The 72,089-nt window shown below is 43.2% G+C and overlaps 1 protein-coding gene across 1 annotated transcript; it reads left to right on the forward strand.

Annotated features, from left to right (window-relative positions):
• Positions 1 to 9,440: 9,440 nt before the first annotated feature.
• LOC124622614 lies at positions 9,441 to 34,775 on the forward strand. Its single transcript, XM_047148379.1, has 3 exons — positions 9,441 to 9,513; positions 28,514 to 28,863; positions 33,735 to 34,775. Exons 1-3 carry the CDS (start codon positions 9,505 to 9,507, stop codon positions 34,591 to 34,593), a joined length of 1,218 nt encoding a protein of 405 aa, XP_047004335.1. The 5' UTR covers positions 9,441 to 9,504; the 3' UTR covers positions 34,594 to 34,775.
• The last annotated feature ends 37,314 nt before the right edge of the window (positions 34,776 to 72,089 follow it).

Consider the following 72,089-nt stretch of genomic DNA (forward strand, 5'->3'; position numbering starts at 1 on the left):
CTAGTGAAGTTTCTAATACTGCAGTTTTGCTGTGACTAGGAGGGTGACTGTCGCATTATATTTTCAAATGAAGTTTTTTTATTACAGGCTGACTTGTAGATAGACTGATGTCTAGATTATGTGTGTGGCCGATGTTTCACTTGTAAGTCAGCGAAACTAGCGAGTGATATGGCATTTCCGTTATATTTCACTTCACGTTTTATCATGTTTTATTATGTAGTACATAGTCCGGCCCCAGTAGCTGAGTGGTCAGCGTGACAGAATGCCAATCCTAAGGTCCCGGGTTCGATTTTCGGCTGGGTCGGAGATTTTCTCCGCTCAGGGACTGGGTGTTGTGTTGTCCTAATCATTTCATCCCTATCGACGCGCAGGTAGCCGAAGTGGCGTCAACTCGAAAGACCTGCACCAGGCGAACGGTCTACCCGACGGGAGGCCCTAGCCACACGACATTTCATGTAATACATATAAGCTTATGCTGCTCTAAATTGGCGAACAGGCAAGATTGGTAGACCTATCTCTACAGAAAGCCACAGACGGTCACGAACCATGGGAAAGGTGGTATCAGTAGAAGCAGTGTCGTTCTGGAGCGTGTAGAGGGAGCGGTGATTTACCTACAAGGCTTTACGTAAAGAGCCATTCTTTGATTACTTACATTTACTGTTTAAATGTTTGTCACGGATCCCAGCTATGCTGATGTCGTTGTCCACACTGACAGGTTTGTAATTATAATTCCAGTAACTTTAAATTAGTGCTAGAAGGGTAAATAAAAATATCAGTTAACGTTTTAAATCACGAGCAGAATGAGATGGCCAACAATAAACGTACCTTGAGGGCCACGCGCGAAACAGGCTAGCTCATTAGGCAATTTGTAACTTGAACACCAGAGACTCGTGAGACGAGTGGATATTTCGTCTTATTCAAATTTTGTTAAAGTCCAAAAAAAGGTTGGAAAAAGGTTGTAAGGAAGTCTAGCATTCATATGCATGATGGCCACATGTTGTTACTATGCTTATTTCAGTTTATCAGAAGTAAGTAGAGTTCAAATGGGCCTCAACTAGGCAGTGTTCAAATGAGCCTTGGGAAACGTTTATAATAGGCAGTTGTCGATTAGTATCCCGGCAGGCAATTCGTGTGCGCCTGTACGATTCTTAAGTTTGTGTGATAGTATTAATCCTTGAATTGCCTCGTAAAATATAATTATATGATACTGCACAGACATGGAAATCGTGTGGAGAGGTCTTGCGAACTGTTATGGTGTTCAATAAACGATCATTTGTATTCGAAATCTTTGATGCAGACATTGCTGCTGGTCTGACTTACAGGATTTTTTTCAGGCCGCAGTCATGTCGGAGATTTGATGTTTTACGAGATTCCTGATATTCACAGTACACTCGTGAAATGGACCTACGGGAAAATCCCCACTTCCTCGCTACCTTGGAGATGGTGTGTCCCATGGCTCGTGCGCCGACTATAACACCACGTTCAGAGTCACTTGAATCTTGATAACCTGCCATCGTGGCAGCAGTAACCGAGCTGAAACTACGTCAGACAGTTGTTATCTCGTATAGGCGTTGCCGTCTGCAGCGCCATATTCTGCCTCTTTACAAATCTCCGTACTTGAATATGCATGCGTATACCTGTTTCTGGGACGCTTCACTGTATATTTTTTGTATAAAGTGTTTCAGTCATGGTGTGCGGTTTGCCTTTTTATTTTCCGAGTTTTCCCGATTCTTTATAAAGACTTAATTTGATGTGCATTGTTAGTTCTTCCAGTGGAATAAGTGGTATGTAACTGAAACACGAAAATTTCTAATTAGCTACGAACGGAGATCTTATCCCACAGCCGTAGTACTGTCTCGCTGTATGATAGTTCTCGTGTGTGTGTGTGTGTGTGTGTGTGTGTGTGTGTGTGTGTGTGTGTGTGTGGGCGTGTGTGTTTGTATATTTGTACCGACTTCCTAACAGTGAAACGCTTACATAGAACAGGCATAAACAAACGGAAGCTTATCCCCGGTGTTTCATCATTACAGGCGCAGACTAAATGGGCGACTTACAGTGAAACAAGCATATAACCCTTAAAAACATAGATATGAGAAACCAGTGGTTTCTCCAATACGATGTATGGATGAGCGCAGTCATGTCAGTGTTAGAAAACTATTAATGTCTAAAGCAACGTTTATTTCCAAAACACTACAACTGAGACGTAAAATATATAGTGATAAACTGCTCTCGTTTGATTTGATCATTATTCAGGACAGCTAAGTACTTGCAAACTGCGTTTAGACAACAGGCGTATTGGTCATGCCTCGCCAATTCAGTTGCCTCCCAGGTCTCCTCATTTCAACGTACTGAATGACTATTAATAATACTTGTTTTTTTGGGGGGGGGGGCGGGGGGATGGATGTTTAGAAACTTTGGCGTTTGCCAGTCCTGTCCAGTGCTTATGAAAACCGGGAAACTAGGAATGATGAGGAGATGGATTGAAGCCTGCCTTCACTTGAACCGTGGCAATTTGGAACAGTTATTGCAATGTGTTTGCTCTCAAATGCATATCGACAGTCTGGATTCCTGACGTGCTCAGTCGTAATATGTTGCGAACATTTTTGGAAAGTGACTATCAACACCAGTCAGTTAATGTATAAAATGCACGTTTGACCGTCAGCTCCTTTTTATTTAAAACCCAAATATCGACCTCTTTCAGTCACAGGACATCTTCACGGATTCCAAAGCCAAGACACAAGAAATACGTGTTATAGATAGGACATGTTACAAAATATTTTCCAACGAAGAACAAAATATAGCTGAATACTTACAGGTTTAAACCGTTTAGTCCACAACATCACATCTGTAATTACTTAAATAATGGCGAAATATCATACATAGAGCATTCCATGAATTACAGTACGATATGCAGAAGTTCGAATGCCACGAGTAAGCAGACCAGTACTGGAGTGACAAAGTGCTGCAATTGTACAAAATATTGAGGAATTAGTCAAAGATCTTTACAAAGTGTTTTCGTGGTTACAGTAACGAAACAATACTACAAGATATTAACTACATTTAGAGGAAAACCTCTTATGTAACTTATTAGCGTATGGATGTTGGGTGACATTTAAACTTATTTCTGCACAATGTATTTCAACTTGCTTTTATGTTATAGATACTATTTTCATTACGTTTATGAAATAATTGACGTTTGTTTATGTAGATATCATGGAGTATGTGCAATGATTATGCTACTGTTTAACATTAGGTTTTTATCACGATTTCTACCTTATATTGTAAGATCGATATTATTTTATGTTTGAGGTAGCAAATTCGTCTTTCTGTTTACATGTGAAACTCTACCAAAGATGTTCGTCAAAGATAGTCCTGTTCATTGTACTCAGTAAGATACTTATTATCAATATATATCATCGAGATATTCTTGTACCACATTACGAAAATACTTTGTGCAGATCTTTAACTAATTCCTCAATATTTTGTACAATTCTTGCACCTATGCCTCTGATTCTCTCTTCAGTACGTTTCTGTTTACGCATTTTATTAGTATTTTTGCCTTCAAATGTCCTTTGTGCTATGCTGGAAGTCATGGCATGCTCTACATATGCGGCGTGGCCATTGTAACAGATGAAAGGTTGTTGCCTAAACTGTTTTAACCCTGTAAGGACTCATGTATATTTTGCACTTCCTCGGTGAAGAATTTGAAATATTTCCTGTACACTGCATGTATTTTTTGTACAATTGAATAGGATCCGTGAAGATGGTCTGTGACTGAAACCGGCAGCTGATGGCCAAACATGCATTTTATACGACTAATACGTCTTACCGGGAAAACATCCGCGCCCGGTGGACATCTTATCTTTCCCTTATCTTTCTGTATATATATGACCCGAACAATGTTAACTAACAGCTGTCTTCAAGTTTCTTTTAGCCCTGTGAACTTGATAAGGAAGCTTTGTTTGCTACAACTTTACGTTCTTTTTGATTTTGAATTTTGAAAGCTATCTGAAAATGAATATGGTGAGTAAAAATGTCGAACTTGGGTCATTTTCTGGCAACGATGTAAGGTACCGGACGGCGGTGTCACAGACAGTATTGCACCCACCTATTATTCAGGCGAATCAGGTTTCGAGATTCCGTCTGGACGTGGTGGTTCAATTTACTTCATTTTGTACTTACTGAAAATCACTTCTGACCAGTAACAAAGTGGATTCATCGAGTTAGCCATTGGCACTTCCACCCTCATCCATATTTTCCTAAGTTTTCCTCTCTAGTGGACTCGTTATCAATTTGACGTTTACCATCAGCTCTCCCATTAACCCTTCAGAATTTCCGAAAATCTATTGTCAACTGATAAGTAACAAATTATGGTATCTTAGAGTATAAACCCCCACCTGCAATAGTGGTAATGTTTACAGGTACTATGAGTTTTTTATTGTTCTGACATGATCCGAAGTAACCGACAAAGCCGTTAGTCAACGATTCGTGTACCTAATAGAACATAATAGTATCTAGGGGAACAAGATATGATCGCGCACATAATACTCAGTAAATACACAGCTATTTTCGGTAATGCTTACAAACTCTTTCTGCATAGTGCTATTATTTGTTGCATAATAACAGTGAATAAGATTCTATCGCCACTGAAGTACAGCCACGCCAAGCACCCTCCGACATGACGTCTGCCAATGTCCGGAATAAGGCTGTGTACAACATTTTTGTGGCATTAGTCACGTTATCAGTTTGAGGTGTAATGTTGTGTAGGGCCAGAATAACTCTAGTTGGCATCCAGCTTTGAAACTTAGCATGAATATTTACTTTGTATGTTAGCCCAGGTGAATATGGATGCATGACGTGATCAGGTGAATTTAAGATTCCCCAATTTCGGTGTCTAGGAAAAAGTAATGCTGTATCTATCAGACAGGAAAACTGCCACTAACAGAAGATAAACATCTGCTGTTCTGGGTGTGCAACTAGTGAAGTTTCTAATACTGCAGTTTTGCTGTGACCAGGAAAGTGACTGTCGCATTATATTTTCAAACGAAGTTTTTTAATGCAAGCTGACTTGTACACAGGCTGATGTCTAGATTATGTGTGTGGCCGGTGCTTCAGTTCTAAGTCAGCGAAACTGGCGAATGATGTGGCATTTCTGTCATATTTCAGCGCACGTTTTATCGTGTTTTATTACGTGGTACATATAAGCTTATGCTGCTCTAAATTGGCGAACAGGCAAGATTGGTAGACCTATCCCTACAGAAAGCCACAGACGGTCACGAAGCATGGGAAAGGTGGTATCAGTAGAAGCAGTGTCGTTCTGGAGCGTGTAGAGGGAGCGGTGATTTACCTACAAGGCTTGACGTAAAGAGCCATACTTTGATTACTTACATTTACTGTTTAAATGTTTGTCACGGATCCCAGCTATTCTGACGACGTTGTCCACACTGACAGGTTTGTAATTATAATTCCAGTAACTTTAAATTAGTGCTAGAAATGTAAATAAAAATATCAGTTAACGTTTTAAATCATGAGCAGAATGAGATGGCCAACAATAAACGGGCCTTGAAGGAAGTCTAGCGTTCATATGCATGATGGCCACATGTTGTTTCTATGCTTATTTCAGTTTATCAGAAGTAAGTAGAGTTCAAATGGGCCTCAACTAGGCAGTGTTCAAATGAGTCTTGGGAAACGTTTATAATAGGCAGTCGTCGATTAGTATCCCGGCAGGCAATACGTGTGCGCCTGTACGATTCTTAAGTTTGTGTGATAGTTAATTAATCCTTGAATTGCCTCGTAAAATACATTTATATGATACTGCACAGACATGGAAATCGTGTGGAGAGGTCTTGCAAACTGTTATGGTGTCCAATAAACGATCATTTCTATTCGAAATCTTCGATGGAGACATTGCTGTTGGGCTGACTTACAGGATTTTTTTCAGGCCACAGCGATATCGGAGAATTGATGTTTTACCAGATTCCTGACATTCACTGTACATTCGTGAACTGGTCTTATGGGAAAATTCCCTTTTCCTCGCTACCTCGGAGATGCTGTGTCCCATGGCTCGTCCGCCCACTATAGCACCACATTCAGAGTCACTTAAATCTTGGTAACCTGCCATCGTGGCAGCTGTAACCGAGCTGAAACTACGTCAGACAGTTGTTATCTTGTATAGGCTTTGCCGTCTGCAGCACCGTATTCTGCCTCTTTACAAATGTCCGTATTTGAATATGCATGCGTATACTTGTTCCTTTGGCGCTTCATTGTAAATTTTTTGTATAAAGTGTTTCAATCGTGGTGTGTGCTTTGCCTTTTTATTTTCCGATTTTTCCCCATTCTTTATAACGACTTATTTTGATGTGCTTTGTTATTTCTTCCAGTGAAATAAGTGACATGTAACCGAAACACGAATATATTCTAATTAGTTACGAACGGAAGTCTTATCCCACAGCTGTAGTACTGTCCCGCTGTATGATAGTTCTCGTGTGTGTGTGTGTGTGTGTGTATGTATGTTTGTACTGATTTCCTAACAGTAAAACGCGTAGATGTGTGTTTAAACTTACTTAGAACAGGCATAAACAAACGGAAGCTTATCCAGCAATCTGTTTATACCTGTAGAGCAGCTGTACACGGTGTTTCATCATTACAGGCACAGACTAAATGGGCGACTTACAGTGAAACAAGCATGTAATCCTTAAAAACATAGATATGAGAAACCAATGGTTTCCCTGATATGACGTATGGACGGGCGCAGTCATGTCCATGTTAGTAAACTCTTAATGTCTAAAGCTGCGTTTGTTTCCAAAACACTGCAACTGAGACGTAAAATATATAGTGATAAACTGCTCTCGTTTGATTTCATCATTTTTCTGGACAGCTAAGTACTTGCAAACTGCGTTTCGACAACAGGCGTATTGGTCATGCCTCGCCAATTCAGTGGCCTCCCAGGTCGCCTTATTTAAACGTGGTGAATAACTATTATTATTACTTTTTTTTAGGGGTAGGGCGCGAGGGACTTATATTTTGAAACTTTGGCATTTGCCAGTCCTGTACACAGTGCTTATGAACTCCGGGAAGCAAGGAACGATGAGGAGACAGGTGGAATCCTGCCTTCACTTGAACTGTGGCAATTTGGAGCAGTTATTGCAATGTGTTTGCCCTCAAATATCTATCGACAGTCTGAATCCCGGAGCTCTGTTGTAAGCTGGTGACGTGCTCAGTCGTAATACGTAGTGAGCATTTTTGGGAAGTGACTATCAACAGCAGTCAGTTAATGTATGAAATGCATGTTTGACCGTTAGCTCCTCTTTATTTAAAACCCAAATATCGACCTCTTTCAGTCACAGAACATCTTCACGGATTCCAAAGCCAAGACACAAGAAATACGTGCTATAGATAGGACATGTTACAAAATATTTTCCAACGAAGAACAAAATATAGCTGAATACTTACAGGGTTAAAACAGTTTAGTCCACAACATCACATCTGTAATTACTTAAATAATGGCGAAATCTCGTACGTAGAGCATTCCATGAATTACAGTACGATATGCAGAAGTTCGAATGCCACGAGTAAACAGACCAGTACTGGAGTGACAAAGTGCTGCAATTGTACAAAATATTGAGGAATTAGTCAAAGATCTTTACAAAGTGTTTTCGTGGTTACATTAACGAAACAATACTATAAAATATTAACTACATTTAGAATAAAACATCGTATGTAACTTTTGTGCGTGTGGACCTTGGGTGATAATTAAACCTATTTCTGAACAATGTATTTTAACTTGCTTTCATGTTATGGATACTATTTTCATTACAATCAAAATATCCACGGGTGTACTGCTGGTCTACAGTGTCCAACGGGCACAATATTTCGGCGATCGTACATGTCGCCATCATCAGGTGAACTGACGGACTGAGGTCCTGTGAACGCGCCGGCACGGTCATGAGGAAGTCCGGCGTGTACCAGATTCTGTGTCAATGTGGCAAGTCGTATATTGGTCAGATGATGCGTACTGTCGAGGATCGATGCCGTGAACAGCAGAGGCACACTCGACTGATGTATCCGAGCAAGTCGGCGGCCGCTGAACATTGTTTGTCGGAAAATCACGCTACGGAGTATGAACGCACGAGGATTCTGGTACAGACGTCGAGATACTGGGACAGCGTTGTTAGAGAGGCCATCGAAATTCGCACCAATGACGACCTCATAAACCGAGTCTGTGGCTATAATCTTAGCAAGGCTTGGGAACCAGCGGTTGGGTTAATCAAGAGTAAATCGAGCAAACGTATAGTAGTGACGACCACGGCGGACAGAGCCATCACTCCGACGTCATCTCAGACACCGTCGCAATCTGTTCCACCGCGCGACCGTGGCGCGGGGCGCGGACAGCGGAGGGAGCGCGCCGCGGGCGGAGGGCATTTAAATCGGCCGCCGCCGCGACCGAACCCAGTTCCCTCTGAGCAGCCATAGCGTACGGATCTCCCTGCCGGCACGTTCACAGGAGCGCAGTCCGTCAGTTCACCTGATGATGGCGACATGTATGATCGCCGAAATATTGTGCCCCTTGGACACTATAGACCGGCAGTACACCCGCGGATATTTTGATTATCAAATACGCCGGGAGAAACTCAAGAATCATATTTTCATTACGTTTATGAAATAATTGACGTTTGTTTATGTAGATTTCATGGAGTATATGCAATGATTATGCTACTGTTTAACATTAGATTTTTATCATGATTTCTACCTTATATTGTAAGATCGATATTATTTTATGTTCGGGTTAGCAAATTGGTCTTTCTGTTTACATGTAAAACTCTACCAAATATGTTCTTCAAAGATAGTCCTGTTCATTGCACGCAGTAGGAAACTTATCATAGATGTATATCACCGAAATATTATTGTATCATATGACGAATATACTTTGAACAGATCTTTCACAAATTTCTCAATATTTTGTACAATTGTTGCAATTATGCCTCTGATTCTCTCTTCAGCACTTTTCTGTTTACGCATGTTATTAGTATGTTTGCCTTTAAATATCCTGTGTGCTATGCTGAAGTCATGACATGCTCTACATAAGCGACGTGGTCCTTGTGACAGATGAAATGCTGTTGCCTAAACTGTTTTAGGCCTGTAAGTACTCATGTATATTTTGCACATCTTCGGAGAAATTTTGTGACATTTCCTGTATACTACATGTATTTTTTGTACCTTTGGATAGGATCCGTGAAGATGGTCTGTGACTGAAACCGGCCGATATTTGAGCTTCAAATAATAAAGCAGCCGGATGTCAAACATGCATTTTATACGTCTAATACGTCTTATCGGGAAAACATACGCGCCCGGTGGACATCTTATCTTTTCCTTATCTTTCTGTATGTATATGATGCAAAGAATGTTAACGAACAATTTCTTTTAATCCTGTGAACTGGATTAGGAAACTTTGTGCGCTGCACCTTTACGTTCTTTTTGAATTTGTATTTTGAAAGCTACCTGAAAATGGATATGGTGAGTAAAAAGATACTTCTATTTCCACTTGTGATATAGGCTTTCAAGGAACGTCGCACTTGCGTCATTTTCTGGCAACGATGTAAGGTGCCGGACGGCGGTGTCACAGACAGTATTGCACCCACCTATTATTCAGGCGAATCAGGTTTCGAGACTCCGTCTGGACGTGGTGATCCAAGTTTACTCCATTTTGTACTTACTCAAAATCACTTCTGACGAATAACAAGGTGGCACTTCCTCCCTCATTCATATTTTTCTAAGTTTTCCTCTCTAGTGAACTCATCATCAATTTGACGTTTACCATCAGCTCTCCCATTAACCCTTCAGAATTTCCGAAAATCTGTTGTCAGCTGATAAGTAACTCATTATGATGTCTTAGTGTATAAAACTCCACCTGCAACAGTGGTAATGTTTAGAGGTACTATGGGTTTTTTATTTTTCTGACCTGATCCGAAATAACCGACAAAGCCGTTACTCAACGATACGTGTACCTAATAGAACATAATTTTATCTAGGGGAACAAGATATGACCGCGCACGTAATACTCAGTAAATATATAGCTATTTTCGGTAATGTTTACAAGCTCTTTCTGAGTAGTGCTATTATTTGTTGCATAATTTCCACGCCAGAGATTGAGTACAGCCCGTTTTGGCAAAAAGTCCGTCGTTTTTGAAGGGGTTTCGTACAGTTTCTTTCGTGCAGTCAAGTAGTACTTCTGTCTTCAGTGTTTGCGCAAGATTATTTCTTTCTCTGAGGAACGTCGGCTCAGTGGCCATATTTGCCGTATGATGGTTTTTTTCCCTTGAGACGTGACCTGCAAGGACACGGTTCTGATACGTGGTGTTCAGAACACTTCAATTTGAAATTCTGTATATGTGGCATATGTATGCAGACTGAAAAGGTCTACAGATTGACATGTGAGTAACACCTTTGTTAGATTATTTTGTCTGTTCGTATGTCTTTGCTCATTAGACAGTCTTGCGTTCTGTTACTTGTATTGTATGTTAGTTTTCAATATTTCCCCTATTATGTGATTAGTGTTAGTGTGCTGTGTACTATTTCAGTTCAGTTCTTTTGCGATCTCTGCATTTACATTCTTTTAGCTTTCTAATTCTTTACCACGATCTGTTTTGTCTCTGCTCGTTTCTGTCTTCTGTTGGATTAAGTAGAATGTAAATTGAAGATCAATTTTTGCGCATCATCCGTGTATGGGCGTCTCAACATATATCTGGAGTTTTGTCCAGCATCTATAATTCGCAACAACGAAACTAGGTGAGAATATTAGCACGGACTTCAGAATCACACCTTCTTCAATTATGCTTTAGTGCAGAATGGTGTTTCGCATGTTCGTACCTGCAGAGCAGCTTCACAGAGCGGGTTGTTGACACGCCAATCTGGCGAGCGTGTACAGATATTTATTTTGAGAAGGTTGAGGGAGAAAATAGGAGTGGCACAAGGACGTGACTGTAAAAGCTGGATGATACCGTATCTCATGACAATTTCCGAGATGTGATTGACAGAACTGGCGATGTAGCTAACGTAACTCAAAGCGAAGAGCACTGTTTCTATATATACATTCTAGTAGACGTAATGTAAACTTCTTCGGAGCTATGTGACAGTACAGCATTAGAGAAGTGAAGTCAACGTTTAACATTAAGAAATCTGTCCTCACTGGGACACGAGCCAAGATCCTGACAGAATCTTAAAAAAAAATGGTTCAAATGGCTCTGAGCACTATGGGACTTAACTACTGAGGTCATCAGTCCACTAGAACATAGAACTACTTAAACCTAACTAACCTAAGGACATCACACACATCTATGCCCGAGGCAGGATTCGAACCTGCGACCGTAGCGGTCACGCGGTTCCAAACTGACGCGCTTAGAACCGCACGGCCACACCGGCGGCGACAGAATCTTCATTACTCTTTCTGATATACCAGCAGATACTTGTTCATGAGCTCATAAAGGAGAACATGACGCTTAGTGATGCCATTCACGTGCCTGAAAATAAGTTCACTGTCGGAAGTGACAAATACAGCAGCAAATAAACGATAAAATTTGCATCCTATTGTAAGTAGGCTGTTTAGGTTTTTATATTGGTAACGTCACGTAGCGCTCTGCATGAAAATCACTGGCTGTGCTGTGTGCAGTCTGTGGCTGGGTGGCATTGTTGTAATTTCGCTATTGTAGTGTTGGGCAGTTGGCTGTTAACAGCGCATAGCGTTGCGAAGTTGCAGGTGAGCCGCCAGCAGTGGTGGATGTCGGGAGAGAGACGGCGGAACTTTGAGAGCGGACGATCTGGTCGTGTGTCCATCAGAGACAGTAAATTTGTAACATTGCATATCATGGACTGATATATATATATTATGACTTTTGAACACTATTAAGGTAAATACATTGTTTGTTCTCTATCAAAATCTTTCTTTTGCTAACTATTTCTATCAGTACTTAGTGCCTTCAGTAGTTAGAATCTTTTATTTAGCTGGCAGTAGTGGCGCTCGCTGTATTGCAGTAGTTCTAGTAACGAAGATTTTTGCGAGGTAAGTGACTTGTGAAACGTATAGGTTAATGTTAGTCAGGGCCATTCTTTTGTAGGGATTTTTGAAAGTCAGATTGCGTTGCGTCAAAAATATTGTGTGTCAGTTTAGTAATGATCAGATTAAGTAAAGAGATGAATGTCTGAGTACGTTCAGTTCTGCTCAGCTGTTTGAAAATCAAATAACGTAAGGGGTTTACCAGCACAATCATTCACTAATTTTTGTAAGGGGACGTTACACTATAACAAACGGTATGGCCTTCTATGAAATACATCGAAGCTGTGGACCCACATACAAACAAGACCTTTATGATATATTACGAACTACGTAGACTTCCTGATTATTATGCATTAAGTAGCTAACGGTGCGATAGCGATATAGGGAAATTTCAGCATCCTTTCGGAACTGACAACTGTCCACTTTAGCATGTAGGATTCAATTAAAAACGTAGCTATATAATTATAATTACGGCTGTAACACTATGATTAGCGTTTCGAATAGCGGAATGAATACTTTATTTGATACAAGTGTAGAATGAGAAAAGCTATGGCCATTTCTGTGCGTTCCTAATGTTGGTTATAATGACAAATTTTACTGCTGACTTGTTTGAGTTGAGATTATTCACTGCTCTGTCAAAATCTGACTACATTTTTGGCTTACCAATTTTTTCAAGAGTAACCTCCTTCTCTTCTTCTATACTTCTTTGTGGCAGTTCACTCTGACGTATTTTCTCTGCTGTGTGCCAGTCATCTGCCTATCTTTCTTTTTTGCGTTTAATAGTTGTGTTCCTTCTGCATCTCGTAGGTTAGAAGCTTTACTTTTTACTTTTCTGAAGCTGAGTCTTCATGAACACTATTTGAATTTTTTCTACGACCATATCGTTCTCAGTATCTTAACATCTTACTCTCATTTATCCTGACGGTTCTCTATGCATTTCCTTTTCGTTTAAATCCTAGCAAGCTTTATCGCTGGAGTACTACTTCACTCTTAAAATTCTTCTATTTTCTTTCTTCTTCTACCCTCAACATCGAGTATTTCCTGAGCCGACCACTTTCCTTTCACATTCACTTACGCTATATCTATAGTGCCCTCTCATCTATTAATTAACATGTTCTTTATTGTATTGCACCGTCCGTCTGTTTAACTACTCTAAACGTTTCTTTAGGCCATTGGACATTACCTTACAGAATGTTCACTTCATCTCATCGAGTCTGCCCTCTTATTGCAGCTTTCCTACCAGCTGTGATTTTCATCTTTGTTCACATATTCTGTTTTTCCAATTCCTCAATTTCCACATAAACTCTCTTTATTTTCTGAACGTTCCATTTTGAGGTGGGCATGTTAACCACTGCTGTGATGGTTACTGTTGGTGGGTTTTAAGACCTCATAATAATAATTCAGACGCTGCCTAATTCAGTGTAGCTTACCCTATAATCTAGCTCCCTATTTGAAAGAATCCCGCCACCTACTGTACCATTCACTGCTGCTATTGTTGTTACCCTGTACTTATCTGACCAGCATTCTCTTTCCTCTTTCCACCGTACTGCACTAATACATACTGTTTAACTTTATCAAAGCAGTCTCTCTTTTCACACGTTCAACATTGCATGTTTGGATTGTTAGAACTTTATTATTTTTCGTCCTCCTGCTTGATAACCCTCTCCTGAGCATTCTCTTAAAGGAAGACTAGTTGAACTCCGGAATTCTGGTCATTATAATATATTTAATGGTTATGGATACACTATGCGCGTTTTTGCCTGGATTTTTACATCCTCCAGTCGTCAGTCCGTGTTAACAGAGATTATCCGAATATTAACTACACATGACACCTAATGGCAGAGTCCACACAGACGAGGCTGTCCACAGCACGCCGCCGCTGCGACTGTTTGCTGCCTACCGCTTTTCCCGTAGCGCTGCCTCGCAGCTAGGCCTCCGCTCCGTGCATGTGTCCATGACGCTCACATGGGAACTTAGGTTTGTGCCTCAGGATCTTGGCTCCTGTCCCAGTAATCTCTGGCTCTGAATGTGTGTGTGTGTGTGTGTGTGTGTGAGAGAGAGAGAGAGAGAGAGAGAGAGAGAGAGACAGAACTGGATCGCAATATGTCTCTGGTTTCAAATTTATCTGCTATTCATGAGGTTTCTTCTTCAAATTCAAATGGCTCTGAGCACTATGGGACGTAACATCTATGGTCATCAGTCCCCTAGAACTTAGAACTACTTAAACCTAACTAACCTAAGGACATCACACTAGACCCAGTCATCACGAGGCAGAGGAAATCCCTGACCCCGCCGGGAATCGAACCCGGGAACCCGGGCGTGGGAAGCGAGAACGCTACCGCACGACCATGAGCTGCGGACGTTTCTTCTTCAAATGTGTAATATTTCGAACAAACATTTTTATTTATTACGGAAGATGGTTCAAATGGCTCTGAGCACTACGGTACTTAACTTCTGAGGTCATCAGTCCCCTAGAACTTAGAACTACTTAAACCTAATTAACCTAAGGACATTAGACACTTCCATGCCCAAGGCAGGATTCGAACCTGCGACGTAGTGGTCGCGCGGTTCCAGACTGTAGAGCCTAGAACCGCTCAATTACGGAAGAGAAGCGGATGATAATTTTAATGTGTTTTCGTCATTTGTGAGTTAAATGAACGTTGCCCAACAGAGGAGAGAAGCGAAGGGCATGACATATGCGCACATGTCACACTTGCAGCCTATGGGCAAGTGGAGCGATCGCGTGATATCCGCGATCACGTGCCCAAGCTCGTCATGTGTACCTGCCCACATCATGAAGCTCAGTGGCTTGTCTCACTAAGCGAGGACGCACTGGTGATCTTCGGCAACTTCCGCCAACGTTCGCGAAGGGTATTCGCACTCTCTCTCGCACACCGCAGACACACCCAGACCACGCCCATAGGCCACGCGCTTGCAGGGTTCTACCATAGAGTCCAGAATTGTAGTAATTACTTAGAATCATGTACAGTGGGAGTACACGACACTACACACGTTACCACTTGGAAATGGCCGAAACTGGTGAATGTGACCGAAGGTAAAAAAGCAACTGGAGCTGTTATTCGAATCAAGGCAACATTGCTTTGCTATGTCTGTTCAGGCAATGCTTCAAATTCCCCTTACATGGAAAGATTGGCTGCCTTCTTTGTCTTTAGTGAATCTAGCACATGAATTTCTAAATTTTGCATGAAAATTGCAGTTTATTAGTCAGTCCTATTAGAGTAAGTGATTTCTTACATCCTGTGACTATGAACCGTATTGCTGTGTATGGAAACGAAACAACGCTGCTGATAGTATATTTGATACATATAAAACATAACCAGAAATAACCACATTATAAATAAACAAATAAGTGGTTTTGGGATCATCTCTGCATATTTGTAATTCCAGGCTGATGTTTAGTGGCCAAATCAACAACTTAACATCTAGTTTTGTGCTATACATAGCTAATATTACTATAATTCCCGATCTGGCTTTCATTGTCCGCAACTGGTACCATAAATGATAAACATTCTGATGGTATGATATAGAGTAATGGTGTAAAACGCTAAGAGTATTGGCCAGTTGTAATAGTAAATCAGTTAACAAATAAATGTCGCTTGACACACAGTCTCGTGAAACAGGAAAAACCTGACACCACTCTGGAGCCATGCTTGTCAGTGCAACTATTTTAATCAAATCTTCTAGGTTTTCAAGCCACGTGACTTCGATTAAACCACTTGAGCCATCTTCGTCAGGAGTAAAGCCCACTGTTTTATGGAGCACGCTCGATATGCCGTTTGTATAGGCGCTGTTGCAACGTGTGGAACATTCTAGAGCGGGCCGTAGTGAGCATTGCTCGGGAACGTGAGATAGCCAGCTGATAACCGCTCCAGCCCACCACAGGACCGGGTGAGTGAAGAAGTGTTGCGACGGGACGGCGCCACGTTTGAAACTGTCGCTCCCGACGTCCTATAGCTGACATTAGTCTTTGTTGCCATTCAGAATCCAGAGCCCAACCCCATGCCCTGCAGTGAACGACTGGTCTCGATTACGATTGTTTATTCTCGTCTCGGTCCCCCAGTAAAACGGACGAAACGATGACTCATAAGAGCAACACTCCTTCTGATGCTAATGCTGATGCTGAGTGAACGTCTAAGGAGAGCAATCAGCTATCACCATCAGTCTCCTGTCCACCACCCATGACACGAGCAGTGGACCCAACCTGTGTACAAGAATACGCCTCTGTTCATAAATTGTGCTTCATTTACGTTTTTCATGGAATGTTCAGCTGCGGCCACCTTTACTCACCATTTGTTCAATACGCCGCATGTGCTCAGTACAACACTAAGCAAAGGTGCGAATAGAAAATGCTTCTGCATTCGTAGGCGACACCGTACACATCTAGTATTCGAGGACGTGCGTCATCTTTAGAGGGCCGTAACGTATCTTGTATTCTGGAGGTGAACCGGAACACTGGACTCACTCCATGTTTTGGCAACTAGCACTCCATCTTTCTGGTCGTTGTTCCACAATATGGAAATGCTTCTGCATTCGTAGGCGACACCGTACACATCTAGTATTCGAGGACGTGCGTCATCTTTAGAGGGCCGTAACGTATCTTGTATTCTGGAGGTGAACCGGAACACTGGACTCACTCCATGTTTTGGCAACTAGCACTCCATCTTTCTGGTCGTTGTTCCACAATATGGAAGAAATGTAACCAGATTCGCTTCCTCCGCTGGCTCCAGTAGCGAACTATTTCTACTCTTGACGGCAATGGCGTGTGCTCAGTACATCGCTAAGCAAAGGTGAGAATAGTAAATGCCCGTGCATTCATAGGCGACACTGTATACGCCTACTATTCGAAGACGTGCGTCGTCTTTAAAGGGACGTAACGTATCTTGTATCCTGGAGGCGCCCCATCTTCCTAGTTGTTGTTACACAATATGGAGCCGGCTTCGCCACTTCCTCTGGCTCCAGTAGGGAACAATATTTACTCTTGACGGCGTAATATCGGGCATTTTAATCGAAGTGACGTCACTTGACAACAGAAAATTTTATCGATGGAGGCAACCGTCGAAAACTCCGAGGACAAACACAACTACTTATTTTAATGTGCATCACGTCTTTAAACGCCTTGTGTAGACAGACACAGAATAACAAAAGGTCAGACAGAGAGAGAGTTACGGTCTGTGAGTGCGGGGGGGGGGGGGGGGGAGGGGGGGTGCGAGGAGAGAGAGAGAGGGATGATAAGAGGATTGGAGACAATGGGAGATAGTAGGGGGCGGATTGTTCGAAGTTTACCAATGGGCAGTGACAGAGAGGGGTGGGGGAGGAGCACTAGACTAATGAGCAGTTCCTAAGAAGTACTGCTTTGAATAACAGTCAATAAAGTTCTATCGCCACTGGAGTACAGCCATGCCCCAGCACCCTCCGACATGACATCTCCCAATGGCCAGAATACGGCTGTGTACAACATCTTTGTGGCATTAGTCGCCTTATTAGTTTGAGGTTTAATGTTGGATAGGACCTGAATAACTCTAGTAGGGATCCAGTTTGAAACTTACTATGAATATTTACTGTGTCTGTTCGCCCAGATCAAATTGGATGCGTGATGTGATCAGGTGAATTTAAATTTCTCCAATTTCGGTGTCTGTGGAAAAGTTATACTGTATCTATCAGATGGGAAAAATGCCACTAGCACAAGATAAACATCTGCTGGGCTGGGTGTGCAACTAGTGAAGTTTCTAATACTGCAGTTTTGCTGTGACTAGGAGGGTGACTGTCGCATTATATTTTCAAATGAAGTTTTTTTATTACAGGCTGACTTGTAGATAGACTGATGTCTAGATTATGTGTGTGGCCGATGTTTCACTTGTAAGTCAGCGAAACTAGCGAGTGATATGGCATTTCCGTTATATTTCACTTCACGTTTTATCATGTTTTATTATGTAGTACATAGTCCGGCCCCAGTAGCTGAGTGGTCAGCGTGACAGAATGCCAATCCTAAGGTCCCGGGTTCGATTTTCGGCTGGGTCGGAGATTTTCTCCGCTCAGGGACTGGGTGTTGTGTTGTCCTAATCATTTCATCCCTATCGACGCGCAGGTAGCCGAAGTGGCGTCAACTCGAAAGACCTGCACCAGGCGAACGGTCTACCCGACGGGAGGCCCTAGCCACACGACATTTCATGTAATACATATAAGCTTATGCTGCTCTAAATTGGCGAACAGGCAAGATTGGTAGACCTATCTCTACAGAAAGCCACAGACGGTCACGAACCATGGGAAAGGTGGTATCAGTAGAAGCAGTGTCGTTCTGGAGCGTGTAGAGGGAGCGGTGATTTACCTACAAGGCTTTACGTAAAGAGCCATTCTTTGATTACTTACATTTACTGTTTAAATGTTTGTCACGGATCCCAGCTATGCTGATGTCGTTGTCCACACTGACAGGTTTGTAATTATAATTCCAGTAACTTTAAATTAGTGCTAGAAGGGTAAATAAAAATATCAGTTAACGTTTTAAATCACGAGCAGAATGAGATGGCCAACAATAAACGTACCTTGAGGGCCACGCGCGAAACAGGCTAGCTCATTAGGCAATTTGTAACTTGAACACCAGAGACTCGTGAGACGAGTGGATATTTCGTCTTATTCAAATTTTGTTAAAGTCCAAAAAAAGGTTGGAAAAAGGTTGTAAGGAAGTCTAGCATTCATATGCATGATGGCCACATGTTGTTACTATGCTTATTTCAGTTTATCAGAAGTAAGTAGAGTTCAAATGGGCCTCAACTAGGCAGTGTTCAAATGAGCCTTGGGAAACGTTTATAATAGGCAGTTGTCGATTAGTATCCCGGCAGGCAATTCGTGTGCGCCTGTACGATTCTTAAGTTTGTGTGATAGTATTAATCCTTGAATTGCCTCGTAAAATATAATTATATGATACTGCACAGACATGGAAATCGTGTGGAGAGGTCTTGCGAACTGTTATGGTGTTCAATAAACGATCATTTGTATTCGAAATCTTTGATGCAGACATTGCTGCTGGTCTGACTTACAGGATTTTTTTCAGGCCGCAGTCATGTCGGAGATTTGATGTTTTACGAGATTCCTGATATTCACAGTACACTCGTGAAATGGACCTACGGGAAAATCCCCACTTCCTCGCTACCTTGGAGATGGTGTGTCCCATGGCTCGTGCGCCGACTATAACACCACGTTCAGAGTCACTTGAATCTTGATAACCTGCCATCGTGGCAGCAGTAACCGAGCTGAAACTACGTCAGACAGTTGTTATCTCGTATAGGCGTTGCCGTCTGCAGCGCCATATTCTGCCTCTTTACAAATCTCCGTACTTGAATATGCATGCGTATACCTGTTTCTGGGACGCTTCACTGTATATTTTTTGTATAAAGTGTTTCAGTCATGGTGTGCGGTTTGCCTTTTTATTTTCCGAGTTTTCCCGATTCTTTATAAAGACTTAATTTGATGTGCATTGTTAGTTCTTCCAGTGGAATAAGTGGTATGTAACTGAAACACGAAAATTTCTAATTAGCTACGAACGGAGATCTTATCCCACAGCCGTAGTACTGTCTCGCTGTATGATAGTTCTCGTGTGTGTGTGTGTGTGTGTGTGTGTGTGTGTGTGTGTGTGTGTGTGTGTGGGCGTGTGTGTTTGTATATTTGTACCGACTTCCTAACAGTGAAACGCTTACATAGAACAGGCATAAACAAACGGAAGCTTATCCCCGGTGTTTCATCATTACAGGCGCAGACTAAATGGGCGACTTACAGTGAAACAAGCATATAACCCTTAAAAACATAGATATGAGAAACCAGTGGTTTCTCCAATACGATGTATGGATGAGCGCAGTCATGTCAGTGTTAGAAAACTATTAATGTCTAAAGCAACGTTTATTTCCAAAACACTACAACTGAGACGTAAAATATATAGTGATAAACTGCTCTCGTTTGATTTGATCATTATTCAGGACAGCTAAGTACTTGCAAACTGCGTTTAGACAACAGGCGTATTGGTCATGCCTCGCCAATTCAGTTGCCTCCCAGGTCTCCTCATTTCAACGTACTGAATGACTATTAATAATACTTGTTTTTTTGGGGGGGGGGGGGCGGGGGGATGGATGTTTAGAAACTTTGGCGTTTGCCAGTCCTGTCCAGTGCTTATGAAAACCGGGAAACTAGGAATGATGAGGAGATGGATTGAAGCCTGCCTTCACTTGAACCGTGGCAATTTGGAACAGTTATTGCAATGTGTTTGCTCTCAAATGCATATCGACAGTCTGGATTCCTGACGTGCTCAGTCGTAATATGTTGCGAACATTTTTGGAAAGTGACTATCAACAGCAGTCAGTTAATGTATGAAATGCATGTTTGACCGTCAGCTCCTTTTTATTTAAAACCCAAATATCGACCTCTTTCAGTCACAGAACATCTTCACGGATTCCAAAGCCAAGACACAAGAAATACGTGCTATAGATAGGACATGTTACAAAATATTTTCCAACGAAGAACAAAATATAGCTGAATACTTACAGGGTTAAAACAGTTTAGTCCACAACATCACATCTGTAATTACTTAAATAATGGCGAAATCTCGTACGTAGAGCATTCCATGAATTACAGTACGATATGCAGAAGTTCGAATGCCACGAGTAAGCAGACCAGTACTGGAGTGACAAAGTGCTGCAATTGTACAAAATATTGAGGAATTAGTCAAAGATTTTTACAAAGTGTTTTCGTGGTTACAGTAACGAAACAATACTATAAGATATTAACTACATTTAGAGGAAAACCTCTTATGTAACTTATTAGCGTATGGACGTTGGGTGACATTTAAACTTATTTCTGCACAATGTATTTCAACTTGCTTTTATGTTATAGATACTATTTTCATTACGTTTATGAAATAATTGACGTTTGTTTATGTAGATATCATGGAGTATATGCAATGATTATGCTACTGTTTAACATTATGTTTTTATCACGATTTCTACCTTATATTGTAAGATCGATATTATTTTATGTTTGAGGTAGCAAATTCGTCTTTCTGTTTACATGTGAAACTCTACCAAAGATGTTCGTCAAAGATAGTCCTGTTCATTGCACTCAGTAAGAAACTTATTATCAATATATATCATCGAGATATTCTTGTACCACATGACGAAAATGCTTTGTGCGGATCTTTAACTAATTCCTCAATGTTTTGTACAATTCTTGCACCTATGCCTCTGATTCTCTCTTCAGTACGTTTCTGTTTACGCATTTTATTAGTATTTTTGCCTTCAAATGTCCTTTGTGCTATGCTGGAAGTCATGGCATGCTCTACATATGCGGCGTGGCCATTGTAACAGATGAAAGGTTGTTGCCTAAACTGTTTTAACCCTGTAAGGACTCATGTATATTTTGCACTTCCTCGGTGAAGAATTTGTAACATTTCCTGTATACTACATGTATTTTTTGTACCTTTGAATAGGTACCTTTGAATAGGTCTTAAATGGCTACACAGGATAATTGAAATGGCCTGGGAGTCGGGAGAGGTTCCATCAGACTGGACAAAAGCAGTAATCACACCAATCTTTAAACATGGAAACAGAAAAGATTGTAACAACTACAGAGGTATCTCTTTAATCAGCGTTGCGGGTAAAATCTTCTCAGGTATTGTTGAAAGGAAAGTGCGAGTATTAGTTGAGGACCAATTGGATGAAAATCAGTGTGGGTTTAGGCCTCTTAGAGGTTGTCAGGACAAGATCTTTAGCTTACGGCAAATAATGGAGAAGTGTTATGAGTGGAACAGGGAATTGTATCTATGCTTTATAGATCCAGAAAAGGCATATGACCGGGTTCGTAGGAGGAAGTTATTGTCTGTTCTACAAGATTATGGAATAGGAGGCAAACTTTTGCAAGCAATTAAAGGTCTTTACATGGATAGTCAGGCAGCAGTTAGAGTTGACGGTAAATTGAGTTCATGGTTCAGAGTAGTTTCAGGGGTAAGACAAGGCTGCAACCTGTCTCCACTGTTGTTTATATTATTTATGGATCATATGTTGAAAACAATAGACTGGCTGGGTGAGGTTAAGATATGTGAACACAAAATAAGCAGTCTTGCATATGCGGATGACTTAGTTGTGATGGCAGATTCGATTGAAAGTTTGCAAAGTAATATTTCAGAGCTAGATCAGAAATGTAAGGACTATGGTATGAAGATTAGCATCTCCAAAACGAAAGTAATGTCAGTGGGAAAGAAATATAAACGGATTGAGTGCCAAGTAGGAGGAGCAAAGTTAGAACTGGCGGACGGTTTCAAGTACTTAGGATGCATATTCTCACAGGATGGCAACATAGTGAAAGAACTGGAAGCGAGGTGTAGCAAAGCTAATGCAGTGAGCGCTCAGCTACGATCTACTCTCTTCTGCAAGAAGGAAGTCAGTACCAAGCCTAAGTTATCTGTGCACCGTTCAATCTTTCGACCAACTTTGTTGTACGGGAGCGAAAGCTGGGAGGATTCAGGTTACCTTATCAACAAGGTTGAGGTTACGGATATGAAAGTAGCTAGGATGATTGCAGGTACTAGTAGATGGGAACAATGGCAGGAGGGTGTCCACAATGAGGAAATCAAAGAAAAACTTTGAATGAACTCTATGGATGTAGCAGTCAGGGCGAACAGGCTTGGATGGTGGGGTCATGTTACACGCATGGGAGAAGCAAGGTTACCCAAGAGACTCATGGATTCAGCAGTAGAGGGTAGGAGGAGTTGGGGCAGACCGAGGAGAAGGTACCTGGATTCGGTTAAGAATTATTTTGAAGTAATAGGTTTAACATCAGAAGAGGCACCAATGTTAGCACTGAATAGGGGATCATGGAGGAACTGTATAAGGGGGGCTATGCTCCAGACTGAACGCTGAAAGGCATAATCAGTCTTAAATGATGATGATGATGATGATTGAACAGGATCCGTGAAGATGGTCTGTGACTGAAACCGGCAGCTGATGGCCAAACATGCATTTTATACGTCTAATACGTCTTAACGGGAAAACATCCGCGCCCGGTGGACATCTTATCTTTCCCTTATCTTTCTGTATATATATGACCCGAACAATGTTAACTAACAGCTGTCTTCAAGTTTCTTTTAGCCCTGTGAACTTGATAAGGAAGCTTTGTTTGCTACATCTTTACGTTCTTTTTGATTTTGAAAGCTATCTGAAAATGAATATGGTGAGTAAAAATGTCCCACTTGGGTCATTTTCTGGCAACGATGTAAGGTACCGGACGGCGGTGTCACAGACAGTATTGCACCCACCTATTATTCAGGCGAATCAGGTTTCGAGAATCCGTCTGGACGTGGTGGTTCAATTTACTTCATTTTGTACTTACTCAAAATCACTTCTGACGAGTAACAAAGTGGATTCATCGAGTCAGTCATTGGCACTTCCACCCTTATCCATATTTTTCTAAGTTTTCCTCTCTAGTGGACTCGTTATCAATTTGACGCTTACCATCAGCTCTCCCATTAACCATTCAGAATGTCCGAAAATCTATTGTCAACTGATAAGTAACAAATTATGGTATCTTAGAGTATAAACCCCCACCTGCAATAGTGGTAATGTTTACAGGTACTATGAGTTTTTTATTGTTCTGACATGATCCGAAGTAACCGACAAAGCCGTTAGTCAACGATTCGTGTACCTAATAGAACATAATAGTATCTAGGGGAACAAGATATGATCGCGCACATAATACTCAGTAAATACACAGCTATTTTCGGTAATGCTTACAAACTCTTTCTGCATAGTGCTATTATTTGTTGCATAATAACAGTGAATAAGATTCTATCGCCACTGAAGTACAGCCACGCCAAGCACCCTCCGACATGACGTCTGCCAATGTCCGGAATAAGGCTGTGTACAACATTTTTGTGGCATTAGTCACGTTATCAGTTTGAGGTGTAATGTTGTGTAGGGCCAGAATAACTCTAGTTGGCATCCAGCTTTGAAACTTAGCATGAATATTTACTTTGTATGTTAGCCCAGGTGAATATGGATGCATGACGTGATCAGGTGAATTTAAGATTCCCCAATTTCGGTGTCTAGGAAAAAGTAATGCTGTATCTATCAGACAGGAAAACTGCCACTAACAGAAGATAAACATCTGCTGGGCTGGGTGTGCAACTAGTGAAGTTTCTAATACTGCAGTTTTGCTGTGACCAGGAAAGTGACTGTCGCATTATATTTTCAAACGAAGTTTTTTAATGCAAGCTGACTTGTACACAGGCTGATGTCTAGATTATGTGTGTGGCCGGTGCTTCAGTTCTAAGTCAGCGAAACTGGCGAATGATGTGGCATTTCTGTCATATTTCAGCTCACGTTTTATCGTGTTTTATTATGTAGTACATAAAAGCTTATGCTGCTCTAAATTGGCGAACAGGCAAGATTGGTAGACCTATCTCTACAGAAAGCCACAGACGGTCACGAAGCATGGGAAAGGTGGTATCAGTAGAAGCAGTGTCGTTCTGGAGCGTGTAGAGGGAGCGGTGATTTACCTACAAGGCTTTACGTAAAGAGCCATACTTTGATTACTTACATTTACTGTTTAAATGTTTGTCACCGATCCCAGCTATGCTGACGACGTTGTCCACACTGACAGGTTTGTAATTATAATTCCAGTAACTTTAAATTAGTGCTAGAAGGGTAAATAAAAATATCAGTTAACGTTTTAAATCACGAGCAGAATGAGATGGCCAACAATAAACGTACCTTGAGGGCCAGGCGCGAAACAGGCTAGCTCATTAGGCAGTTTGTAACTTGAACACCAGAGACTCGTGAGACGAGTGGATATTTTGTCTTATTCAAATTTTGTTAAAGTCCAAAAAAACGTTGGAAAAAGGTTGTAAGGAAGTCTAGCGTTCATATGCATGATGGCCACATGTTGTTACTATGCTTATTTCAGTTTATCAGAAGTAAGTAGAGTTCAAATGGGCCTCAACTAGGCAGTGTTCAAATTAGCCTTGGGAAACCTTTATAATAGGCAGTCGTCGATTAGTATCCCGGCAGGCAATACGTGTGCACCTGTACGATTCTTAAGTTTGTGTGATAGTGAATTAATCCTTGAATTGCCTCGTAAAATATATTTATATGATACTGCACAGACATGGAAATCGTGTGAAGAGGTCTTGCGAACTGTTATGTTGTTCAATAAACGATCATTTGTATTCGAAATCTTTCATGCAGACATTGCTGCTGGTCTGACTTACAGGATTTTTTTCAGGCCGCAGTCATGTCGGAGATTTGATGTTTTACCAGATTCCTGATATTCACAGTACACTCGTGAAATGGTCCTACGGGAAAATTCCCACTTCCTCGCTACCTCGGAGATGGTGTGTCCCATGGCTCGTGCGCCGACTATAACACCACGTTCAGAGTCACTTAAATCTTGGTAACCTGCCATCGTGGCAGCAGTAACCGAGCTGAAACTACGTCAGACACTTGTTATCTTGTATAGGCGTTGTCGTCTGCAGCACCGTATTCTGCCTCTTAACAAATGTCCGTGTTTGCGCACACGAAGAAACAAGCGTTTTCTCGTGTCTCTTATGCTAACGCCAAGACTTGAGCTCTCATTGGACACTAATATGTGACGTAATTCTGTCTGACGCTTGTAAGACGGGAGGAGGGGTCTCTTGTTAAAATTTTTCTCGTTTTATGAGCCCTGGCTCGCTGTCGCGAGTTTCGGAGCTAATTATGTTGGTCGAGATGGAGGAATTAGGGACGCTAATAGGAAGGAGAACATTCCATTTGAGAGAGTGTTACAGTAACTTGGTATTTCAGTTCTGGAGAGTGCTGAAGTAATGAGGAGATTATGAGTAAAGCTGATGGCTTTCTGGAGAGACAGAGCGTCGGAGAGCAGTTGGTGATCGTTCGAGATCCAAGACGGCAGCTAAAAATGGCGGTCTTCTCGCTACTGTGTTAGGAATTTAATGGAGTTTAATGTCGTGTGAAATTTAGAAACCCTGTGATCATATATAGAGTTTTGTCTCAACCAAACTCATGATTTTTAATTTTTCGTTTAAATTCTTTCGCGATTCGGGACTTAATGGTTTGTTACCGTGCATTCTAAGAGACCATTGACTTACTGATTAACTTATCTGTTAATTAATTAATGTGTGTAAATCTTATGCGACCTAACTGCTAAGGTCACCAGTCCCTATGCTTACACCCTACTTAACCTAAATTATCCTAAGGACAAACACACTCACCCATGCCTGAGGCAGGACACGAACCTCCGCCGGGACCAGCCGCACAGTCCATGACTGCTAACTTGTCTGGTGCATGGATTAATTCTGGTGCATGCAACCTCTAAGTAAGAACATGGATAACGTAATTATTTATGCCAAATCATGTGAAGTATATTTGGCCGTGGTCTTTGGAAATAACGCCTCTTTTCCACAGTGTTTCCCAGTACCTTGAGGGCACAATATTACCTGCCTATAATTGAAAGAATCTGAAACTTCTTTGTATTTCAGATCATTTTTCAATGAATTCTTTCATCGTGTACAGTTTGTTCCATCTTTGCAGATAGTTAAAAAATAAACGTGTATTAATCAAATTCCTCTGAACACCATTTTAGTAACTAATTCATCCCATGTAATTTCAGTACCGGTTAACTGAGGCCATCAGTCATACATATATGTGGAGGACATTGTTTTTCTATGACGATTAAGTGATGCTTATTTCCTTCTAAAGCTGTAGATATCTTTCGATCAGCCTGTAGTCAATAGGAAATATATTTGTTTTAATCAGTGATGTTCAGGCATCTGGCGACACTTGAACTGAATAATTAAAAAAGTCGAACAACGACAGCTCTCGAGGCACCCCCCGCCCTCCCTCCCCCTTGCCCTCCCCCCACCCACGCAGTAACAGTCAGATTTCATTAGCTTATCCTGCCAGCAAAGTGATAGTCTTCTGTCAACATTATCCATCGATCAGACTGCTCTCCTTGTGCTTCACTGCCTCTGACTCAATCACGATGTCATTGGCAAACCTTTCATTTTCTTCTCTCTGAAATTGAATTACATCGCCAAATTTCTTCTTGGTTTTCTTTACTGCTAGTTCAATGCACAGATTGAATAACATCGGACATAGCCTACAACCCTCTCTCTCTCTCTCTCTCTCTCTCTCTCTCTCTCTCTCCGTTGTCAGCCACTGCTTCTCTTCCAAATTCCCTCTTATAACTGCAATCTGGTTTCTGTACAACATTTAAATCATCTTTCAGTCCCTGTGTTTTATGAGAAGGTTTCGCTAAATATACAAATGCTGTAAATATAGGTTTAAGTTATCTTCTAAGATAAGTCGTAGCGTCAGTAATACCTCACGTGCTTCTACATTTCTCCCGAATCCGTACTGATCTTCGCCGAAGTCGACTTCTACTAGTGTTTCCATTCGTCCGTAATTCGTGTCAGTATTTTGCAAGCGTTACCTATTAAATTGATAATTCAGTAGGACTCGAACCTGTCAGCTCCTGCTTTCCTTGGAATTGGAATTATTACATTCTTCTGGGAGTCTGCCTGCTCCATGATTTTGAGGGACGTCGCCTACCCCAGGTGCCCCATTTTGAGTGACGTTGTTCAGTGCTCTGTAAAGTTCTTTCTGCAGTATCATATTTCCCACCTTCTCTTCTTGCATAATATTGTCCTCGGTTCATTCCCCCTGAATAGCCCTTCCACCCTTCCACTTTCCGGCTTCCCCGCCACTCGCTTGCTTAGTACTGGTATGTCATCTAAGCTTTTCATATTTATGCATCTGCTTCTCTCTTCTCAACAGGTCACTTTAATTTTCCTACAGGCGGTATCTATTTTTCCCATTCACTTAAATTTCTCCCTTATATTTGTCGTCTACCAATTCTAACTTTGCTATTTGGCACTTCTTGTCAACCTCATTTTTAGATCCACGTACTCATTTTTCCTTGCTTCATTTGCTACATTTTATATTTTTGCTCTTTTCCTCTGTTATATTCAATTCCTGTGCCTTATTCATGGATTTACGCTGGATTTCGTTTTCTGCCTGTTTGATTGCCGCCTGTCTTCGCTATTTTATTTCTTAAGGTTACCCATTCTACTACTGTATTCCTTACACCTGTTGTAGTCCATTGTTGCCTAATGTTCCCTTTGAAACCCTCAATTACCTCTGGTACTTTCAATTTATCCAAGCCATATCTCATTAATAGCCTAACTTCTTGCAACTTATTCAGTTTTAATCTGCAGTCCATACCAACAAATTATGACCAGAGTCCATAGAGATACATGTAGTATTTTGTAGATTTAACATTTTAGAAAATGACGCACAATTTTTTTGTCGAAATTTAACAATTTTTTATAGATTCTATTATTCTTGAGGAATTTATAGTCCTTGCTCCTCATCAAAATGAAAGTATTTATCTAATGATCTCATTCATTCACAGGACACCACAAAAATAATCCGATGGCTGGCCTTACTGTCACTATGCATATCTGCATGCAGCACAACAGTGAATCTGTCGTGCCACACGTATCCTACACCAGAATTTAGGGACAAGTGTATAGAATGTTCTGGTATGCAGGTGAAGGCTGTGCCGAAACTACTGCCCAGTAACCTGGAGTTGCTACTAATGACTGGTACAGCCATCACGTTTGTGGACAACAGAACCTTTGAGAGGTCCCAATTGCCGGAGCTAAAGTTCCTGTACATGACTGCTGGTGTGCTGACCGGTGTCGGGGCCCACGCCTTCTGCTCCTTGCCGGCCCTGAGAATGCTCTACTTGGACAACAACCGGTGAGTATTACAGTGTACGAATCCTTTCCTTTAATGAACCGTTTAGCCGACCACTTTTAATCCATACCAAATACTATTCAATCCTGTTAGCTACCTTCAGTCTCCAAACTTTCTTATTTATGCAAATGCACTGCCCGAAATAAAAGGCGAACCTCCGACAAGACACTGTCGGATCTCAGTGTAACTTTGCGTGCCTGTACACCATCAGTGGGTATGTAAATAAACAGAGATGCAATTCTCTGTAATAGTTAGAATGGCCATAAGAGTATATTAGTGTTTTTTATATTTGGTGTTGTCACCAGGCCTGGTAGGGTATGTAAGAGGCATGAATAGCAGCAGATTTTGAGTGATCACTGTGACTGACATCGAGGTACCACGTACTCATTGTGGGTCTCCATTTGGTCGTCTGGTTGAACTGTAAAATATCCAGATTTCTGAGGGACTAGGATGTGACAATGGCCCGATGTTTGTCGTCGAGGTTCCAGTCAACCAAGTCAGACCGTCACCAGGTAGGATCACAGTATTACCCACCAGATACATCGCGACTCCTTCACATCTGTGTCTGCTGTCTGAAAACGAGTAATGTGCTTCCTGGAATATTCTGTGACATCCTGCACCACTAGTCAAAGACTACCAGCAGCCGGTCTAGGGAACTAACATGCCGTTCGTAGGCTGCCGTTAATACTGAAACACAAACGCCTATGTTTGGAGTGGTGCTGTGACTGGAAAGCATGCACTGCTGATCAATGGCATCGCATTATGTTACTGATTCCGCACTACCCCAGATGACAATAATCGAGAATATGGCGGCGACCTGGAGAGAGGTTCCATTCATCCAATGTCTTAGCGTTACTCTTGCCATCGCCGTCTGGGGTGCCATCCGGGGTAGCTCCAGGTCATGACTGGTATCGTCATTGAGCGAATTCTGATTGCACAACGCTACGTCATGGACGTTCTGCGTTCTCACGTGTTACCTCTATTTCGTCAGTATCGTACTGCCATTTTTCAACACGATAATGCTCGCTCACACACGGCGTATGTCTCTGTGAACTGTTTGATGACGTTGAGGTACTCTAGTGGTCAGTGAAATGCCCAGATTTGTCTCCGATAGAACATTTGTAGATTCGGTGCGAGCGTGAAGCATATCGAGAACAAGTTATAAGATTCGTGGGGCTGCTTGCCTTAGGAGACGACACAACGATTTTATGATATCCTTTATAACAGAATCAGTGCATGCATCCGGGCCAGAAAGGGTACAACATCATACTGATAAGTGCACTCAGACTACGAAGTAGTTTGGCACCATTGAATCAACATCACATACCTTCTCAACTCACGGAGTTTCATTTCTTTTATTCACCATTCCCACCCCTCCCCTTTCCTACTATTCATTTTTTGTGATGCAATGTATTTTTTTTCTAACGTAACCTAAAAAAATCAATTTTAGTAGTGAAACTTTTGTTCAATAGCTGAGTGCAATGTAACTGAAGGAAGAGGATGAGGTGAGAAAGTAAATGCAATACACTAACTAAATATAGGATTTTACAAATATTCACTTATGTAGTATTTGTTGCGTAACTCATACTATACTCGTTGGTTATTCGTTAATGCACTTAGATACTTGGAAAGATACTGATTTACAAAAAATGTAGAAACTAATTTATTCTGTTTATTTTCGACCTCTATTGAGATGCAGTAGAATTGTTTTGAAAACTCTGCTGGTATCGTTTACAGAATGTCTCTTTTAAGTTAACTTTTTCACAATATGTATCCGTCTCATACTCTTCTCTCTCAGCGTGCTCAGAAACTATTATAAGGAGTTGTTTCAACACACAGAATTTAAAGTCTCAAGAAAAAATTCATAGCTTTGAGAATAGTTTAGATCTATGGACCGTTTACAATAACCAATGAGAACATGTGAAATTCTGCTTTTGAAATACAGTCAAGATCATTACACTTTGCATTGTCGATAAAATTATAAATCGGGATCATTGTTTTTCTCTTGTCAAAAAAATGCAGCCTTTGTCTAAGCTAATAGTGTTTAAGGAGAACTGAAACAATGTGAGTCGTCCAGCATCTTCTAGAAGGGTAAAGACTACCCACAAACGGACTGTAAAGCTAGTACGAAAAGGCTCAGCAATTACTTAAAATATTTTAACTACAATTAATTTGTTCAATAATTTGTAAAGTACAGTATTTCACAATCTAAAGTAATTTTATTGTGCAGTGCATAAGTTAAATGAACACCTATCCGCATTCTGGACAGTTCTCTCAGTGGAACTTATCGACTGTTATTCAGGAACGCAAAGTAGTATCACCCTCAAAAGCTGTCGCTTTGCCCTTGTATCTGTACAGTAATTTATTACTCACATTTCCTCCTCCTCCTTTCCTCTAGAAATGGCTCTGAGGACTATGGGACTTAACTTCTGAGGTCATCAGTCCCTTAGAACTACTTAAATCTAACTAACCTAAGGACATCACACACATCAATGCCCGAGGCAGGATTCGAACCTGCGACCGTAGCGGTCGCGCGGTTCCAGACTGTAGCGCCTAGAACCGCTCGGCCACCCCGGCCGGCCTTTCCTCTACGCGTCTCTTCCTTCCACCTATCTGCTTCCATTTTCTTCTTCCCCTATATCTTTGTCTTTCTCTTCCTACCCCCATCTCTTTCCATCTTCTCTTTCCCCGCCTCTCTGTCCATCTCATTCTCCACCTCTCACTATTCTTCCCTTTCTCCCCCTTACTCTCAGCTCAGCCACGCCCATCCGCAAATATAGCCTCCAAAATGCAATCTAGTACAACCCTTTTTCGATTTCTCTTTCTGGTGTCATATAAAACTGTAGAATCTTGCCACTTGTTGCGAAAAATTGCTACGACCTTTGAATAACGCGCAAATCACAGAAGATACAAGTATAATATTGCAACCAGATGCGAGGAATACCCTTGGAAATCCTCTTTAACACGTGCGAGAGAACAGTAAATTGTAACAAGTAACGTAGTGAAGCAGTATTGCTTCTATTCTTACGGTGGGTAATAGGTGAAATGTGAACTCAATTAGATGAGTGTTAGTCGACAAGTTTACATTTCAAGTAGATTTGACTTCTGTTTAGGATATTCGTGGTTGAGATATGTGTCCGACCATTCTGATTTAGGTTTCCGATAGTTTCCCTGCATCACGTGAGACATCAACTAAGATGGTTGTTTATGCAGAGTCCTGACCTTTTACCTGCTCCATCTTCTGATTCTGTGTTCCACGTATAAAAGAGCCCGAAGTCGACGATATGTTCAACGTTAACCATCCATTCTTTATGGTGGAGACCAAAGTGCAAATTTGCAAGCAAAGGGCGAATTACGTGTTCAAGTTTCAGGCATGGAACGAAGCAAAGGAAAAATACTATGGAGGAAACGGGACTATTCTGTACCATTTGTTTAAGACGTACACTGAAGCTCCAAATAACCTGGTATAGGCATGCGTGTTCAGTGTCGGGCGTAGTTGTCACATCGGTTACTGCTGCTACAATGGCAAATTATCGAGATTTAAGCGAGTTTGAACGTGGTTTTATAGTCGGCGCGATGGGACACAGCAACTCCGAGGCAGCGATGAAGTAGGGATTTTCCCTTACGACCATTTCACAAGTGTACCGTGAATATCAGGAATCCGGTGAAACATCAAATCTCCGACATCGCTGCGGCCGGAGAAAGATCCTGTAAGAACCGGACCAACGACGACTGTAAAGAATCGTTCAACGTGACAGAAGTGCAACCCTTCGGAAAATTGCTGCAGATTTCAATGCAAGTGTCAGCGAGCGAACCATTCAACGAAACATCATCGATATAGACTTTCGGAGCCGAAGACCCGCTCGTATACCAGTGATGACTGCACGACACAAAGCTTTACGCATCACCTGGACCCGTCAACACCGGCATTGGACCGTTGATGACTGGAAACATTTTGCCTGGTCGGACGAGTCGCGTTTCAAATTGTATTGAGCGGATGGACGTGTACGGGTACAACCTCATGAATTCATGGACCCTGCATGTCATCAGAGAAATGTTAAAGCTGGTGGAGGCCCTGTAATGGGGTGGAGAGTGTGCAGTTGCAGTGATATGGGACCTCTGATACGTCTAGATACGATTCTGACAGGAAACACCCACGTTAGTATCCTGTCTGATCATCTGAAACCATTCATGTGCATTGTGCATTCCGATGAACTTGGACAATTACAGCAGGACAACGCGACACCCCAAACGTCCAGAATTGCTACAGAGTGGCTCACTGTTCTGAGCTGAACACTTCCACTGGCCACCAAACTCCCCAGACATGAACATTACTGAGCAAATCTGGGATGTCTTGGGACGTGCTGTTCAGAAGAGATCTCCACCCCTCGTACTTTTACGGATGTATGAACAGCGCTGCAGAATTCATGATGTCAGTTCCCTCCAGTACTACTTCAGACATTGGCCGAGTCCATTCGAGTCCATGCCACGTCGTGTTGCGCCACTTCTGCATGATATTAGGCAGTTTTACCTATTTCTTTGGCTCTTCAGGGTATATGATTTGTTGATTGAAAGATGGCAGAGGCAATGAAAATTAAAAACTACGAACAGAGACACAAATTGAACGTGCGATACGTACTACGAGGAACTCAATGTAACACATACTCTCAGGACACGTGAAAATGAGAACAGTAGTAACATACAAAGTGCTGTTGATCCACTACCTCTAACTGCCATTTGAGTTCAGCTATTGTTCAGTTTCTACATCAATATGCAATACTGAATTATGTCGTTACATTCTAATCCGTGTTATAGATGTTTTGATAAGTAGTACTGCTACAATCAAATGAATTTTCCAACGTCTTTTGTTTCAGGTTGGAGATTCTAAATGAACTGAGTTTCAGCTGCAACCAGAATTTAACATTTGTAAGCCTGCAGAACAATCGCAGCCTTTTCAAGTTGCCACGTCTCTTTAGCCCTTCAGTGGAAACGCTGATGCTAGAAAACTGCAGCCTAACGAGCATCGACGTTGCTACCGTGGAGGGTATGACCGCCCTCAAGGTTCTGTCTTTGACTGGAAATCGAGGTCTCCAATGCGACTTCGTGAAAGCGCAGTTTAAGCAAGCTCGACCGGATCTACAGGTCATCTGCGAAGATTCCGCTGGAGATACCCTTTCCTCTGTTTTCCCTAGTGACGAAGAAAGAACTTCAGAAAAGTCACTCTACGAGCCACATTCCACCATCAATAATACGAAGAGTATCATTGATGACGAAAAAACCACTTCGGAAAAATCATTCACAGAGTCAGATTTCACCATCAAAAATACGAAGAACATCACTGGTGACGAAAAACACACTTCAGAACAATCACTCACAGAGTCAGATTTCACCATCAATACGAAGAACATCACTGATGACGAAAAACACAATTCAGAAAAATCACTCACAGAGTCAGATTCGGCTATCGGGAAAACGATAAAAGATAACACTGACGATATAAAACGCAATGAGTCAGATATCGACAGGAAGAACAAGGAAAAAGATACCAATGCGAATACTGCATTTGGTAATTCGCTAAAACCGGTTATTGTAATAATTATCACAATTATTGTAATACCTATAATTATTTTAGTTGTGTTCTGTGTATACAGGTATAGAAACAGGCATAGAAACTCTGTGCAAAAATCACAATCAGATGACCCTTCTGAACAACCCTTGAATGAAATCGCATAGGGAACCTGCCTGTTGTGTATCGATGCAACGTGCCCACGAGAAGGTGCAGCAGAGACTAGACACTCGCTGCAGGCAAGAACCTATAAACACAGAAAACTGTCACCAGTCACGTTTTTTAAATATTTATTTATTCTTATAATCTAGTTTTTGAAGCTTTTGAAGCTAACCTTCAGATGAGACACAAGGAAAATATATGTACACTCCTGGAAATTGAAATAAGAACACCGTGAATTCATTGTCCCAGGAAGGGGAAACTTTATTGACACATTCCTGGGGTCAGATACATCACATGATCACACTGACAGAACCACAGGCACATAGACACAGGCAACAGAGCATGCACAGTGTCGGCGCTAGTACAGTGTATATCCACCTTTCGCAGCAATGCAGGCTGCTATTCTCCCATGGAGACGATCGTAGAGATGCTGGATGTAGTCTGTGGAACGGCTTGCCATGCCATTTCCACCTGGGGCCTCAGTTGGACCAGCGTTCGTGCTGGACGTGCAGACCGCGTGAGACGACGCTTCATCCAGTCCCAAACATGCTCAATGGGGGACAGATCCGGAGATCTTGCTGGCCAGGGTAGTTGACTTACACCTTCTAGAGCACGTTGGGTGGCACGGGATACATGCGGACGTGCATTTTCCTGTTGGAACAGCAAGTTCCCTTGCCGGTCTAGGAATGGTAGAACGATGGGTTCGATGACGGTTTGGATGTACCGTGCACTATTCAGTGTCCCCTCGACGATCACCAGTGGTGTACGGCCAGTGTAGGAGATCGCTCCCCACACCATGATGCCGGGTGTTGGCCCTGTGTGCCTCGGTCGTATGCAGTCCTGATTGTGGCGCTCACCTGCACGGCGCCAAACACGCATACGACCATCATTGGCACCAAGGCAGAAGCGACTCTCATCGCTGAAGACGACACGTCTCCATTCGTCCCTCCATTCACGCCTGTTGCGACACCACTGGAGGCGGGCTGCACGATGTTGGGGCGTGAGCGGAAGACGGCCTAACGGTGTGCGGGACCGTAGCCCAGCTTCATGGAGACGGTTGCGAATGGTCCTCGCCGATACCCCAGGAGCAACGGTGTCCCAAATTTGCTGGGAAGTGGCGGTGCGGTCCCCTACGGCACTGCGTAGGATCCTACGGTCTTGGCGTGTATCCGTGCGTCGCTGCGGTCCGGTCCCAGGTCGACGGGCACATGCACCTTCCGCCGACCACTGGCGAAAACATCGATGTACTGTGGAGACTTCACGCCCCACGTGTTGAGCAATTCGGCGGTACGTCCACCCGGCCTCCCGCATGCCCACTATACGCCCTCGCTCAAAGTCCGTCAACTGCACATACGGTTCACGTCCACGCTGTCGCGGCATGCTACCAGCGTTAAAGACTGCGATGGAGCTCCGTATGCCACAGCAAACTGGCTGACACTGACGGCGGCGGTGCACAAATGCTGCGCAGCTAGCGCCATTCGACGGCCAACACCGCGGTTCCTGGTGTGTCCGCTGTGCCGTGCGTGTGATCATTGCTTGTACAGCCCTCTCACAGTGTCCGGAGCAAGTATGGTGGGTCTGACACACCGGTGTCAATGTGTTCTTTTTTCCATTTCCAGGAGTGTATTTCCACAGTGAAAAACTGGGAGTTGTGCTTTATACATGTCTCTTCAATGTGCCCTATCTAAAGATGGGCCTGTGTTTATATTCAGTCGTGGGTTCTAAAAAACCTGAAATGGATGAGCTTAATTTCACAGTTTACTTTCTGATGGAACCATGGTCTCAAATTTCGACCAGTGAGAAAAATTGACGGACCTCATCTGAAATGCTCGGAAACAGTGAACGTAGGTCAGTTTAAAACATACAGTAAAGCTGTGGGTAATACTTTCACTTGTGGATATAAAGCATCATATTTTCTGGAGAAAAGTTACTTTATAGTTGCAAAGGTAACACAGTCGAAGTATTTACAGACTTTCAGAGACATCTGACTCTTTGTCCTCCAACAGATATTTTGGAAAATCACCCCTCTGCTCCTAGCAGAGAGAAGGGACCCATACTGCTAATAAAAGGGAAAGTGTAAAACCTTTGAAACAAGCAGAAAACAAAGAAAAGCAGAAAATTTAGCTGCAGCCTGTCTTTGGAGGACTCAGCACAGAACAGCCACGTGTACCGAAACAATGTGACATTTTCAGAGTGAAGCAAGCAATCGTAAATGCATAAGGAACGTTGGTCAGAAGATACCAACTTCTCGACACGTTTCTGAACACACGTAAGTATCCTTGTTCATTTCTATGAATTAATGTATACCTATTGCAAATAAATAGTGTGTGAAGACTCTGTGTAAAGCATCAAAGATTATGAATAAAAATCCGCCAATTTTAGCATATTTGGCACTTACAAAGATACAAGTTTTCTTCTTGTTGGTATTTCTTGAATACCTGGATGCGTACCTATACATATCATATGCGCTACAGATTGATTTCCTGGCTTCAGAGTCTAGTAATATTTTACTGTCGGACTATTGGTGACAGATCTGGACCTTAAAGTGATAAAGGGCAAGTATTTTACTGTTCGCTTCACATAATTTGACCTGTTGATTAACAGAGCAGTACACAATAGAATCTTGTGTTTCTTTAGACGAGTAACCCTGTTTAAACATTCGCATGAGATTGTGCCATTGAATTCTCCGTACACTGAAAATCGAGTACAAACACCATAGACATAACGAAAGATATGTACTTTAACAATAGGAATTTTGCCTCTTATAACATTACAGGAAAAATTCCGAGAGGGTATATGCTATGTGATGCTCCTGAAGGATATCATACATAGGAATGGATGATAAAATAATAAATAATGGCAAAAAAGAAGTAATACTATGTTTACTTCAAATTTTTCAAAAATATGAAGAAAACCGTTTTTTGCTACAATTTCATGTTTAGGCCCTTAGGTCTTGAAACTTTTAATAGAAGACGCACTAGAGAGACAGGGGGGCTACAAATATTAACGTAAGTAGAAGAGTTGTCGAGGAAGATAGGTGAAGCACATCGCGTTATGCGAAGATGGAAAGTCTAGCACGAGATTGTGGGAGATGAAAGAGTGCATCGAAACTGCCGATACATTGATGATGTGAAAAACGAAACGTAATATACATAACTTATTATACATAACTTATTCTTTTCGGGGCGCCATTCTACAGTCACACATTCTTCTAATCTACGTCACGGAAAGTGGATGACATACGCGTTCGTATCTGGACTACAGGCGCTGTCGTGACCCCTTGTGTCCAGTGAAGCGGTACTCACTGGGCTACAGACGCTCTGGAAACTGTCAGTTAAGGCTGGTTCACATCCGGCCAAAATTCTGGAGGATGTGCCACGCTCGAGACCCACTTGCTTCCATAGGGTTCCAGAACGGATCTTTCACTTTGCAGAGACTGTTCCATTCTGGAAACAGCGCATCAGACCGGTTGTCGACAATCTTTCAGCGATCAAGAGTCATCTAGTGGCAAAATCAAATAAAGGTCGGTCATACTTATAAATAGTTTTGTGTGCCTATAACTATATCGAAGATAGCCTACTAATAATGCAAAAACACCAATATTTACGTTTACATTTTATTCATCATCACTTTTATCAACAAGTGGGGACAATGGCGAAAAATGAGGAAAAAACAGACAAATTAAATGAGAACTTAGAAATAAATGAACATGTGAGTGGGATCAAAATTTAATGTAATTTTTTACACGATACTTAACTGGCTATTTGTCGAATTTTTGTTTTCATTTCTTTAGTAGAAATTCACAGCATGGAACTCGTGCAGAAGCACTGGGACCCATACATTAGGAAACAGTGTAAACAATTAACTGAGTGACAGATGCATTACATAAAAATTCATTTAAAAAAAAACACGAAAAAAGCTTTCACAGATCACAATGGACGCTTGTGTGTTCCATAGAACAATTGTGTTGTATCATTAAACACATCATAAGAACAAATTGCTATGGTGAAACATAATTATTCAAACCAGCAATAGTTTAATATTACTAAACTTCTCTTAAAACAATAATTGATCCAACAGCAAAGAAGGTGACCGAATTAAAAACATTCAGCTGACCACAATAAACAGTTATTTACAAGAGCATCAAGTAAGTTGTCTGAATTGAATTTACACTATAAACTCCAGAATATTCACAAGTACCACACTTTGGGCAACGTAACTGTACAGTTGATAAGTGAACTAAGGTTGCGATTCTAAAGCAAAACAACACGACAAACGTAAGCAATTGTATCACCAAATAGATTTAAACACGTCAACATATTCCATCGGTTATACTCAGAACACCAATCAGTAATGATCAAAATCGCATATTGAGCAAATTCTGCCTATTTCATCTGGCAGCCTGATCAACATTAAAATCATCATCATCAGTCAAAATTGTCAGCAAAGATTCATTCCGTTTTGCAGTGCTCGTTCAGTTTCCACTTTACGAGGAGATACTCGTCTGATCGGTTTCCAAATCCTTCATACAGAACACAAAATATCCCATAGTACACCTGAGACAACACAGTTTTAGAAAATGAACTACAATATGTGCCCAGCGAAAGCTTATCATACATCAACAGAATCAAGAAAGTACATTGTATATGTTTATAATGCAGTACCGACAATGGCTACCACTAAATAAATAGAAAAAGAATGAATTTCAGTGTAATGAAGGTTAGCCCAATGGCCCATGCGCAAATGATAAAGCAGTGTACATCAACTTTCCTCCGATTAGTAACACACGCTGGAGGAGGTGATGACTAGAGCACAGCAAGTAAAAGAATGCGTCTGCAATCCAAGTGTATGTACATCAGAGTTTCACGTGGGCCATCAAATCTAGCAGCTGCTTCATGAACAATAAGCCTTAACCTGAGGTACAATGATCATTACACAGCACCTGAAAACAACGAGTCTCCACCATTGTTAAGATAGACGATTTCTACACGTCTTATTCGCCCACAAACTTCAATGCTTAGCACACTCCCGACCAATATACACAATGATGACATCCTAAGGCACAGCACGGCGCCTTCCGTCTAGAGCCAAGCAAACAAGTTGTGTGCGCTGACCGTGCATACATCAAGACGTGCATTCGTTGCTTACCCGGCGTAACTATCCCAAGTCATTGCTGCTCTTCTACCGCCACACTGGACAGATAAAGCATCATGCCAGTCAGAGAGGTCACCTCAGTATCGACAGACACTACTGCCAACATAACTATAGTGCCGAACAGGACAGAAATTCAAATGCTCAACATGCTCATCTCCGAAACGAGAACAATATTTATTGTTTCTGCAACTGGTAACTGAAAAATTTTGTTAGCACAAGTAAATGCAGTCAAAAGCTGTAATTATTTGCTAATAAAACATTTTCAGTTCTTCGAAATTGGATGACATAAAGCCATAAAACGTACCAAGATCATTGATTTAATAGAAAGAGTTTTTTGTATCACCAGACAGAAGATTAAGTACATTCCTCAGCAAATTACTCGTTACGTCCTCAATATAACAAGAAAACAGGGTTTTAAAAAATCTTCAGTTTACGAGAAACCTTCTCGAAGTCACAAAATCTCTCACAGAGTTGATTTTATTGCTGCATTACAATGCATTTCATTATACCCTTTTTTCAATTAAAATATTATTCCAGATTTCGCGAAAGCTTTTACAATTCGGCAAATGGTCGTCAATATTTTTTATGAAGAGTTTGTTTTTCACTTGGATTGCCTTTAAATCAGTGTGCATATCTGATAGTAATTTTAGTTGTCCTTCAAGACTCGTATTCAGTGTAATTAACCCATTAGTTAAATCTATCAAAAATCCGTTGAGGATCTGTAAGTTCTGGAATAGAATTACCGTCTTCTATCACAAATGTGTTGATTTTTACACTGAAATTAAACAATCCTTCAGCACTGCACCTCTACTTAATCATCTCATTTCTGGATAATATAGGATTTTTCTGTGATCCGCTTTCATAATTGACAGAAACTGTTGGAACTGTTGTTTTACCAACCCATTTTTTCTTATGAAGCTTACACTGGATAGCACCATGTCCATTACTTCTTTCCATGCAAGAACTTTGCAGCATAACGGTTCTTGGAAGACAATAAAAGGGAAAGGTAATGGAATATCGCAATCTATGTCTGTCGATTTAACTTTAATTCTGTCCACTAGACCCTTGTTCTGTCCACTCATGTTTCTGTCTCCATCAGTTGTAACGCTTACCAACTGTAGCCATCGAAACTGCGTTGTTGCTGACGCTCATTCTAAGTGGCGAAATAAATTTTTCTCTCTACTCATTCCTTTCAAACAGCATAACGGTGAAATCTCCTCCAGATCATTATAGTTACTATCAATTCCGCGAACAAGTATTAGTGGTTGAGCAGTATCTGAACCGTCATCACTTTCTTCCATGGTTGAAGAGATCCATTCAAATAATCGCACCTTTTCTGACGCTGCTCGCATAAATTATTGCCCTCATCTTGAGCACATCGAGAGCACGTTCTGGCAGATAGACAAATAGCGTCTATTTATTTCTTTCCTTTCCTTTTCTATCTCTTTTTTTTCTTTTTTGTATATCCTCAGCCACAGCTAAAGCACACTGTTATACTAGATCTCTGTCAGTAACGTTCGCAAGACTTTGTAAGTACTTCGGCACCCTTAAATTCGCACGTACGTGCAACTCGTTCCTTATACACTCCTGGAAATGGAAAAAAGAACACATTGACACCGGTGTGTCAGACCCACCATACTTGCTCCGGACACTGCGAGAGGGCTGTACAAGCAATGATCACACGCACGGCACAGCGGACACACCAGGAACCGCGGTGTTGGCCGTCGAATGGCGCTAGCTGCGCAGCATTTGTGCACCGCCGCCGTCAGTGTCAGCCAGTTTGCCGTGGCATACGGAGCTCCATCGCAGTCTTTAACACTGGTAGCATGCCGCGACAGCGTGGACGTGAACCGTCTGTGCAGCTGACGGACTATGAGCGAGGGCGTATAGCGGGCATGCGGGAGGCCGGGTGGACGTACCGCCGAATTGCTCAACACGTGGGGCGTGAGGTCTCCACAGTACATCGATGTTGTCGCCAGTGGTCGGCGGAAGGTGCACGTGCCCGTCGACCTGGGACCGGACCGCAGCGACGCACGGATGCACGCCAAGACCGTAGGATCCTACGCAGTGCCGTAGGGGACCGCACCGCCACTTCCCAGCAAATTAGGGACACTGTTGCTCCTGGGGTATCGGCGAGGACCATTCGTAACCGTCTCCATGAAGCTGGGCTACGGTCCCGCACACCGTTAGGCCGTCTTCCGCTCACGCCCCAACATCGTGCAGCCCGCCTCCAGTGGTGTCGCGACAGGCGTGAATGGAGGGACGAATGGAGACGTGTCGTCTTCAGCGATGAGAGTCGCTTCTGCCTTGGTGCCAATGATGGTCGTATGCGTGTTTGGCGCCGTGCAGGTGAGCGCCACAATCAGGACTGCATACGACCGAGGCACACAGGGCCAACACCCGGCATCATGGTGTGGGGAGCGATCTCCTACACTGGCCGTACACCACTGGTGATCGTCGAGGGGACACTGAATAGTGCACGGTACATCCAAACCGTCATCGAACCCATCGTTCTACCATTCCTAGACCGGCAAGGGAACTTGCTGTTCCAACAGGACAATGCACGTCCGCATGTATCCCGTGCCACCCAACGTGCTCTAGAAGGTGTAAGTCAACTACCCTGGCCAGCAAGATCTCCGGATCTGTCCCTCATTGAGCATGTTTGGGACTGGATGAAGCGTTGTCTCACCCGGTCTGCACGTCCAGCACGAACGCTGGTCCAACTGAGGCGCCAGGTGGAAATGGCATGGCAAGCCGTTCCACAGGACTACATCCAGCATCTCTACGATCGTCTCCATGGGAGAATAGCAGCCTGCATTGCTGCGAAGGTGGATATACACTGTACTAGTGCCGACAATGTGCATGCTCTGTTGCCTGTGTCTATGTGCCTGTGGTTCTGTCAGTGTGATCATGTGATGTATCTGACCCCAGGAATGTGTCAATAAAGTTTCCAATTCCTGGGACAATGAATTCACGGTGTTCTTATTTCAATTTCCAGGAGTGTAGATCGCAGTCAAGAAAAAAGTGTAAATCTCTGCTTGCATTTTTTAAAAGAAAAGCCATCAACAGAATTGTTAAGTCCATTATTTTGTTACAAATACACTATTTAGCTTTATGAACTCAAATATGTGAGATAAAAAAGAGCTCTCACACGCACCGAAATTTATAACAAAGTAGTTGTAGCGCCGTGGATGCACAGTAACTCGTTTCGCTCGATCAGCCGTCACTGATGGCGCGCACGCGCGAGTGGAAAATGTCGTTCGTCGTGGCCTGTATTCCGTTGGGTTGTCATTGTTGCTCAGATTTCAGTTTTGTCAGAAACAGACCGTGGCTTGCCGACCGCTGCGCTATGTTAAATGGACTGAGCGAGGACCCCATCAAGGACTTAGCGCCCGCATCTCGTGGTCGTGCGGTAGCGTTCTCGCTTCCCACGCCCGGGTTCCCGGATTCGATTCCCGGCGGGGTCAGGGATTTTCTCTGCCTCGTGATGGCTGGGTGTTGTGTATTGTCCTTAGGTTAGTTAGGTTTAAGTAGTTCTAAGTTCTAGGGGACTGATGACCATAGACGTTAAGTCCCATAGTGCTCAGAGCCATTTGAACCATTTTAAGGACTTAGCCTAAGGGAGTCCGGGGGGTTCCGACGCCCCCTACAATCTAAATGAAGTTACACACGACCTGCTTGCTTTGTATTTTGATTTTCATTCACACAACGAAAAAGTGATATACACCAAGGCCGTCGATAGATTTAAACTATCTACATATCGACAGCACTATGGGCTACCGCCCATCCATAATTTACCCAAGACCAACTACTGTACGTTGTTGGCCATGCTTAAGCTCAGTTGTTGATTTCTTAGTCACCTCAGTTCTTTGTTGCCGCTGAATTTAATGTCAGTGCTGTGGCTTATTACTTTTGTGCTGTGTGCCGTTGTGATAGTTTCTGATTATGGGTAGTTTGTGGCAAGAAAAAAAGAGGAGAACAGATTTTGATTCCCCATTTGCATTACGATAATATGTACGATCTACTACAACAGCCTAATTATCTATCTACAGATGTTTAATGTTAGCAAATTTCAGTATTTCACATGACAGCGGAACGGTACAACATGACAAATAACATTATATTAAAAGCAGTGCATAAAAATACCATACATCTGGATTTTCCTGCGTATCCCAAATATCGCTTGATCAACATAAATATTGCCCAAACATCAATGGCTGCATTTCTTTTAAAAAAATTGCTCAAAATTCTGTCATTAGTAGCCCAAATGGCAAAATACCGCCCAATCTACGGCCCCGGCTAGTACGCTGTTATGAAAACATTTCTGATACGGAACGATGGGGAGGGAATTGTGGAGAGCGGAAGGAGTATGCAATGATAGCACATTCTGTAGTTCATTCGTTTACAAAAGGTTTTTTCAGCGGGTTGCTTCAGTTCGTCCGAGCCGACGGCGCGCTGCATCCCCCTGCGCCTTTTCATTCAAAATCTTTTATGCTCTTGTTATGCTATAATAACTGAAGGCAGGAACTCCATGCACCATGAAATCTTAAAATATGCATGCGTTCGTGCACTATCAAATCATCAAACGCTCACGATTAAAGGGAAAACAGCAATATCAGAATTCCTTCTTTTCTTGCGATGCTTTTTATTTTATTTGCAAACAACGTACAACAGCCAGTTTTCCCAAATTCTCCAAAGACAGGGGTACATGTGCGGGTTGAGGCGCCGAGCTACAACTCATATATTCGGGAGGCGAGATAGTTCGAACCCATCCGCCGGCAGCCTTCAGAATAGGTTTCTCTTGGTCTCTTACCATAGGTAACAACCAATCTCTTCCTAATTCCTTTCTTTCCAAATTGATTCCAGCTCTCTTAAAGATACAGCCTCCCTGCTTAAGTGAAAAAAGCTGCATCGAAAGCGAGTAGAATATCTCTTGTGAGAATCCCACCACTAAAACACACACGATAAATCGGTGAGCAGGTGACGGCATGAGCTATCTAATACGTATATTCCGAAACTCCGGAACTCTGCACATAAAAACAGTATTATTCCGCGGCTCATTACTCGGAATCTATCGGTGACAGAAGGGTAGGGTTAAGCGTTTTCGATAGCCCTTGGGCTAGGGACCACTTGTATACCCAACAGAAGGATCGTCTACATGTAACTACCTTACAGTACAGCATGAAAGTATGAATGCCACACACTTATTCCTGCTGAGACAAATGGAGCACATCGGTTGGTCTTTTCGCATTTGATGTGATGTACGGAGGGCCTTAAGGGGCTTGTGGAGGCACCATTAGTTCATGGGCGATTCTTTGGAAAACTTCAAAAAATAAGTCTTTACCATATTTTTCGTACCAAAACCGAGCCGCGAATTTGAAATAGCTGAAATTTACAATATATTCCTAAGATCCCTGCCTCGACAAACCTCGAAAATTTCGTTGATATCTTTATCCATTTTCGAGATACAGAGATTCAAAAATTACATTACGTGAAATCCGATGTGAGATGAACTCTAAATAATAAATAACCAAAGCAAAGTGCTAAAATTTTAACTTTATATTCACTAGGCACTGATCTAGAAGTTCCATCTTCCCGTTTTCAAACATCTTTATCCGTCATCAAGAAACATTCCAAAAACATAGTTCTTGTGTAGGGAAACTGAGCCGCAGATTCCAATACGGCTACGCACAGCAAATGGGTGAATTTTTACTGTATACTCCTAAGGTCTAGATCTCAAACAATCTAGAAAGTCTTGTTGATATCTTTATCCGTTTCCAAGATACAGAGGTTAAAATTTGCCGTACTTGTAGACATAAAATATACACGTAAAATCTGGTTTGTGGCGAAAATGTAGTTTATAAAGTGACGTGGCATGGAAAAATATGCTGTAAGGTGCCTCCGCTGTCATAAGAATAGCTCAGTACTACAACCTCATGTTGCAGTACTGAAGCACATGTAAAGTTTTTGTGCGCATAAAATCCAGTTTGAGGTGTAAAATTATTTTTTGCGTTATTTCAGTTTCACATAAGTAAACTATCAATGTTTTATTGACTCGTACAGTTTTTTCCATGTGAGTGACATGCCCTGTTACAGTAGGGGAAAGCAGGAAACCAGCGGAAAAAGCTCCTTTTAGAGCACAAAAAGTCGAATATGCTTGTGTTTAAAGAAGCCTTTCTGAAAAATTAGGGTACCAGCTGCTTCAATCCTCCTTCCTCAGTATCTTTAGTTTACCAATTTCTGGTACGCGAGTATATTCGTGCCTTTTTTATGGTGAGAGAAGAGACAGTGGCAGTGAGAAGAGAGAAGGAAATGTAATAAGTACTAGAAGACAGTGGTTGTGGTATGAAGAGCGAAGAAGACGATGGCAGTGTGAAATAAAGAGAGGGACACATTAGCAGTGGAACGTAGTTGAAAGTGACAGAACAGTGCTAGGAAAAGAGCGAAGAAAGCAGTGGGAGTGGGAGAAGAATAAAGAGACGGAGAACTGGGTGAGACACAGTGGTAATGAGAGACAGAGTATATGGCAATGACAATGAAGAAGAGAGAGATAGTGAGAAGACACAGCAGCAGTGGGCAGGAATAAATGAGGCAGTTGCAGTAAGAGAGAGCAAGAGGGAGATAGTGACAACGAGAGGAGACAGTATTAGTAGTACAGAAGGGACGAAACTTCGGTTGTCAGACAGAGAACAGTGACACAGACACACAAAGATATAATGACAAGGAGTTGGGCTGAATGAGTGAGTGAGAACGGAAAGTGGGAGTGGATTAGTATGAGCGACAATTGAGCGATGGACTAGTGGAAGTGGGTGAGTTACAGTTAGGGGAGCTCGTGGGAGTGTGAGGTTCGTTGTATATTGAGAAGAGCGCGAACATGTTCACATGCGAAAATGTATGGGAAAATTTTTAAAGATACTAAGGAAGGTAGACTGATGCAACTGGTACCTCACTTTTCAGTTCTAGAAGTGCCATTTAAACAAGAACATGTTCGCCTTTTTTTGTGCGCCATAGGCGCTTTTTTTGCTGTTATATAATAATCTAAATTCTCCTCATTCAGACTGATGCGTTTATCTGCAGAAAATGACCTTTCTCGATTGCAAGAAATGATAGATGAATACTCAAATGAGGCAATTTGGGAAAGTGTAAGATCCTTTGCATTTTCGCCACCAAAAATTGTTGCAGCTTCTATCGGACACAGCAATATCAGCTCTGTTCATTCCAACAACCCTGCTGGGCAATGATCATGGTGCCTCAAAAAATTCACGTTTGTTGCCTCCTGATCATATCCTCATCTCAAATCGAGATTAAAGAAAGGAAAAGTGTAAGATAAACTTGGAGGGTAAAGGGAGATTAGAGGATGGCCGCTTCTTAGTTCCGTGCCAAATTGTAGCACTCCAGATTAATCAGGTTATGTCTCCGCTGGGTGAAAACTCCGAGATCATTGTCGAAGAAGATGGTTTATTGTTCTTTATAAAAATTCCATATTTTATGGAGCAAAAGTGAGAAACTGTCAAGAGTATATTTAAACATTTTAAGGCAGCTTTTGTTGCTTCATTTTATAGACCAGATACTATTTGTATGAAGGCATCCCGAAAGCAAATAATGTAAATGAAAGTTAAAAAATTTATAAATGTGTTCCCAGAATAAACGAAAATCATGAGCCCTTTTAAAGTTCTCTTTAAAAAGTTGAACCTCTCCTCTGACAAAATCCTGGCTACCTCCTTGATCCTACAGCTAGACCATCCATCTATTTATGTATTCAGCTGGTCCTTGCTGAAATATTCATGGCAAATTTAGAAAAACAGTTTTTAGAAAATAAACCAGTCGCTTCCAATGTTGGCCACTGGTTTATGTATCTTGATGAAGTGTTTTGTTTAAAGACAGGTTCTACCAGACGGCTTCAAAAATTTTCCAAGCAACTCAATTATTTACATCTAACCATAGACATCAGTGGTCATGTTCATACATTCAAGATTTGTGGCAAACCTACCATTACGTGTATTGTGACACCTGACAATTTTCAACACTGAGTGACCCATAAACGTGCTGCCTTTCATTCAATGAATCATCGCTTGGTGTCCATCCTAATGAGTGAACCAGCTTCGAAATGGAATTAAATAAGTCAAACCAAAAGCATCAAACTATGGTTACCCTCCTCGCTTGGTGGACTCCAGAATTCAAGAAAAGGAGGAACAACATGTGTATTCCCTTCTTCGCCCTCTTGTCGACCCATCACCTCTAGAACATAGTATATGATGACAATTCCACATTTAGGGAAGGGGTCACTGAGCGAGCATGTCTGTGCACTGTGCTGTGTGTTATCTGGAGAGTTTAAGAGTACAGAGCTTGTCTGCTGATATTGTGTACTGCATTATTTAAGAGCTGTTTGCTATTGTGTGGTGAAATTAGGAGTTTTTTGCGTGTTTGTGGCCTGTGCCAGATGACCACAGTCAGATCAGTGCGGGTGTTTTGTGACAAATATACTCCGTGAGTAAATAAAAGAGCTCGAAATAAATAGAGTGCAGTCCATGCTTACTTCCCCGAGCAGCACAGCGCAGTCTGAGCGGTTTTTGCGCAAAATCGGCAATCTGGTCAGACTGTGAGTGAGTCAACAAATAACTGGACAAATTTATCTGTAGAGGATTTACAGGCCTGGATTGGAATGAATATCTTGATGGGTGTGGTTGTGTTGCCAAGTGTAGTGCCCTACTGGAGTTCAGAACCTGCCTTAGGTCAGCCTTACATATCGAAACCTATGAGAAGCAAAAGTTTCTAAAAGATATGTGAAACTATTGACATATTCTGATGCCAGGGGGAGGGGGGGGGATGTCCCATGTACTAAGTCAGCTGGACCGTGGACTGAGTGGCGAATACAGAGGGTGGTGGTGCTGTCTATCTCTAGTTGTTTAAATAAAGACAGGTGTATGATTTTGAAAAGTTGACGATTAGGGAGCACGGTATTATAGATTGATTATTATTTAGCGAAATTAAGAGTTGTTCGGTTCTATGGGCGTGAATGTTTTGAACTATTTAGGTGTACTTCACATGTCTGTACGCTGTGCAGTGACTTTTTTGACGGTTTACAATTAGCAAGTGTGTGTGTAGAGTGTTATATATGAGTTATGTAGGAGTAGTTTGCAGGTCTGTATGCTGTGGGGGCGTGAGAGCGTGTGTTCTGTGATATATATACTCCATCCCTAAATAAATTGGTCCCAAATAAATAAAGTACACTCCTTCCTCCTTCCAGAGGCCTAGTGCGGGCTGAGTCGTTTTACGAACCACCCACTAGGAAGTGGTGGTGGTGGTGGTGGTAGACTTCGTTTTCAGCAATTTTCTTATGTTGGTAGCGAAGCCGCAAGTGAGCTTTGTTTACTGGCAGATTTCACACTTGGCGCCTGATCCTAGGAGGAAGTAGCGGTCGGGTGGATGAGGTCAGTACAAGTGCCCTTTCTTTACGTGCAATTTTCTTAGGTTGGTAGCAAAAGCGCAAGTGATGTTTCGTTACTGACAGAATTCAAACTCGGTGAGGGTTCCTAGGAAGAGGTGGCGGTCTGGTCCTCGAAAAGTAGTTGAAAGTAGGTAGTTGAACACCTTTGCATACGTATATGAAATTGTAAATTGAATTATTTAATATGATTAAAATTGAAATGGAAGTAAGTACTTAGGTAATTGATAGGTTAGATGAGTGATGTGGGAGTTAGCATATTTACAGAAGACTATGTCCGTCGCGTGTATGGATGGGGGCGATCAAGGGTGTGTGACGTAAGCGGTCGGACGTAATTGGGGCGGCGGCCGCGCAGCCAGTGTCCGAGTCAATTAACTTAGCGAGCATTCTCGTGGCGACGAAATGCGCTGTTACACAGTCAAGGCGGATTCCACTGTCGAGCAAACTTTGGCGCCAGAAGTGTAGCACAGCATTCTCGGTCGCACAAAGACACGTGGTGGACGGTGAACGTTCGTCATCGACAAGTTTGAACGCGTCCAGCGAACAGCTTTGGCGCCGACTGGTCGGTGGGGGCAGACGCCCCTGTCCACGAAAGTATGTTGTTGACGAGAGCGCTGGACCGGCCGTGATGTAGGGCGATGCGGCTGCTCCCTTACCTGTGGCGCGCGGGGCTATGCGGCCGCTCGCTCGGCGACAGTGGCGCCTGGGAGACTCGGCCAGGTGCGGCGACGATTTCAACTAATTCAGTTGTAGCGTGGACGTCGTGGCGACTGCTCTGGGATATCTCGAAGATGTGTACTGATTGTGTTGGAGAACAAGTGATGATCGTACTGCATGAAATAAAGACATAAGCCCTTTTTCCCCCATACAAAATCAAAGGATGTGAAATAGGTCATTTAAGTGCACTTTATTATTTGATGCGATTTTCATAGCTTAGCAGTGAAAGGATAAATGAGCGCGAAAGTTCGTAGGATGTGGGGTATTTCGTACGTGTGATAGATTATGGTGTTGTAATTTGAACTTGTGACAGATTTTTTGTTATGGAGGGTAACGCAAATGTGTTTCTTCCCACCGAAATCGGACATGTTGAATAAATAATAATTGATAATAATAAGTAGAAGTGCAGTTCTCGAGACATTATCGTGTTGGAATTTGAATTTGCCGCAATTTTCTAGTGGAGGTAGGCCAATAATAATAAATAATAATAATAAATGATGAATGATACTGAATAATAATAAATAATAATAAAGACAAGTACGGTTTTGCAGCTATTATCGTGCTGGAATTTGAATTTGGAGCGAATTATCTAGTGGAGGTAAGCTAATAATAATAAATAATAATGATAATGAATGATGAATGATAATGAACAATAATGAATAATGCATGCAAAACCTTACTTTTTTATTATTATCTTGTTGGAATTTGAATTTGGTGCGCCGGCCGAAGTGGCCGTGCAGTTAAAGGCGCTGCAGTCTGGAACCGCAAGACCGCTACGGTCGCAGGTTCGAATCCTGCCCCGGGCATGGATATTTGTGATATCCTTAGGTTAGTTAGGTTTAACTAGTTCTAAGTTCTAAGGGACTAATGACCTCAGCAGTTGAGTCCCATAGTGCTCAGAGCCATTTGAACCATTTGAATTTGGTGCCAATTTCATCTGGAGGCTTAGGTTACTGGACGTAGCCCAATTCACCTATTTTCCCGCCAAAATTCAACTTCCCGCCATTTTTTCTTGGGGGTTGGGTTAGTGGACGTAGCCCAATTGGCCTATTTTCCCGCCAAAATTCAAACTTCGCGCCTTTTTTCCTGGAGGTTAGGTTAGTAGAGGTAGCCCAGTTGGCCTATTTTCCCACCAAAAGCCGCCATATTGGATGACGTCATGCACTGTTGCCAAGTCTACATGCCGACATCTTGAATGACGTCATCGCCGCCATCTTGAATAAATTTGGCAACAATGCAGCGTGTCGTAGTACATAGGTTGCTCTACTACTCACGCCACTGCGCAGAAGCTCGCGGAAACAGAATTTTCTTGTAATCAGTAGCGAGCCAGGATGGGAATCGGACATTCAACAAAGCTACGATCGCCTTGAAATTGTCCTAACAGATGCGCCGAAACGTGGGGTTTTAAAGTGAAATCCCGTCGACTACGGCATAATACCGCGGAATAATTTATTTATTGTGACAGTTCTGGCCGTGAAAGTTTAAAATGGTTCAATTGGCTCTGAGCACTATGGAACTTAAAATCTGAGGTCATCAGTCCCCTAGAACTTAGAAATACTTAAACCTAACTAACCTAAGTACATCACACACATCCACGCCCGAGGCAGGATTCGAACCTTCGACTGTAGTGGTCGCGCGGTTCCAGACTGATGTGCCTAGAACCGCTCGGTCACATTGGCCGGCGTGAAAGTTTAGGTTTTGCATATGTATTACTGTCAACACAAACGATTCCCTGCTGTAGTCGAGTTACACGGTCCTTACTCATTCAGCCCAATGCTTCAGCATGTCTCTGTAGTGATAGTTATTAATGGATCAAGTCCTCAGGCTGCATAAATTGCACAAAATTTCTCGCGTAGAGATTCAGATCACCCTTTCTTACATTCCACCAATATTTCTCTGCGACCCTTCAGTTTATTGCTCTGTATCCTCGATTATGCGACAACACGCGATCATGCACCTGTCTCAGGACATCTTCTTCTGTCAACTTATCTGGCACCAACGTTCACAAACCTCATCTAGTTACTTTACACTACAGACCATTACTTAACTGCAGTCTCGTGTGTTCTACAGCTTCCAGTCAGTGTCAGTGTTCAGTATTGGTTGCCATTCAGCACAGCCATAACCCAGTACTTATATAATTGTCACATTTCTGCTCAAAGCCACTTCATAACCGAACTCACTGACCCTTAACACACTACCCGTTAGTCTAGTGGATAGGTCTTTCAGACTTTATAACCATTTCGGAGCTGGTGGTTGGTCACCACTTTAACCTTTCTGTAAAGGCAACACGAAAAATATGTGACAAAATACACTCAAGTGGCAAAGAAACTTTTATAGGCATGCGTTTACAGAGATACGTAAACAGGCAGAATACGGCACTGCGGTCGGCAAAACGTATATAACACAGCAAGTGTCTGGCGTAGTTGTGAGATCGGTTACTGCTGCTACAGTGGCAGGTTCTCAAGATTTAAGTGAGTTTGAACGTGGTGTTATAGTCGGGGCACGAGCGATGCGACACAGCATCTCCGAGGTAGCGATGAAGTGAGAATTTTACAGTACGACCATTTCACGAATGTATCGTGAATATCACGATTCCGGCAAAATATCAAATCAACGATATCGCTGCGGCTAGAAGACGATCCTGCAAGAATGGGACCAACGACGACTGAAGAGAATCGTTCAACCTGATAGAAGTGCAACCCTTCGCAAATTGCTGCAGATTTCAGTGCTGGGCCATCAACAATTATCAGCGTGCGAACCATTCAACGAAACATCATCGAAATGGGCTTTCGGGCCGAAGGATCGCTCGTGTTTCCTTGATGACTGCACGACACAGAGCTTTATGCCTTGCCTATGTCGGTCAACTTTGACATTGGACTGTTGATGACTGGAAACATGTTGTCTGGTCGGACGAGTCACGTTTCAAATTCCATCGAGCCGATGGACGTGTACGGGTATGGAGACAACCTAATGAATCCATGGACTCTTCATGTCAGCAGGGGACTGTTCAAGCTGGTGGAAGCTATGTAATAGTGTGGAGCGTGTGCAGTTGGAGTGATATGGGACCCATGATACGTCTAGATAAGACTCTGACGGGTGACATGCACGTGAGCATCATGCCTGAATATCTGTATTCATTCACGTCCACTATGCATTCCGACGGACTTCCGCAATTACAGCTGGACAATGCGACACTCCACACGTCTAGAATCGCTACACAGTGGCTCTAGCAACACTCTTCTGAGTTTAAACACTTCCGCTGGCCACCACACTCCCCATAGATTAACATTATTGAGCAACGGAATATTTGGTTCCGTTACTTTAAAGACGCGTTTGTAATGTGGCGGCATAGCAGGGAGAAAGTTTATCGTTTTCACAAACAACTGAACGGGATCAATCCGAAGATTTAGTTTATCAAGAGGAGGATGAGGCGAAACATCAAATTTTCTTTATGTGCTAGTTTCCAAGAAGGAAGATGCTGGCTTGGCCTACTCAGAGTATCGAAAACCCTCGCACAAACACCGATACCTACAACGGGACTCGAACCACCACCCACAACAAAAGCGAGGCGTCATAAAAACGTTGGAGGATAGAGCAAGGAAAAACTGAACCACAACTGCTTGACGTGGAATTAAAGCAACTGACCAATGCGTTGCTCAAGAATGGTTATTCGTTCGCTGAGGTGAAAAGAGCGTTAAGACCACCCCTTAGAATTCATAGTGATGCTTAAGCACTGGTGTTCCTGCCATTCATTAAGGACGTGAATTACTTCATGTGAAAAATCTTGAGAAAGCGGAACATCGGGGTAATTAACACACCCGCCCGCAAGATACAAGGTCACCTAAAATAGGGCAAGGACGCTCGCCAAGCGCTGAAAAAAGCTGGAATTTATATGATTCTGTGTAACTGTGGGAGATGTTCCTGAGTACTACAAAAAGAACTGTCAGAAAACGACGCGAAGAGCGCAAGGGCATTGCAGAAGAAGAGAAACTGACAGATCAGCTGTTGCGGAACATGATTTACAGCCAGGAGACCACCAAATTCATTATGATAGGACTCTAGTACTGCCAGCTACATGTGGGTACCACGAAAGGCTGTACAGAGAGCCCATAGAGATTTTGAAACACCCAGGAATTTTAATAGGAAGGAGGAGGGCGTGAAATTGAAGGAAATTTGGATTCCGGTGCTGAAGAAGATGTGTACCAGTATTCCACCGTGGGAAGATAGCAAAAGCGGACGACGGCAGTTGATAACAGCCAGCTGCACTCGCGTATTCATAATATAAGATGTCACGCCACTGAGCGGAAGCTCGCGGAAACGGAATTTTGCTGTAGTCAGTAGCGAGCCAGGGTGTGAATGGGACATTCAACAAAGCTGCGATCCATCTTGAAAATGTTCTCCGCAGATGGGGACGAAACGTGGGGTTTTAAAGTGAAATCCCTTCAACCATGGCTTAACAGCTTGGAATATTTTATTAATTGTAATAACACATCTCTTTTCTTGGTATGTGGGGATGATTGCTATACCGAACCAGCAAACAGGTACAGTCACATAGGCGATTGTCAGCAGCTGGGTACTTAACTATGGGGTGCAGAAAACGAATAAGGCACTGGACAACAGGAGGGATTTGCAAAGTGCTTTGGGTGCTTACCACTTTATGGAGAGGCACAGTGGGTGACGATATCCAGCCTACAACAAGAGAAAAATAACACTAACATTTTCGTCACTATGTACCAAGGACCCCATCAAGCGATTGAAACTATGCCACTAGTGAACATCAGGCTACTGTTGCCGACGAGAAAGAGTAGTACATACTGGACTCCTGTGACTGTTCGGATGTGCTTTGGAGCTTTGGAATCAATCCCGGGAATCATAAGAATGGATCCTGAGAAACAATAAAACAGAAAGAAGCTGAGAAGTAGATGTGAGATTGTGAGTGGATGTGTTCGAAGGGGACTATATGCATTAAAGTAAAATAATTAACAGAGGTATTTTTGTGATAAATGTGTACAAACTGAAGCAACAAATAAAACTTTGTACCAAGGATGGGATTCGAAACTTCCGTTCGTCACTTCAGTCTGCATATACACATCACTTGGAAAAGTCTGGGACCACATAATTTTATTTGAAAGGTATTTTTGTTGTGTTATTGATAATTACCTAGTATATTATGTGCAGAGCATCAGGTTGTAATGTATTGAGGATAACAAGTAAGTCTTGTGTTAGAGTAAGGGGTTCTTTTTGTGTATTAGGGCTTACGGGTGGTACCGGCCTTCTGAAAGGGAGGGAGGATGATGGTAATCCCTTTACTGAGCTTGCTATACACCGATGGTGACGATGAGAAGGTGCTATTCGTGGCGGTGCAGCATCGCTTTGCTTGGAGCGTAGTTGGGGCGCTGCGGAATTACCACCTGGAAAGAGGAGCTTCTTTTTTTTACAGAATGAGAGGATTTCGTGGTTATCTGCCATAAGTGGGCGCTGAGCCTAGCTTTTAATGCATGGGAAAAGCGGAATGATGTGAGGAGACTGTAGGAGATGTTTCATACGATTCGATAGGGAGCTAGGAGCTGTCTGTTCTGGGAAGTTTCTGGGAATGTGAGAAGTTGCATAACTCGTATGAGGATTTGCTAGAACAAATGCACCAAGCAGTGGCGATTGGGACACATTCACTAAGATGACCGAAGATGGCTTGGACAGATACTGGGGGAGGAATTTTGAAGATTGTGATTCGAACAGCAGTTTCCAGTGACTTTAATGAACTGACCGAGGCAGCGGAAGTGGTGAAGGAATTAACGGAGGACAGTAAGTCGTCGTTTAAGTGGCATGCCAGGCAGATAGCGAGCTTTGAAAGCTATTGAACAATACGCGTATGCTTCAGAAGCTGACAAGAAAGCAAGTGAGGTGATGAATTACACAAAGGCATTGAAGCACACTGTGAAACGAGATCTGGGGACCACGCAAGCAGGAATGGATGTACTGCATGCAACACTCACTATGACCGGAATGCTGTAATCGCTAGCAGATGGTGCATGGTGCGCCAGAGTGCTAATGGAGAGCTTACAGGAAGCTATCCATCATATATAGCATGAACAGCTAAATACTATGGAGAGCTGCCGATCAAAATGGATATGAGTACACATAACGTGCCACGGAGTGTGAGCATGTTTGCCTTTACTCATCGATGCAGTGTTGATGTACCAGTGCAAAACAAAACAATTTTGGCAGCCCCGCTCTCTGAGCTTTCACCGGCCTGCTACCCCACCCCAAGCCTCCTCAATCTACCATGGTAACATCGTAGACACTCCTCCACTACTTGACCGGCTGTATTATATTCAAATGTGTGTGAAATCTTATGGGACTTAACTACTAAGATCATCAGTCCCTAAACTTACACACTACTTAACCTAAATTATCCTAAGGACAAACACACACACCCATGCCCGAGGGAGGACTGGAACCTCCGCCGGGATCAGCCGCACAGTCCATGACTGCAGCGCCTTAGACCGCAGTATTATATTAAGCAATTCATTTTCGTTACTGTGTATCCTTCTTCAGGAGTAATTCGTTCCTTGTATCAGGTCCCCTGCTCTGTATCGATGTGAGATCATGGAAATTTATGTCCTTTGAAGAGCAGACTTACGTTACATTTGTAAAATCGCTGCTCAAAGAAAATGGAAGAATGGAAACTAAAATGCGAGATTATCAGAAACACACCAGATTAGCTGTGACGTACATTCCCTGATTTTATGCTGACGTGTATGATTGGATGTTAGACTAGGCATTACAGTAGCGTCTCACTTACCTCAAGATCCACCTGATACGTATCCAAGAAAATATTCACGACGCATGCAGCACAGTTTTCGATGTCACAGTTGAACTGTATGTTGATATGGGTAAACTGTTTTTAACATATTATGGGGTTCCTGCAACAATTACAATAAGTATTTAAAAGTGCTACGGTAACCATGGCTGGCTACGTCTACCTGTTCTTTTACCGCGAATTCGACCTTTTGCTTTTACAGTGATGTTTTATTTGTTCTAGTAGATCTGGGTCCTTACCATTTGGCTGAGTGTGCAGTGTGACGACTTAATTTACGTATCGCTAAAACGTGTTTAATGCTTAACATTTTCTGTGCAATGGCTGACTTTTCTATGCAAGTTATTCTAAGGGAATTCATAAGGTCTTGGAACCGGGTTTTCAAGCTTCTGCCGGTCCTCTTCTACTTAGTACGTAGCTACTGCAGTATGATATTTCATATACTCCACTGGTGCAAACCTTTCGCTTTTTTTTCGTGTTGTGGGCTTCTAAATAGCAGTATTAGAAGAGAAAGTGAGTCGAACAATATTTTAAAGTTTGGCTGGTGTTTGTTTTATTTTCCTTATTGGTTCTGATAATTTGTTTCGATAAATTATCAATGACTGTCTCGTTGCAAATGTCAATGGGAGCCAGTATTTGGTTTTTCGTTTTTAGTGGGAACAGGTAACACCGGGAAAGGTTGTAACAGTATACACGCAGGACCCCAAGATTGTATGAAAATAATAATACTAAAAATAATAAAATTGTACAAAAACCTAGAATTTTTATATCTTGATTAATGTTTTACAGTGGAATAAACTGTAGGTAAGGCACAAAGTAGGCGAGTAACTTTGAAAACATAATAATCTGCGAGACTTACTTGAAATGAGACGTGGATTAGATGAAATGACTCGCATGGAACCGTATTCAAACACACAGAGACAGACATACATAGAAATGAAAAGTCTTTTTCTAAGGAGTATAGTCTCCAACATTGTAATAACTGACCTAACGCAGAGGTTTATTATTTTAGACAATAATTTCGCTCTCTGTGGGTTCATCTTAATACACACCGGTTACCTTGGTTTTCCGGGAGGTGAGGTTACAGACATCGTTCCTGTTATGAAAAAGTTTTGAAAATACCGATTTTAAGAATATGAAATCAATGAGACGAAAATGAAAAAGCTTCGTCAGTAAACCAAATGCTGCCCACATGCATATCGCCGTCATCAATCCTGTGCACTATATCGTTAGCGAATGTCTCTCGTGCAGCAATAGTAGCGGCGCTGAGGGGTTGCCGCGTTTGAATTTTGTATGGATAGAGGTGTAAACTCTGGCGCATGAGACGATACGTGGACGTTGGCGTCATGTGGACCGCAGCTGCAACACGGCGAACGGAAACCCGAGGCCGCTGTTGGATCACCTGCTGCACTAGCTGCGCGTTGCCCTCTGTGGTTGCCATACGCGGTCGCCCCACCTTTCCAGCATGTTCATCCATCACGTTCCCAGTCCGTTGAAATTTTTCAAACAGATCCTTTATTGTATCGCTTTTCGGTCCTTTGGTTACATTAAACCTCCGTTGAAAACTTCGTCGTGTTGCAACAACACTGTGTTCTAGGCGGCGGAAGTCCAACACCAGAAAAATCCTCTGTTCTAAGGAATAATCCATGTTGTCTACAGCACTCTTGCACGTTGTGAACAGCACACGCTTATAGTAGAAAGACGACGTACAGAATGGCGCACCCACAGACTGCGTTGTCTTCTATATCTTTCACATCACTTGCAGCGCCATCTGTTGTTGAAAATTGTAACTACTGTAATTTCGAAAGTTTGTCCGCCTGAAAATGTACTGTTGTCCCAAGCATATTGCAACAAACGGTGTATTTCTATCGCTGCCGTTTCAAATATACCGGTCATTTTTGAAACACCCTGTGTGTATATATATATATATATATATATATATATATATATATATATATATATATATATAGAGAGAGAGAGAGAGAGAGAGAGAGAGAGCTATTCACTTTTTCTTGTGTGTCAGAACAGTTATGTCTAAACTAGAATAACTCTTAAAAATGGTTCAAATACTTAACATCTGAGGTCATCAGTCCCCTAGAACTTAGAACTACTTAAACCTAACTGACCTAAGGACATCAGACACATCCATGTCCGAGGCAGGATTCGAACCTGCGATCGTAGCGGTAGCGCGGTTCCAGACTGTAAATAACTCTTAAACATAAGACAAAACTTGCTTCAGGTATTGCATATAATACGGTATGTGAACAAGACATGTTCTGTGTGCGAATTCAACTATGATAATGACAACAAAATCTCTACATTCTGAATGTGTCATCAAATAGTATTGTGTGAAAATTATGACACGTAAGAACTATGTCTTAATGTGACCTGAAAGAGCATACAGGAGAAACACTAGAAAACATAGGCATAAATATCAAGGTCCATTGATCATTTCACTGTGGCTTCATCTGGTAGTGGCTCACAGTGTGGGTGTGATGCATCTGGCAAGTTCAGCATCAGCAGTAGACTGCAAGTCGATCGTCTCCAACTCTACTCAGGCATAGATCAGACAAGGTTGTTGGTGACGCTAGGAGATACATCACTTGTTCATTGCTGACGTAAGTGTGGCTTCAGTTTCCCATAGTGTCGACTGACGGCAACATATGCATGTGGCCAGGAACAGAAGGTCTGTGGTTCTTTCTAAAGGTATATGTGCTGTTGATGGTGTTGGGCGTTCATATTATTATCTCCACTGTACATGATAGTGAGTTGCTAACCACTTTACTGAGCTGAAAAGTAAATGGTTGTGGAGTGGCGTGGACAAGTAGGTCCTCATTATTCAAGAGTTTGAATGGAACAGAGTATGCTGATCGATACTGAATGTGACAGATAGCATCTGGAGTATTCTCACTATGAGAAGAGAAGTAGCGTACTGGATAATGTCATTTAGCTTATTACCGTGTTGTGTTATAACCTGGGTAGCTCACAGATCTCCCTTAAGGAAGAAATGTGAGTTTCTGGTATCACAATGTATACCCTTTATGTAATAATCTGATGTCGATAAAAATGTTCATCTTCTATGATACAACGCCAACATGACCAGTAATTAGCTCTGTTGTCCCAGGTTGCAGCATGACCATGCTGTGACAGGGAAGCTACGCCTGTGTTGTGCGTTGCCTCTTTCTCCCCTGACAAGGGAACCTCCCCATCGCACCCCCCTCAGATTTAGTTATAAGTTGGCACAGTGGATAGGCCTTGAAACACTGAACACAGATCAATGGAGAAAACAGGAAGAAGTTATGTGGAACTATGAAAAAAGTAAGCAAAATATACAAACTAAGATGCCTAAGATAGGTAACATCAAGTATTTTGTATGCTCAGGAGCGCCGTGGACCCGTGGTTAGTGTGAATAGCTGCGGGACGAGAGGTCCTTGGTTCAAGTCTTCCCTCGAGTGAAAATTTTAATTTTTTTATTTTCAGACAATTATTATCTGTCCGTCCGTCCGTCTGTGATTACCATTCCTACAGGTTGTACACCTCTTGTGCAACCGTTAGATGTGTTTGGTTTTCGGCAAGTGAAATACTTTGTGAAAAGATTCTATGATTTTGCGAAGCTGCACAGGTACACAGAGCAGTATTGTTTACGTGATCGTGTGTCAATTATGAAAGTTCAGGCAGTCACACACAATCAACTTCGCTCTCCAAAATTCCAGGACGTGTTCAGATTTGCTTGGACACATGCAGGATTTGACGGTCTACACACGGAAAAATTTGAAAGCTTTAAAAACGTAGGTTTTGACCGAGCACAGGGAAAACTGTGCTACTGTGAAACTGTTGCATTCATTTGTTGTAGTTCATGTGACAAACTCTTATGTTTTCATCACTTTTTTGGGACTGATTATCACATCCACAAGAAAACCTATATCGGGCAAGGGAGAAGAACCTTTTTATCCATTCGGCAAGTGTACGAGTTAAGTTAGGTAGGTCGACAACATATTCCTGTCATGTGACGCACATGCCGTCACCAGTGTCGTATAGAATACATCAGACGTGTTTTCCTGTGGAGGAATCGGTTGACCTATGACATTGCGATCAAATGTTTTCGGTTCCCATTGGAGAGGCACGTCCTTTCGTCTACTAATCGCACGGTTTTGCGGCGCGGTTGCAAAACAGAGACCCTACACTTATTACGGTGAACAGAGACGTCAATGAACGAACGGACAGATCATAACTTTGCGAAAATAAAGAAAGTAAAACTTTCGCTCGAGGGAAGACTTGAACGACGGACCTCTCGTTCCGCAGCTGCTCACGCTAACCACCGGACCACAGTGCTCCTGACCTCATAGCATCCATGATGTTGCCTATCTTGCATGAACTACTCAGTTTGTATATTTTGCTTATTTTTTTCATAGTTCCACACAACTTCTTCCTGTTTTCTCGATTGATCTGTGTTCAGTTTTTAAAGGCCTATCCACTGTGCCAACTTATAACTAAATCTGAGGGGGGTGCGGTGGGGAGGTTCCCTTGTGAGAGGTTACAGCTGACTCGCTTCAAAACACAGTTCTGCCATTCATGCCTGCATCAATAGTAAAAGCGCCCATCCCACCCTAGCTGGTTCACTTCACCACCAGCTGGGGAGGCGGCTAACCGCTCACTTCCTACTCTGCCTCACAGTCTGCTTCCTATACAGTATTGTATAGCATTACACAGACAAATTTAACTGTAGAGCAATTTGATGATGTAAAATAATAAAATGTTCTCAAGTGTGATAAAGGAAAATAATGTCGCTTTTCTGAGTTATTATTACTGTGTACCAGCTGCGGTGTGCCCCAAGTGATGCTGTATTTCATATGTGGGCAACATCTCTGTCTATTCCCCTTTTCCACTCTCTTCCACTTTCGCAAGTGCTTCACATGCCACATATGGTATACAACACATGTATGCCAGTCAGTGCCTCTTATAACAGCACAATCATAGTCTTGTCTTGTCATGTGAATCTTTATTCTACACGGGTTAAAATTAGTAACTGGTTAGTGAGGTTGTTGGGTGATTATCATTAATCTACATGGTCTGTTAATTAGTACATGGTTAGTGAGGTTGTTAGGTGGTTAGCATTAGTCAAATCGTCTGTTGATTGCATGCCTTAAGACCTACCAATGTTAATTAGGTGCCAGCTCACCTAATCCATTTAGTTGCATATAAATCAACACCCATGATTACAATGTACAAACTGAGGTGTGCCCTAAGTGTTGCTGTGTTCCGTATGTGGGTAACGTCTCTGTCTATTCTCCTTCCCCACTCTCTTTCGCTTTCGCAACTGCATCCCATGCTGCATACGTTATCTGCGAACAAAATTCTCTCAACACGAAAATAAAATATTTGAACGTACTTTAAAGGCACATTTACATGCTGAGCTTTTATTAGCCAAAAAACGTAATTATAAGTAATGAAATAAACAAAAATTTGAGCTGTGTAAATATTGTATGCAGCCGCTAGAAACATTTAAAGATTTTTCATCAACATATTATTGGCGAAAGAGGAACAGTCACCTTTTGTTATCTAGGCCTTGTCCAGATCGGACGTATGTGGCACACCGCCATTAATACTACATTATTTTATCAGCATAGTGGAGAGTTGCAACCAAACGGCACTCGTAATTTCATCATGTAAGTGTCCTTTAAATCGTGTTTTCGTTTCAGAATAAACTGTTTTTACTAACCTATGTATGTTTTACTTTGTGTCTTTAGTCATTGTAAGATTGTTGGATGACTTGGCATGGCAAAATGTTCCGTATTTTTAAACAAAACGTCGTGCAGCTCGATCCACCGTCGTCTCCTGGTGCTGCTTTTTTCACGAAGTCCGATTCACCATAGAGAGAAGAAACACGGTTAAAAAAAATACATGAACGGACCTGTAACGATAATGCCAAGCTCAGGCGCCGATAGTCTGTACGAAACATATTTTACCAATCCGTAAACTTAATTGATATCTATTTAATATTCATTATTGTAATTCATTTTATGGTCTCAAGCCAGGAACGAATGAGCCAAAAAGAAAAAAAAATGAAATTGGCGGCTTCATGTCTCGAGTACTATATTGTCTTCCTAACTACAAACGCTATACGAGACCGGAATACATGGAAGTAAGACAAATTACTGGATTGTATGTAGACACCTGAAATTACGCTACAATCGCGGATACAAGGTAAGGCACAGCATCTTTACATCAGCAGTCTTGCCCAAGCGCTTTGTATTATCATAGCTTGCTTGGTAGAGCTATCACAATTTTTCGTTTCCGTAGCAGTGATTTTAAGCTATATCGCGTTTTCCAAAACTATTTTCATTATTCGTGCAGTGCAACAATACAGTTTTAAGAGTTCACAATATGGTCGACTTTAGTTCTGTGTGACGTAACATTGCGTGCAGCTATTAGTATTCAAAATTCCACTATTACTTTCGACAATTAATTTACTTGTTGAGACACTGTCGCACAGCGAGATTAGTTTTGTACATTTATTCTGACTACCCATACGAGTTTAAAATTTTATTGTGTCATACATTACATGTGGTGTGGTACTGACCAGAAAACAATTAGCAAAGATGGAGAACCAGAGACTGCAAACACAGACGCAATCCGACTCTGACATACCGATAAATAATGAAAGTGACGTTATAGTTGACTAATACTACCGAGCGACACGTTATTGATTATTTCGCTGACGCAAATTTACAAAATAGGCCGTCTACCACTAATATGCCTAAATCTAGTTCCGAACCCATTTTGGTGTCTGACGTCACGTCTAACGACGTGATGCGGGCGAAATAGTTGCACATCACTAGTATTAGCAGAATGTTCGATGCTATTATGAAGCAAATGACACCATAAACAGGACATTGACGCACGTATCGACCAAAATATGACGTCCATACGCGCCGATTGGACAAGTGTCCGACCTCAACGCGAAATTTTCAGAGCTTTCATTATAACATTTTTGTGGGAAGGACTATTGGACCAAACTGCTGAAGTCATCGGTCCCTAGGCTTACACACTAATTAAGCTAACTTACGCTAAGGAAAACACACACAACCATGCCCGAGGAAGGACTCGAACCTCTGGCGGGGGGAGCCGCACGAACCGTGACGAGACGCTTGAGACCGCACGGCTACCCCGCGCGGCCTTTCATTACAATAAGAAAACACAAACCTGTGACAGATATCCAAGCGCACGAGAACAATCTCAGTAAAATGTACGAGACTAGCTACTCAGATAAAATCTTATCCGAGAGTGCATGTTGATATAAAAACGCTTATTGCCGATGTCGAAAACACGGTTGACGCAATGACACACGACAGCTTTCTGATAAAGTAAGATTACGCACTGACAACCATTTCTCATGCATCAATTGAGAGTTTCACAGTTGGCTAGGGCGCACAACTTCAATGGTCATTAGCGCCCTGACTACTCTAAGAATGCACCGCGAGGCACAAGTTCACCACAACAACTAAAAGGGAAAACACGATAAAAGACAGACTGACAGGCATAGGATTAAAAAACAGCATCATCAAATGTCCTTAGCGAGGTTTGTCAAATTGATAAAACGAAGAACACGAGCAGCTGCTCGTGGGTCATCCGCTAAAATGGCATCGAAGGTATCTGGCAGGTTAAGATCGAGGCGCAGTGTGTTAAGATCTGGACAGGACATTAAAATGTGTCTAACCGTCAGCAAGTGCCCACATGGGCAGAACGGCGCCGGCGCAGCTGTCAGCAGATGGCGATGGCTGAACCGGCAGTGTCCAATTCTTAACCGGGCTAAAATGACCTCCTCCCGCCGAGAAGGGCGTGAGGAGGACGTCCAAGCCACGGGAAGAGGTTTTAAGGCCCGAAGCTTGTTGTCGGTAAGTGCAGCCCAATCGGCATGCCACAGAGATAAGATTCGCCGACAAATCACCCTGCTAAAATCGGACGAAGGGACGCAACAAGAAGCTGTCCGAGGCTGGAGGACCGCAGCCTTGGCCGCGGCATCTGCAGCTTCGTTCCCAGGGATACCGACATGGCCAGGAACCCACATAAAGCTAACTGGAGAACCGACGTCCACCAGCTGCTGAAGAGAGCGTTGGATCCGGTGTACGAAGGGGTGAACCGGGTACGGATCACTGAGGCTCTGGATGGCGCTCAGGGAATCTGAGCAGATGACATAAGCAGAATGTCGGTGGCGGCAGATGTAAAGAACAGCCTGGTAGAGGGCAAAGAGCTCAGCTGTGAAGACCGAACAATGGCCATGGAGCCGGTATTTGAAACTTTGTGCCTCGACAATAAAGGAACACCCGACCCCGTCATTGGTCTTAGAGCCATCTGTATAAATGTCGATGAACTTCGAACGAAGTTCCAAAAAACGGGAGTGGTAGACCGAACCGGGGGTGACCTCTTTTGGGAGCGAGCTGAGGTCAAGGTGAACGCGGACCTGAGCCTGGAGCCAAGGTGGCGTGCGGCTCTCGCCCACTCGAAAGGTTGCAGGGAGTGAAAAATTAAGGTGTTGAAGGAGGCGACGAAAGCGAACTCCAGGGGGTAGCAGGGCAGAGACATACAACACGTATTGACGGTCAAGAGAGTCGTCAAAAAAGGAACGATAAGACGGATGGTCGGGCATTGACAGTAGCCGACAGGCATACCGACAAAGCAGTATATCGCGCCGGTAGGTGAGTGGCAATTCGCCAGCGTCAGCATGAAGACTCTCTACGGGACTGGTATAAAATGCTCCGATCGCAAGTCGTAAACCCCGATGTTGTATGGAGTTGAGGCGGCGTAAGATGGATGGCCGTGCAGAGGAGTATACGAAGCTCCCATAATCCAGCTTGGAGCGGACGATCGACCGATATAGACGAAGTAGGACGGTTCGATCCGCTCCCCACGACAGACCACTGAGAACACGGAGGACATTTAAAGAACGGGTACAACGGGCGGCCAAATATGACACATGTGGAGACCAGCTAAGTTTCCTGTCAAATGTAAGGCCTAAAAATTTGGTTGTCTCCACGATTGGGAGAGCAACGGGACCGAGCCGTAAGGACGGTGGGAGAAACTCTTTGTAGCGCCAGAAGTTAATACAGACCGTCTTCTCGGCAGAAAAACGGAAGCCATTGGCGACACTCCAGGAGTAAAGACGGTCAAGAGAACGCTGAAGACAGCGCTCCAGGACACGTGTACACTGCGCGCTGCAATAGATGGTAAAATCGTCCACGAAAAGGGAGCCTGATACATCAGCTGGGAGGCAATCCATTATTGGATTGATCGCGATGGCGAAGAGAGCGACGCTCAAAACTGAGCCCTGTGGCACCCCATTCTCCTGGCGAAAGGTGTCGGACAGGACAGAACCCACACGTACCCTGAACTGTCGATCCATTAAAAAGGAACGAATAAAAAGAGGGAGGCGACCGCGGAGGCCCCATGTATGGATGGTGCGGAGAATGCCCGCCTTCCAACAGGTGTCGTAAGCCTTCTCCAAATCAAAGAACACAGCCGCGGTCGGGCGCTTCCGCAAGAAGTTATTCATAATGAAGGTCGACAAGGTAACCAGATGGTCAACAGCAGAGCGGCGCCTACGAAATCCACATTGTACATTGGTAAGTAGGCGTCGAGACTCGAGCAGCCAAACCAATCGAGAGTTAACCATTCGCTCCATCACTTTACAGACACAGCTGGTAAGCGAGATAGGTCGATAACTGGAAGGCAAGTGCTTGTCCTTCCCCGGCTTAGGAATCGGGACAACAATAGACTCGCGCCAGCATGCGGGAACATGTCCCTCAATCCAGATGCGATTGTATGTACGAAGAAGAAAACCTTTACCTGCAGGAGAAAGGTTCTTCAGCATCCGAATATGAATAGAATCTGGCCCTGGAGCAGAGGACCGTGATCGGCCAAGTGCGTTTTTGAGTTCCCGCATGGTGAATGGGGCATTATAACTTTCACAATTCGAGGAGCGGAAGTTAGGTGGCCTAGCCTCCTCTGCCTGTTTGCGGGGGAGGAAGGCAGGGTGGTAATGAGCGGAGCTCGAAACCTCTGCGAAAAAGCGGCCGAAGGCATTGGAGACAGCCTCAGGGGCCACAAGGACGTCATTCGCGACCTGCGAGCCAGAAACTGGTGAGTGGACCTTAGTGCCAGATAGCCGGCGCAGGCTACCCCAGACAACAGAAGAAGGAGTAAAACTGTTGAAGGTGCTTGTGAAAGCAGCCCAGCTGGCTTTCTTGCTTTCTTTGATAATACGACGACACTGTGCACGTAATCGTTTATAATTGATACAATTCACCACTGTAGGGTGGCGTTTAAATGTGCGTAAAGCACGTCGACGAGCACGTAAAGCGTCTCTACATGCTGCGGTCCACCAGGGGACCGGTACGCGACGTGGAGAAGGAGGGTGAGGGATGGAATATTCAGCAGCAGCGAGAATGACTTCCGTGAGGTGTGCGACCTGACGATCACAGCTTGTAAAGGTTTGATCCTGAAAGGTCGCCCTGGAAGAGAAGAGCCCCCAGTCTGCCTTGGAGATGGTCCAATTAGAGAAGCACGGAGAGGGGGTATGCTGCAGGAGATGGATAACACACGGGAAGTGGTCGCTCGAATATGTATCAGAAAGTGCATACCACTCAAACCGGCGTGCAAGTTGGGGAGTACATATAGAGAGGTCTAAATGAGAATAGGTGTGAGATGTGTCCGAAAGAAAAGTAGGGGCGCCAGTATTGAGGCAGACAAGATCGAGCTGGTTGAAAAGGTCTGCTAACAAGGAGCCCCTCGGGCAGGATGCTGGAGAGCCCCAAAGGGGATGGTGGGCATTGAAGTCTCCAGTTAACAAAAATGGTGCCGGTAGCTGAGCAATAAGTTGCATCACGTCTGCCCTGGTAACGGCAGATGACGATGGAGTGTAAACGGTACAAAAGGAAAACGTAAAAGTGGGGAGAGTAATGCGGATGGCAACTGCCTGCAGGCCGGTGTGCAACGTGATGGGATCGTAGTAAATATCATCCCGGACCAGCAACATAACCCCTCCATGAGCTGGGATACCTACCACAGGGGGTAGGTCAAAACGCACAGAGGTGTAGTGTGCCAAGGCAATTTGATCGCATGGGCGTAGCTTCGTTTCCTGGAGGGCTACGACAAGCGGACGGTGCAAGCGGAGCAGCAACTTCAAGTCCTCTCGGTTGGAGCGAATGCTGCGAATATTCCAGTGAATAAGTGCCATCGTAAGAAAAGAAAGATGAGAGAAGTGGTCACCTCGAAGGCCGCTTAGGGCCTGGCTTCGAGCGAGCACTGCCGCCGCTATCAGTAGGCGGACAGTCATCGTCCATTGGGTCTATAGGGTCATCGGCCATCTCGGGAGGATGGCCGGGAGGGGGAGCTTCCTCCGCCAGTGAACGGCCAGATGTACGGCGACCAGCGGTGCGGCCAGGCGAAACGGATGACGGCCTGGGGCGGCAGCCGCTGGGTGGCGCAAGAGAAGAAATGCGCCGTGGCGGGGAAGGAGAACTGTGCTTCCTATGCGCCTTTTTGGAAGGACGTGTAGTGGAAGTACCGGTCGAAGGCTGTGAGGTCGAGGTACGGAGGAAGTCTGCACGGGATGGTTCCTTCTTGAAGGCCCGTGCATCTGACTTCGGTGTCTTCGTCTTAGCAGAAGCTGAAGAAGGTGCTCGTGTCTGTGGGGTGATGGGAGGAAGAGGAGACGTCGACCGCGCGATCTTAGCACTGGCCGAACGGACGACCGTGGTGCTGAAGGTCAGATCGCATGTCTGGGTTGCTACCTCCCGGGTAGTCCGAGGAGAGGCGAGGACAGTACTGTATTTCCCCGCTGGGAGCAGCGTGGGCTTCCTACTAGCCAATAGCTTGCGAGCAGCCGAGGTGGACACTTTCTCTTTGACCCGAATTTCCTGGATACAGCGTTCTTCCTTATAGACAGGACAGTCGCGGGAGGATGCTGCATGGTCACCCTGACAGTTCACACAACGAGGAGACGGAGGTGGACAGTCACCCTCATGGGCATCCCTGCCACAGGTGACACATTTAGCCGCATCGGAACAAGACTGTCGAGTGTGATTGAAACGCTGACACTGGTAGCAGCGCGTAGGTGTCGGGATATAGGAGCGAACAGAAATAACCTCGTAGCCCGCCTTGATGCGCGATGGCAGCTTAACACTATCGAAGGTCAAGAAAATTGTCCGGGTCGGTACAAGGTCATTGTTGACCTTTTTCATGACCCTATGGACAGCCGTCACGCCCTGCTCAGCGAGGAATGATTGAAGCTCCTCGTCAGTCAATCCGTCGAGGGAGCCAGTATAGACCACACCACGAGACGAATTCAAAGTTCGGTGGGCCTCCACCCGGACAGGGAACGTGTACAGGAGGGTGGCCCGAAGCAGTTTTTGTGCCTGAAAGGCATTCTCAGTTTCTAGTAATAAGGTGCCGTTACGCAACCTGGTACAGGATTTGACAGATCCGGCTATGGCATCTACGCCCTTCTGAATAACGAAAGGGTTGACAGAGGAAAAATCCTTTCCGTCGTCAGTTCGAGAAACTACGAGGAACTGTGGGGCAGGCGGTAGTACTTTTGTCACTGTTGGCTGGTCACGTTTCCGTTTTTGGGTCGAAGTCGAAAGAGATGGAGTAGAATCCATTGCGGAGGAATCCCCCATGATTGCCAGCGTCTCCGATGGCGCGCTCCTTCCTTGTGGGGACCCTCTCAGAGGGCACTCCCGCCTTAGGTGAATGTTTACACCTCAGGTCACACCTCCCGAGAAACAGACGGAGGGACCAATCGGCATGGTCAGAAGGTATCAGCTCAGGCAATCACCCCTCCCCGGGCCTGGCCTTTACCAGGGGGTACGCGCGTGCCTTACATGTCTACCCAGGGCGGGGACTTACGCGTTACCCCGTCACCGGCTACGCGTGCGAACGCGTGGGTCGGCCTTCAGGCACGCACAGGGAGGAAGGAAGAAGAAGAAAAAGAAGAGAGAGAGGGAGAAAGAGGACAGACTGTCTCAAACGCCGAGGCGGAGACCAGAGAAGGCAAGGAGAAGAAGGCAATGAGAAAGCAAGGGGAAGAAGGCAATAAGAAGGCAAGGAGAAGAAGGCAATGAGAAGGCAAGGAGAAAAAGGCAATGAGAAGGCAAGGAGAAAAAGGCAATGAGAAGGCAAGGAGAAGGCAAGGGAAAGAGTAAGGAAGACAGTGAGGTGGAGAAGAGCAAAGAAAGGAACCAACAAAAGGAAGGAAGAAACGAGAAGTGAAAAAACCAAAAGGACCACGATAATAGGTCGTGGAACCGTCCGTCTCCGGACGCAGGCGCGAACTACCCCCGTGAGGGGGATGGACTCCTTTTAGTCGCCTCTTACGACAGGCAGGAATACCGCGGGCCTATTCTAATCCCCGGACCCGCAGGGGGGCGTGTGTGTGTGTGTGTGTGTGTGTGTGTGTGTGTGTGTGAGAGTGTCAGTGTGGATTCAAATGAATAACATGCGCTTCAGCGAACGTAAAGTACTCATTTGTTCTGTTTATGAATTATGTTATAAGAAGGTTATGTTTTTATAAATGTGCCATTTGTTAAAAAGTCATATATTTGTCATGCCACGTCTCTTTGTGTTAGAATAGGATTTCATACTTATACCTTGTTACGAATACACAACAGTGGTTTCTCAATACGCAATGATTCTTGTCATTTTGGTTGTGTTTTGTATATGTATAAAAGGTACATGTGTGTACACAATCCAGACACTGGACTGGGCCAGACGTTGTTGAATTGTGTAAAGATGACACTTACACCATGCACAATACGAACGTCCAGAGACAGTGAGACACAAAAAAAAACCTTTATTTATAAAATTTCAAATGGGCGTTCAGATATAATTGAATAAGAGCAACCACTATCAATTTCACAAAATGTTACACGAATATTGTTCATGTATGCTTTTAGTACTTTAAGTCGAGTAGGGATGGATAACAGAGTGAATGGACCCTAAGTTAAAATAGCGGGTCTTGCCATTCAAATGACAAGTACAGAGGTGCTTAAACATGTGTATTTGCCCTTTTCGACGTGTGTCCTTGTAATATAATTGTAGTTTTCTTTTGAGTACTCTGACCAATAATTGCCTCAGGAATCGGCAGAGATTAAAGTAAAATTAACACTAAATAATGACCACGTCTTCAACAGTAAATCCAGTACTGAAGGCAGGTACCCTAGGAATGAGTGAGAGTGTGCATCAGAGAGGAGGCAGTGGTTATCAATCGCCCATAACTAATCAGGCGAACGGATTAAGATACCAGTTATGGAGATATTAATTTTGTACCACAGGTGGTTACACCATGGGAGTCATCACCTGTACTACAAAATTGATTTGAAGAGGGGCTACGTAAGATGGCAAGAACTATGCCCCTTCCATGAACTCATTAAAGATCACTGAACTCACGTTGAGCGAACAGTAGGGCTGAACAAAAATAACTGACAAGCCACAATGCATCTTGTAGAGGGTATAGCATGGACGTATTGGAATAATTAATGTTGAGTGACGATTTTAAAGTAATTCATGCGACATGAAAACCTTATGGAAACGCAACGATTTACTGGAGGTTAGTTTATCCCAGAGAAGTATTCAGAGTTGACCGTGGTGCGCGGCTGGGGAGCGCGAAGGGAAGCGACAATAGGCAGCTTAGGACGGCTCAAACTCTGAGAAAGCGGTAATGGGGCGCGGCCTCCAGCTGTCTTAAGATGAGTGATAGTGAGGGGGGGGGGGGGTGGTTGACCCCATGCTGGTGTACCGGGAAGCAGATGGAGAACTTGTACGCCTGTTGATAAATATTCGTCGTCCTGTTTTCAGTGAAACACGCAAGAAAGCCGCGCAAAGCTACGGTGGAACGGTCAACAGAGGCCAAAATATGCGTTTCCGTGACTATAGCAATTTCTCGCTGAATTCACGGTCCACAGACTCTGAAGTAAATCAGGTGAAGAGCGACAGAATGAAACACGCCAGCCTCCGACGGGAACGTAGGACCAAGGAATCCCGGAAAATTGGTGTTTTGTGCAGATGCTAACCTTGGTGGGTGGCCTGGGAGGAGCTAAATAGCAGAAGTTGAGAGGAAGGGAAATTTTGGGGGAATTTGTTCACTTCCCAGAGCAGGCATTGGTCGGCGCTGGGAAGCAACGCATAATTAACGCGTCTTGCTCTGCATCTGGCGTAAGTGATTTTGCTGGAGGGGAAACCGAGGCGAAGAGCAGACTGGCAGAAGTCTCCATAGAGGTCTTCCATTCCCAGCTTGCCTTGAGTGCGGACGTGGCGTTCTTTACTCAGCTTGCCTGAGAGAGAGTGAGCATCTCTGCAGTTTAGGACTTAGC

Source organism: Schistocerca americana, chromosome 7, assembly GCF_021461395.2.
Source record: "Schistocerca americana isolate TAMUIC-IGC-003095 chromosome 7, iqSchAmer2.1, whole genome shotgun sequence".
NCBI classification, from domain to species: Eukaryota; Metazoa; Arthropoda; class Insecta; order Orthoptera; family Acrididae; genus Schistocerca; species Schistocerca americana.

Coding starts and splice junctions, on each gene's coding strand:
- LOC124622614 (XM_047148379.1), top strand. Junction 28,864..33,734: donor CTCTACTTGGACAACAACCG/GTGAGTATTACA, acceptor CTTTTGTTTCAG/GTTGGAGATTCTAAATGAAC.